The following is a 72,089-nucleotide window of genomic DNA, read 5'->3' as shown; positions in this document are numbered from 1 at the left end:
GTAGACATGGAGTCTGAACAGCATCCACCTTCCTTTAAAATCCTCTCTCTTCCCATTCTCCCAGTCTACAGTGCTGGCAGTTAGCGATTTTAAGAAATAAGGAGGTGTAGAACTTTTTAAAATTAATGACCCTGGCCTATTGGTAAATGATTCTACACTGTATTCTAATAATGGTGGGAAATAAATAAAAGCCCTTTTCAAGATAGCACTTAATGATGTTTTAGAGGTAGGAGGCACAAAAGTTAAAGATAAAATCTACTTGCTCTTCCCGGATATGAAATAAGAAGAGTTTCAGTTTTCCATTTTCTATTACTGCATAATGCCTCTGAGACACTAACATTTGGCGGCAGCAGATGTCCTGAAAGTTTAGAAGGAACCTTAATCAATCTATCAACACTCAGTTTAATCAAAACTAGCAGAGAGTGATCAGGGGGTTTATGACTATTACTTGTGCCACGGCCAATGTCCTGGCTTCTCCTTTCCTGTCTCTCACCTCCAAGGCAGAGCGTCTAGGCCTTCCCACACCAGCTGACACTGACAGTAACAACAGCAGCCATGTTCGCAGTACATATGGACTGTGGCAACAGACCAAGATAGAATAAGTCTTGCTTTTTACTTGCTGGTATTTTTAAAAGCAGCATCATAACCACAAAGGCATTGATGAAAATGTATTAGGTTCGCTGGGTGAACAATGTGTACATATCTCCGTGTCTACTATAGCATATAAAGTCCTGAGGTACCGGGATCAAATCTATGAGTTACTTTCCAAAAAGGCTAGAATGATAGAATATCAACATCGGAAGGGATTTTTTTTCTTCAAGTCACCTAATCCATCCCCCTTCCAAGTGGATGAATCCATTCTAAAACTAACCAAGTAGTCATCCATGCTCTTCTTTCACTCTCCAAATACCATGCCATTAACCAATTCAAAAGGGAGCCCATGTTATCCTCTGATAGTTAAAAGCTAGACTATGCCTGCCTGTGATTATGACCCAAGGGTGTTGGAAGAGTCATTTTGCATCATCCAGAGAATGTCTCCTCCACCTATCATGTGCCATATTTATTAGTTAATGCATGTTCTACTGTTATAATAATGGCAATAATAATGAGATTGATATTAAAGCAGCTACTTTCTAAATCATTTTGTTCCATTAGTAAAATCTTTGTTAGATCAATTATTGGAAGCACAAATGATTATTGCTTTTGCCACAATTTTTTTTCATTTTATACCATAGTAGCACTATGATTATACTAGCTCAAAAGGTAATAATTATTTTAGTAGTCATTTTGAAAAGCCTCTTTTTCATGATTTCCACAGAAAATTATTCACTTGAACAAAGTTTTATTTTTAAAGTTATATTAAATGTAGGCTATGTGGGAGTTTATCTTATAAAAATAAGCTTTGTATTGAAGCTCACTTTAAGATCACAGTTTTATTATCTGAGAAAAGGATAAAATTTTGAAGTAGAATATCTTCATCAAAACTTGGGAACAATTTCTACAGAAATTGTCAATTAACTCTTGCATATTGTCTGCAAGTTTCTATCAGCACAAGATGGATCTTGATACATGGTATACCCGTTTTAAGAGCTGGAGAAATCAAGTCACAAGTAGTTCTTACTGTTTATGAGATCTCACAGCCATCTGCCAGAAATAGAAGGAAGGGCTTGCAGTGACCATTCTTCTGCTTTGTAACTAGAGCGTAGTCTCTCCAGGAACACCTTATATTTCACCTCATCAGAGTCTATCTCCACTAAGAGAAAACAGATAGCGCAGATATTGACAATATGAACGACCTCAAGAAAAAAAATTACAGACACTGCCGACATGTGTTAAAGAGTTTATCAGGATTAAAAACTGATTCATCAGGGAGTTCCCCGGTGGTCCATGGTTAGAACTCCACACTCTTATTGCCGAGGGCCCTAGTCAGGCAACTAAGATCCCACAAGACGCACGGTGCAGCCAAAAGAAAAAACTGATTCACGTTTCATTTCTCAGTAACTGGATTAGTATCTGTCCTCTAAATAAATCTGCTTCTAGGGTGACTGTGTTCTGATCAGTTATCGGTAAAATATGTTCAATAAAAAAATTGAGGTGTGATTGTTTCTTTCAGATAAAAGAGTAGAAAAGTCCTAGAGGCAAAAGGCTAGATGTAATAGGAAGCTAAGTTTGATAATTCAACTTTATATGGCAGTACTCTATGGGAAAAAATACAATTTAGTAGGATTCAATAAATAGTTTTCTTAAATTAAATTATTTGTTAGAATTAAGCTGTGTTCTGGGTTTTTAAATCAAAATGAATATGCTGTAGTAATTGGGGATAGGAGAAAAAATACATTAACACTACTTGGAACATAGTTAACGTGTCTGAATTTGTGCCAATACCTGTTTGTAAGAGAGAACAATTTCTAGTAGATGAAAGTTGCCAATTATGTTTTAATAGGTTCATATACAATGATAGTAGAATTGTAATACTGATTTTCTTCTGAATACTCCAATTTGCACTGTTTTCCTCCAATAATTTCTGCTTCAATGACTGTATATTGATCTCCACTATGTATTATTTTTCCTGAAATTAAATACTCTGTTTCTAAGTTGCAGGGGAGGGGGAGTACACACACGGAGACTGATCCAAATTCTGGTGAAACCACCTGATCTTTCATCAGTTTGCCACTTCATTTTCAAACTAATTCCCGTGACTTTTTTGCCTTGAATGTTCAAGAATTGGCTATCCAATGTATTTGTATTTATTCACCTTGCCTTCCTTCATATTTGATCTTTGTTTCTTGCTTTGAGTCATTTCACGACTAATTAATTCCTCTACCTTCTATGTGAGACAAAGAAAGACAAAATAACATAAGCTACTGTAGTAGTGTCAAAGGAGAAAAAAAATAGAAAGGTACTAAACTGTTGCTCCAAAGGTCAGTGCCAGCTTACCCCAGGTCCATCAACTTCCTTCAGCACTGCCCCGGGTATGAAGAACCCTTGACACGCATCTCTACCCCTGCCCGACTCAGAGATGGAGCCACTTCTGCCAAGCCTGGCTGTGTATATGTGGAAATAAATGCAGGCGCACCATGCCTGTGAGGTTGCAGGTAGTCTTGCTTCCCCAGGACAGGAAAGCCTTGGACACAGCCTGATTACTGAGCATTCCCTTCATTCCCTCCAAATCAATTTCTTCTAAGAAATACAGCTCTGCCTTCTTTTCCTGACTGATAATCTGTCCCAAGAGAGTCTAGATTCTTCCTCCCTTCCTGCTCTCAAATGGATAGATTTCCAACAACATACCCAGCCAGCTCCCACTACCACTCTTGCCTGCTCCCGTCTCCCAGGGCCTAGAATTTACACGTGTACCATCAGGCACTGTTTCAGAGAAGACATACTGGTGGGAAATCCGCACCATCCACTTACTACAATTATTTCCACCACCTAGAAATCCCGAGAAGGCACCCTGTGGAACGCCATTGCTGGTTGGTATTACCAAACCAGGTTTGTTTGCCCTGCTCGCAGCAAGCTGAGTGCTGAGGTGCCGAGCTTTGCAGCAGAGAAAAGGTTTTCTCACAAGGCAGCCAAGCGAGTAGATGGGAGAACAAATCTCAAATCTGCCCCCCCCAAGGTGAGGGGCTCGGGATATTTATGGGGTATAGCTGAGGTGTGGAGAATGTGGGGAACAGTGATTGGAGATAAGAAAAAGATGAGGTAATCCTGTGCAGGCACAACTAAGCTACGTGTTTCTTCATGGGACACGTGTTCAGAAAATAGCAGAGTTAGCATGCTCTGAGGGTGGAGTTTTGCGCCCTCTAATGTCAAAAGGTCACCAATCAGACACTCACGAATGCCCAGTTGGAGGGTTGGTGGTCCCAACTAGGCTTAACCATCTCGAGCTCAAACTGGACACAGCTGACTCCAAGTTCCCAAAAAACAACTGGGGCAAGCATCTTATTATTTAAGCTACATGAGGCTTGGAGGATATGCAAGCTTTTTGTGGCAACGATTAAAGCCAGCTTGATCAGTGATGGCAGCTTACACGTTTAGTGGATCTAACTGCTGATTATCCTCAGTTTCACTACAATACTCTTCTCTTCAGTCGTTCCCTCAAGGACAATACTCTGGAGACTTAGCCACTTCACTGAAGGCAACACAGCCTTGGGTTTGTCCTACTGATTACCCCCTGCCCATTCCTGGTGCTCTCTGCACCCCTCAGCAGCCAACTTTCACAGTCCCATAACAGCTTATACATTTTAGGTTGATTTAATTTCACCTTTTTTGTTGCTGTTTCTTATTATTCCAGATAATCAAAATGTGTCAGCAATTATAGTAGTCGCTGAGAACTGATGTTAGGTTTCTCTACAGTAAGTTTCTTTTTAGCGAGGTTGATAAAATATGCAATAAAACTGTGTACAAAATATTGATCCAGCCTCTCTACGGGTCTACGAATGCTTTGACGAATATGAAGAAGGCCTGGAGGGATTGCAACTATCAGAAAGAATTAACCATGCATTGATGTCTTCTTACTCGGTCCTGTGATAAGGAAATTGGGGCTCCAAAAAGAATGCATAAGGTCACTCTGTCTTAATTGTTGCTGCATCCCAAGTACCTGTCACAGTACCTTGCCATAGTGGGTTTCCATAAACATTAGTTGAATAAAAAGTGAATGGATAAATACAGGATCTCATGCCTGAATTGAAGTTATCAAAAATAACTGAATAAACATCAGTTATGGGAGAATAATGAAAAAATAGTGAGGTGCTGCCTAAACAAGTACTATGAAAGTGAAAAGAGAGAATACGGTATAGTGAAGAAGTTAGAAAAGAGTACATTGAGAATTTAGAACTAATTCAGCCTTAAATTTGGGACAAGGTTTAGCATCAGGTAGAGACAAAGGCATTCCTGGCACAGGGAAGAGAATACATGAATATTTGCAGGTGCATAGGAGCATGGATCAATGAGAAGAAATGCTCTGTTGGAGTAGAAAATGTGTGGGAAATACAGATAGATGGGTGGATTGAAGCCAGAACATGGAGATCATTAAAACTCAGTCTGAGGAGGACTTGGAAAAGCACCAGAGAAGTCTGAGTCTGGTCAAGCAAGATGTTTTTTGTATGTCAGGACATTAACTTCCTCTCTATTTCACTAAGTCCATTTTTCCAAAAGACGCGTATTTCTTTCTCATGCTCTGAGTTTGACAGAAGACCCCATGATAGGTGGGGCAGGGCAGGGGGTAAAGAGCTCATGGTAAACCGGGAAAAGAGAGGCACAATCAAGTAGAACACACGGTAACTTGGACAATGATGTTGTCAAATCCTGGTTCCCCAAACTATCACCAAAGCATCTACTAACAAAACAAAGCACGGTTAATTTCTTACCGTGGTAAGGGAGGACATTAGGTCAGCAGGGTCTTAATAATGTCCTGGAGAGGGAAGGACAAAGTCGGTATATTTATTGAAATTTTGAAGTCTGGTTTAAAGCAGGTCTTACAATGTTGAGGCTTGATTATGACTGGGCAGGAATCATGACATAAGAGTTTAGGATTAGTAATAATTAAGGACATAGCAATGCAAGACTTTTGAGGCAGGGATTCAAAGAGTCTAGTGTAAACTGTCCATGGATGCTTTCTATTAATGAGTTGATGGAACTCTCTGGGAGTCCTTGGAATGAAAAGTAAACTTATTTACAGCTTGTATCCTCCAGGGAAAGAGTCTCATGAAATACTAAAGTTAAGTCAAAGACAGTGGGATAATAAAGTCATGTTAATGTACATGGTAAGGTGCATAGATGGCTTCTATTCTGAGTGTACATGCATGCAAAGAACACAGGAAGCAGAACCAAGGGAAGAGATATGAGACCTGCTCAGTAGATTCAGAAAAGTCTTCAAAGAAGAGGTGGCCTCTGTGCCATGAGCTAAAAAATGAGCAGATGGGCTTCCCTGGTGGCGCAGTGGTTGCGAGTCCGCCTGCCGATACAGGGGACACGGGTTCGTGCTCCGGTCCGGGAAGATCCCACATGCCGCGGAGCGGCTAGGCCCGTGAGCCATGGCCGTTGAGCCTGCACATCCGAGGCTGTGCTCCGCAACAGGAGAGGCCACAACAGCGAGAGGCCCACATACCACAAAAACTAAATAAATAAAAAATAAAAATAAAAAATGAGCAGAGTTTGATCTGTGTACAGAAGGGAGAAGGGATTCAAGGAAAGGGCATAATGTAGTGTAAGAAAAGGGGTGAAAGAATGTGTCCGGTCTGAGGGACTATCTATAGATTCCACAAGCAGAACCCTTCACTATTGTTCTAAGTTAGAAATTGATGTACTTCTACTGTGTTCATTTTAATGATTCAGAGTATTTTGTTAAGAAAGAACTTTTTGCATAAGTTAAGGATGTTTTAAATTTTCCTGAAACTACTCTTGTGTTTTGAGATGAGCTTAAAAACAAATAACGATTTGGGGATGTAAACTTAAAATCATGTGGGATTTTTTAAATAAACAAATTGTTGAAACACACAGAAACTCATTCCTATCTAGAGAGAGTGAAAAAGAAAGGAAGCACGGAGCTTCCAGCAGTGTTTGTAGTTTCTCTGAGGTAGTGTTAATAGCATTCAAATCCTCCAGGAAAAGAAAGGAAATTTTCTATACTACCAAAAGCCAGAGTTGAGGCCACTTAGCTCTCTCTTGCATGTCAGGGAACTTTTGGTAAATTAACCTAGAAATAAATCCAAAGGGATTATGATTGCTGTGCTTTATAATAAAAGAGATGGCCTTAAGGAGATTTAATCAGAAAATAAATTTCAAAATCTAAAGCATGCTTTGATGCAAGAACACTGGGAAACCAATCAGCATTTGATGCTGTTGTGTAGCCTTTCCTAGAAAGCACCTTATCCCTTTGGTGCCTTTGTCTGATAAAGGTCAGGACACCCCTATGTGGCCCTTTCGTGAGTTGGTCAGACCCAGGTCCCCCAGTCAGTGATGAGCACAGCTCAGATTCAACAAGCTGCAAGCCTGCTAACCCCACACCTGAGAGCCCAGACAGATTCAAAACAACCAGCTAATTAAACCTGGAGCACCAAGCTATCATCATCCAAGATTCATGGGCATCCAACAAGCAGAAGAAGTAGCAACACGGCATTCGGCAACAGCTGTCACCTGCTATAATATTCTTTAATTATCTTCAAATCTCTAAGAACTGACAAATGGGTGACAAAATGCAATTTTCTGTGTCAGGAAGCGAGAGACAAGCCTGTGTTACTTTGATGAGAGGAAATACTGTAAAATCATCACTCTCAGCTCTTCTTATTGGGGAGAAGGGGACTGTTGTCACTCAATTCTTGTCTGTAAACACGCTCATTACAGGACTCCTGGAGGGACATGTTTCCTTCTTTACAAAGATTGAAGAAGAGGAGCCAGAATGGGTTCTGGGCTATGCTGAGCTGTCCCCCATAGGTTTAGCACGTCTTTCAAATTCAGCCCCAGCTCCAGCGCTAGCCCCACCATGGTGCTTATGTCCTGTGGACATGCATTCCTAGTGTGGACCCCTAGCAAAGCCAGTCCAAGTTCCCTGGAATCAAGTCATGTCTCTTTCCACAGATTCCTCCCGGTGCCTTTCCAAATTGTGACCTAATCCCTCTACATCGCAGTGAAGTTTATTTCCATTAGTCGCTAACTTCTGGTCATTACATTCTACTAAATGTTTGTGATAACATCCTTTGTCCCCTTGAGGCAAGTTTACTTCTATCACCTACACAGCTTTGCCAGTCTTTGTGTGTCAAAAATGTCCATGAGGACACAAAATAAATTGCAGAAAGAAGGTCACTATGTAGTAAATAGCTCTTAACAACATCAGCTAGAAAAACTACATCATCTGTATAGAGTAGCAGGGCACTCATAAGCTAAGAGCACTGTACCACTCATGGTTCTAGAACATAAAAATAGAGAAAAATATGGGCTAGCTCACATTGGCTCAAAGTATAAGAGAGCCCCTAGAGTTTGAGGAAAACATACATTAACAGTGTGCTACAACAAACTGTTATACACAATTAAAACTGATACATATATATAGGTTTTTTTTTTTTAGTATTTGAGAGACAAATGACCAATCAACATGCTGTTACCAGGTGCTGACAATCTAAAAGGATAATAATTCTCAAAACATAAAGTGTTTGTGACTTGTTCTTAAAATGTGCATAAATATATTAACACAGGGAGAAATGATTGAAAGCTCTGGTTACATTTCTGAACCATCCAAACAAAATTTTTACATTAAGATTTAAATTAGAGTGTCAAAAGCTGATCAGTGAACGTTCCTGTCTACTAGTTATAGTATAATCATTTAAATTTTGTATTTAAAATTATTTTATGCAATTAGCATATTATTTTAAATGTCAATGAATACAATAGTTAAATTAGTCTGTTTTTATGATCTCTGAGATGTAAGTTCTCTGGGGATAAGGACAAGATCTGTTAGGTGATCTTGTTCATGGTACTCTGATAACCAACATTTGGTATTTGATCATTTTAGTAAGAAAGTCAAGTGTTTTCTCCAAGACCATGAAGTCAAATTAATTTTTTTCTTCTCTATTTTCAATCTTATTATCCACTCCATCAATACTTCTCACCTTATCACTTCAGAGCCCACAGGTCAAGGAATCTTAGTGTCCAGTACATGATTAAACCCATTAACTGAAATGGCACCTGAAATGGACATGCCACTAACCTAAAGAGATAACAGGGGGCTTCCCTGGTGGTTCAGTGGTTAGGAATCTGACTGCCAAGGCAGGGGACATGGGTTCGAGCCCTGGTCTGGAAAGATCCAACATCTTCGTTGCTGTGGAGCAACAAAGCCCTTGTGCCACAACTACTGAGCCCACTTGCCACAGCTACTGAAGCCCGCGCACCTAGAGTCCATGCTCTGCAACAAGAGAGGCCACCACAGTGGGAGGCCCGCGCACCACAACGAAGAGTAGCCCCTGCTCGCCACAACTGGAGAAAGCCCATGCACAGCAACGAAGACCCAAGGCAGCCAAAACGAAATAAATAATTTAAAAAAAAAGAGAGATAAAAGGAGATCATTATTTTCTCCAATCAACTTCCACCGAAAATGCAGGGCAAGGCAGCAAGTTGATCTAGAAGAAGGTACAACACCAGAATGCTGCCCAAGCTACCACCCAAAAAAAAATCTATATTCCCAATTTACCTATTTTACTTAAGGCAGAAAAAACTTCTGGGGATAAACATACCCATTTTATATACTTAATGTAATTGGAGAATATTAAAGCTAGAAGAAACCATCATTTCATCTCTAAAAACAAGAACGAAAGTACAAGAACCCTGATTCCCAAAGAAACAAATTGCAGCTTCTAAAACACGGACATTTAAATTACATATCACAGCCCCTTTGGTTCCTTTCAAAATAGAATAAATAAGAGGAATGTGACAAGGGTCATATACCTCCCCTCTCCCCGTCTCTGCAAGGGTGGCCTTCAGTGGAACTTGGCCATAGACAGGGAGCCCAGACAATGCTGATAATCTAACAAGACTGAAGAAAGATTAGGGACTTCCCTGGCAGTCCAGTGGTTAAGACTCCACACTTCCACTGCAGGGGGCATGGGTTCAATTCCTGGTTGGGCAAATGAGAACCCACATACTCCACGGCTCAGCAAAAAAAAAAAAAAAAAAAAAAAGAAGAAGAAGAAGGATTAGATGGTACAAAAGATATTCTTTCACCATGTGTCAAGTCAGTCTCAATAAATTTATTTTGTTTTCCATTGTAATTCATTCATATTTGTAAAATAACAATGTCAAATATTGAAAACAACTTCACAATTTACTAAACATTTCCATAGACATTCTTTAGCACTGACAGCAATTGAACAGAGGTAATGGGCTGACCAACAGAGATCCACGTTCCTCATTCACAGTGCAAAGTTGGTGGAAAGAGGTGGCCCAACTAGGGACCATGTGATGGAATGTGAACCAAAGTGATGTGTGCCATTTCTGGGCTCAGATGTTAAGTACTAGGTGCTCAACCCTCTACACTCTCACTCTTCACTACCTAGCCAACTAAATGCAAAGGATTCAGTAAAAGACACCAAGGAGGTCTTAAGAGTTAGAAAGAGTCACAGCTTAAGAGGAAATTCAAATCTGGGATGTGAGCAGGAAATTACAGAGATTTGAAGATTTTTTGTTCTATTAGCTAGTGAAAACAATAGTGCAAAAAGAAGTGACAATGCAGGTACCAGTCAGTGCCTAACTCACATCAGGCACTCAACAAATGTTGGGTGGACGGATGGATGGATGGATGGGCAGGTGGATGGACAAATGGCAGAAGCATTATATTCTAACCTATTAAATCTGAAAATCATAAAGTCCTGCCACAAATACAATACTAGGTAGTGATGTTAATTTCTAACGCATGTGAACTGGGCCAATGATTATTTTTAAAGAAATATGGATGACCTCTAAAATAGTAATGTACTTTCCAGAGGAATATCAGAAAAATTGTAAATGGCACTAATTAGAGACTAAACTAAATAATGTGATTGTCTCAAATCCTCTGAAGACTAGTAACCATGACTTTCCCAAATAATTCAGAAAAAATGGGGATTGGAGTACTATTGCATAGGTTTAAGAGCACTGGGCTTTGAGATTAGGGAGATGCTAATTCAGATGAAGGCCACAGCGCATACTAGCTGTGTAACTCGAAATGAGCAGTATCCTCCCTAAGCTTCACTTCCCACATCTGTAAAATATGAAAATGGAAGTAGAAACCTTAGCACAGTGTCTGGCACATAGAAGACGCTCAATACATGCTAGGCTATTATTCTTGAGAGTGAATCTACACGCTGTTTTTGTTAATTAAAATATATTCAAGTTACTCTGTCACATGGCATGTAATTTCAAAGATACTAAACCATAGAAATCTTTAAAAGATTCCTCCAATTTTCAAGCATGGTTAAAAGACAGTCAATAACTAACTCTCATATTGCGGAACTGGAAGCTTTTCAAGGGTGGCTATCAGTGGCTGCAGTATGATTTTATAACTGCTGGGCTATTCTTTCTAAAATACAAATTTAACTTGTCCATCCAGTGGTTGCTAGCCTCTACTGGATATCAAGGTCCATATTCATGACATTTTCATTCTCACTCATCTGTTTCTTTTCTCTCCAAATGTGCTTCCCAGTGCTCCTACCACCATCTTCCAGACAAGCCACAGTTTCTGCTTTTGAGCCTCCCCAGTTCTGTGAACCACTTTCCTCCTATTCTTTAATCTCCTGAGCAAATATCAGACTCAAGGTCACATTGATAAAGCCTCTTGCAAACTTTATATACTCAGCAAATGTCAAGGCTCTTAGCTCTCTCCATCTACTTCTACCAGAATGGATCTCTCCTCTCTTTGGATTCCTAGAGCATATATAATCCACATAAAATAGAGTATTGGATCCTATACTCTTGAATATTGATATTTAATTATTTCAAGTTTTTTTTAGTTCTCTTAAATAAATAAGATTGTCAATTTCTTGGGGGCCTTAGTATACTCATCTATGAAATGAGGGTATTGTATTAAAGATGTCTTGGCTTCTTCTTACTCTCAAATTCTTATGATCTCTTGGGTCATCTTGTCTGTGAAGCCCAAAGCACTGAGCACAAATATGGGTACGTCTTAGCTCAGTCACTACAAAAAGAGTTAAGAGAAAAGATAAGCCATCCTTAACAAAATTCAATCAAGGTCAGATCTAAAGTGAACCTTTTTTGTATACATCAGCATATAGAATAACATTCACAAAGATTTTCTCTTGACAGGTTTAGCTCTAAGGTAAGAAATCATGGGATTTCTTTTCTTTATTTTTGCGAAATTGAGAGGCAACACAGGGCCAGGCAGCCTGGTAGAAACTTCCTTGTGCCTCCGGAGGAAGTACCCTATTTTCAAAGGCTTCCTCGAATGCTCCAGGATTTCTGCTGCCCTCACAAAAACCGACTCAGACAATTCCGCTTTCTTCTACTTTCCTCATGCTCAAAACTGATTTACCGCGAAACGAGTAAGACTGAGCTTTCAGGGGCCCTTATTTGAGAGAATTCTAGCAATGTGTCCACGTGGTCCAATGTTGTACAATTTGCAAATGTAATATATTTTATTCATAATTAAATGACTGCTGTCTCTTTCTACCCTGATTTTTCCCCCTTTTAATTCCCTTTGCTGAAGTGGTAGCGTTGTGCCCATGGGCACATATGAAGTCCAGGTAAAAAGATGTAAGTTTGTGATAGGTAGTTGGGAACACCGTCAACTTTTGTTTAGTCAAATGTTTTCACGCGGTTCACCATCACTTCCATAAAGTTAAGCTATAGCTTGTCCAGTAAGTGGCAAAGCTGAGATTCAAACCTAAGTTTGTCTGATTCTAACGCTACCATATCATATTATTTACTCCTTTCACATTCTTTGGGATGTGTTAACAAGTCTCTGATTCCGTAATTTAAGATATGATGCTCTATCCTGAGCAACTTAGCAGCATCTGGCACTTCCTCCCGTCTCTCAACCTGGCGCCAACAGACCTTCCTAACACCCACCACTGTCCTACCTGTACAAACAATTCTATCCACACGGGATTCTTCTTTTACAGACCGTGCTTTTGTTCATGATCTTTCCTTAGGCTAAAATGGTCTTGACCAATCGCATTTATGTAAATTCTTATTAATTTTTCCCTAAATTGACATAAACCACTGACATCAATGAAAAGAATATGTAACTCATATTATGCCACTACTATAAAGGCATCAGTGAAAAACTGGGTAATGATTGTTGTCAAATTTAAGAGCTGTCCATTGAAAAAATCTGGAGACAAAGATCAAGCCGGTAGTACTAAACACCTCTAGCACCCAGGTTTTGCTCTCTAAATGTAAGTAAATGTTATTTTTTAATTTAAAAATTAAAGTACCTTGGAAAAAATTACTAATTACAGGTCAGGGCAGGAAATATACAAAACTAGATGATCTTTTGTCATAGCTGCAAGCAAAAAAGATTTCTAACACTGCAGTTGTCCCCCCTTATCCAAGGTGTCACTTTCTGTGATTTCAGTTACTCCCATGGTCAACCACAGTCCAAAAATATTAAATGGAAAATTCCAGAAATAAACAATTGATGCGTTTTAAATTATGCAACGTTCTGAGTAGCATGATGAAATATCGCACCATCCCGCTCCATCCTACCTGGAATGTGAATCCACCCCCATTGTCCAGCATATTCTCCCCTATGCTGGTCACTTAGTAGCCATCTGGGTTATCAGATCGACTGCCCCGGTATTGCTTGTGTTCAAATAACCCTTATTTTACTTAATAATGGCCCAAAAGCACAATAGGTACTGGTGCTGGCAATTCAGATATGCCAAAGAGATGCTGCAAAGTGCTTCCTTTAAGTGAAAAGGTGTCTCAAGCTAATGAGGAAAGAAAAAAATCCTATGCTGAGGTTGCTAAGATCTACGGTAAGAATGAATCTTATACCTGTGAAATTGTGAAGAGGAAAAAGAAATTCGTGCTAGTTTTGCAGTCGCACCTCAAACTGCAGAAGTTATGGCCACAGTGTGTGATAAGTGCTTAGTTAAAATGGAAAAGGCATTAAATTTGTACAATAAGATATTCTGAGGGACGTCCCTGGCAGCGCAGTGGTTAAAAATCCGCCTGCCGGGCTTCCCTGGTAGCGCAGTGGTTGAGAGTCCGCCTGCCGATACAGGAGACGCGGGTTCGTGCACCGGTCCGGGGGGATCCCACATGCCGCGGAGCAGCTGGGCCCGTGAGCCATGGCCGCTGAGCCTGCGCGTCCGGAGCCTGTGCTCCACAACGGGAGAGGCCACAACAGTGAGAGGCCCGCGTACCACAAAAAACAAAAAAAAAGAATCCACCTGCCAATGCAGGGGACACGGGTTGGAGCCCTGGTCCGGGAAGATCCCACATGCTGCAGAGCAAATAAGTCCGTGCGCCGTAACTACCAAACCTGCGCTCTAGAGCCCGCGAACAACTACTGAGGCTGCATGTCACAACTACTGCAGCCTGTGCACATGCTAGAGCCAGTGCTCTGCAACAAAAGAAGCCACTGCAATGAGAAGTCCATGAACCGCAACGAAGAGTAACCCCCGCTCGCCGCACCTAGAGAAAGCCGGCGTGCAGCAACGAAGACCCAACACAGCCATAAATAAATAAATAAATAAAAAGGAAAAAAAGATATTTTGAGAGAGAAACCATATTCACATAACTTTTATTACACTATATTGTTGTAATTGTTCTATTTATTAGTTATTGTTGTTAATCTCTTACTGTGCCTAATTAATCAATTAAACTTTATCATAGGTATGTATGTATAGGAAAAAACATAGTATAATATATGTGACCAAAAGTGGGGGTCTGGCTGCTCGCCGCTCAAAAGCCAATAAAGAGGCAAGTTTGGTGGAAAGGAAAGTTTGTTTTATTTTGGATGCCAGCAACTGGTGGGGGAAGGGCAGATTCCTGTCCAAAGGCCAATTCCCCCCAACTACAACCAGTGGGCAAGAGCATTTATAGGTTGAGGGAGGGGGCTACATGCAGAAACATCCCAGTCAGCTCTGACAATCATCTTGAAATTGGTCATGCAGGGGTCTGACCAGCGTCATCTTGATTGTTTTAAGTATTGATACTATTAATCTTCAGTTCCAGGGTCGGTTTGTTCCCATTTTCTTGAGGCCAATTCTCAGAATTGTGGCAGCTTATGTCATGGCTACAGTCTGGTCATCATGTAGTTAACCTCTTCCACCTGGTGGGGGTGTCAGTATCTACAGGACATGTCCCAGGATGTGGCTCAGAATATTATCTACAGCCCTTGAGGAGGAACTAAAGGTCCTTAACTGTGCTTAATGACTAAAGTATTATTATTTAGTTTTGTTGGACTGTTTTCCTTTGTTTCTGCATTTTCCCACTTCTCTGATTAAACTTATTCTTTGGCTAAAGTTTTTCCACAGACAAAAGGCAAGCGGAGCACATGGGGGTGGGGGGAAGGACCATAGGGTCCTGCTCCATTTCATATATATACAGAGAGTTTGGTACTATTCGTGTTTTCAAGTAAACACTGGCGGCCTTGGAATGTATTCCCCATGGATAAGGAGGAATTTCTATATTGAGGTTATATCACAAGAACAGAGGAGTCAATTTGAAGAGGCTCCAATTGACCAAACAAAGTATTGATAAAAATAAAAATACATCAGATATGTTAAACTGCAAAGAATAAAAACACACCAAAAATGTCAAAAATTCATGAGTTTGAAATGTTACTAAAACAGAAAAAAGTAAAACCTTCATTAGTTGCCTTTAAAAAATGCTAAGGAATCAACTCTTTTTTCTGAAAACTGGTAAATAAAGCAAATAAATTAAATATTGAATCTGCTTTTCTTTTTTTTTTCTTTTTTTAACTTTTTATTTTATGTTGGAGTATAGTTGATTAACAATGTTGTGATTGTTTCAGGTGTACAGCAAAGTGATTCAGTTTTACATATACATGTATCTATTCTTTTTCAAATTCTTTTCCCATTTAGGTTGTTACATAATATTGAGCAGAGTTCCCCGTGCTATACAGTAGGTCCTTGCTGGTTACCTTCTTTTTTTTTTTTTTGGCTGTGTTGGGTCTTCGTTGCTGCACACGAGCTTTCTCTAGGTGTGGCGAGCGAGGGCTACTCTTCGTTGCGGTGCACGGGCTTCCCGTTGTGGTTGCTTCTCTTGTTGCAGAGCACAGGCTCTAGGCACACAGGCTCCAGTAGCTGTGGCATGCAGGCTCAGTAGTTGTGGCTCCCAGGCTCTAGAGTGCAGGTTCAGTAGTTGTGGCGCATGGGCTTAGTTGCTCCGCAGCATGTGGGATCTCCCCGGACCAGAGATCGAACCCGTGTCCCCTGCATTGGCAGGTGGACTCTCAACCACTGTGCCACCAGGGAAGCCCACCAGATACTTTATTAGGAAAATTTTCTCTCTATGGAATCACTCCGAGTACTATAGGAAGAGGAAATGATTGAATAGGAACATTTGCAAACTCCTAACGAAGACAGGCAATGGTCATGAATGGCTTCAAGCAGTCCCAAAGAGAAGACAACCAGACACCTTGTACCTGATGACAAAAATACATAACACCATTTATGAAATACTTTTGCCAATAATATCAAACCTAAATCAAATCAAGCTTCTCAATATAATTATTAATATTCTGGGAAAAGAGTAGACAGAAGAAGACACTGTGTGACATCATTAAAATGCAATTTGTAAAATCCAAACAATAATAAGGACAATAGATAAGTGTATTTTTACACCATTTTTTTACACTTGTATAACCAACAAAAAATAAAGATGTTTTGAAAATATAAAAAGGCAATATAACAAAAAAGAACCTTGGTTTACTTGTGATATTATTATCACCTTAACAAAGAGATTCTCTCCTTGAAAGATTATTCACCAAAAAATATCTTGAAGAATGAATTGTATTGGTGCATTTATACTTAGTCACAGATTATAGGCTCCTTGACTTAGGGTCCTACGAACAGAGAAATTCAAGAATGAAGTCTTAAAGGCTATTGTCAATGGAAGACCTGATAGTAATAAGTAAAAAGTGTCTTTAAATTTATATCTGAAAATGTTACACACTGAAAAAAACTTATAAATTTGCAAAACTCTCATTTAAATTTGATATATACATGTTTAAAATCAGGTCCAAATGTATTTGTGCTAGCCCAGCTTCCTGCAGGTCCCTATGGAGCGCAAGTCACTGCTGTGCATTGTCAGGGCAAATTCACCTTCGTATACAGCAAGGAAGCAGCACCAAAGAGCAGAGGCGATGGATCTGAGTCCTAAAGCAGGAGGCTAAAAGTCGTTGGCAAGATGTAAATAAGTGTCATGCATGCTGACTCATGTTAGGGCCTTCTGGTTTTTTATTCTATTAATTCTATTTCATTATTTAACTCTCTTTTGCATAACCAAAAAAAGATACCTTTGTAAGTCTTTGGCACCCTCTTTTGGACAACGTTATTATTTCAAAACTGAAATTTGTTTCAATGAAAAGGATTTCTGAGTACTTTATAGGCAAATTGAAATCAGACATATTTTTATGTATTTTTGGGTTTTTTTATAATTAATAGACTTTACTTTTAGAGCAGTTTTAGATTTGCAGAAAAATCCACCAGATAATACAAAGTCCCCATATACTCCCCTCCCACACTTAGGTGGTGCAGCGGTTAAAAATCCGCCTGCCAATGCAGGGGGACACGGGTTCAATCCCTGGTCCAGGAAGATCCCACATGCCACAGAGCAACTAAGCCCGTGTGCCACAACTACTGAGCCTGCACTCTAGAGCCCACAAGCCACAACTACTGAGCTCGTGCACCACAACTACTGAAGCCCACACACCTAGAGCCTGTGCTCCACAACAAGAGAAGCCATCGCAATGAGAAATCTGTGCACCACGATAAAGAGCAGCCCCTGCTCGCCTCAACTAGAGAAAGCCTGCGTACAGCAACGAAGACCCAATGCAACCAAAAATAAATAAATTTTTTAAAATCCCTTGTGCTTCATCCTTCCTCCCTTCCCCCCAACCCCTGTAACTACTAATCTTTCTACTGTCTCTATAGTTTTTTGTGTCTCTGTAGTTTTCCACAGTGACAAATAGTGGATAATAAAATATGTATCCTTTTCAGACTGCCTTCTTTCACATAGCAATATGCATTTAAGAGTCTTCCGTAACTTTTTGCGGTTTGATAGTTCATTTCTTCTTGTCACTGAATCATACGGATTCCATTGTATGGATGTGCCAACGTTTATCCCTTTCCTATTGGTGAACATCTTGATCGCTTCCGGTTTTGGTAATTATGAATAAAACTGCCATAAACATTTCTGTGCAGGTTTTGTGTGTGTGTTTATGGAGTTTTCATTTGGGTAAATGCCAAGGAGTTTGATTGCTGGATTATATGGTAAGATAACGTTTAACTTTGTAAGAAACTGTCAAATTGTCTTGCAAAGCGATTGTACCATTTTGCATTCATACTAGCAATGAATGAGAGTTTCTGTTGTCTTCATTCTCACCAGCTTTTGTATTGTAAATTTTTGGGATTTTAACCATGCATATTTGGGACAAATCCTATTTGGTCATGATGTATAATTTTTTATTCATTGTTGGATTCAATTTGCTAATATTTTGTTGAGGACTTTTGCATGTTTGTTCAGAAGTGATACTGGTCTCTGGTTTTCCTTTCTTATAATGTTGTTACCTGGTTTGGGGGATTAGTGTAATGCTACCTTCACAGGATATGTTAGAAAGTATTCCCTCTGCTTCTATTTCCTGGATGAGGTTGCAGAGAATTGATGTCATTTCTTCTTTAAATGTTTGGCAAAATTCACCAGTGAAATCATTTAGACCTACTGCTTTCATTTTTGGAATTTTATTTATTAGTAATTCAAAATCCTTAATATATATAGTCCTATTCAGACTATCTATTTCTTTTTGAGTTTCAGTAGTTTCTGTCTAATTGGTCCATTTTATCTAAGTATCAAATTTGTGGGCATAGAGTTATATATAATATTCCTTTATCATCCTTTTATTGTCCATGAGATCAGTAGTGATCAGTTTTATCCATTTTTTACTTCATGTATTCTGATGCTCTATTGTTAGGAACATGCATATTAAGGATTGTTAATGACTTCTTGGAGAATCAACCCTTTTTTAATTATGTTATACCTCTTTTTATCCCTGATAACTTTCCTTGTTCTGAAGTCTGCTTTGCTTAAAAGTAACATAGTTATTCCAGTTTTGTTTTGATTGATGTTAAGATGGTATAACTTTCTATATCCCTTACTCTTCAGTTATCTGCATCTTTACATTTTAAAGGGCTTACTTATAGACAATAGGTAGATGGGCCTTGTTTTTTTATCCACTTTGACAATTCCTGTTATTTTAATTGGTATATGTAGACCATTCACATTTAAAGTGATTATTGATATAGGTGGATTAAAATCTACCATATTTCTATTTGTTGCACTTTTTCTTGCTCTTTTGTTTTAATCTTCCCCTCTTTTTCTGCCTCTCTTGTTTTTGGGGGGTTTTTTAATTTATTTATTTATTTTTGGCTGTGTTGGGTCTTCGCTGCTGCACACAGTCTTTCTCTAGTTACAGCAAGTGGGGGCTACTCTGTTGCAGTGCGCAGGCTTCTCACTGCGGTGGCTTCTCATTGCAGAGCACGGGCTCTAGGTGCACGGGCTTCAGTAGTTGCGGCACACAGGCTCGGTAGTTGTGGCTCACGGGCTCTAGACCACAGGCTCAGTAGTTGTGGCACACGGGCTTAGTTGCTCCACAGCATGTGGCATCTTCCCAGACCAGGGATCGAACCCGTGTCCCCTGCATTGGCAGGCGGATTCTCAACCACTGCACCACCAGGGAAGCCCCTGCCTCTCTGGTTTTAATTGAGCATTTTATATGATTCCATTTTCTCTGCCCTCCTAACATATTATACTTCTTTTTAAAATTTTATTTCTGGTTGCCATAAAATTTACAGTATTCATTTACAACTAATCCAAATCCACTTTCAAATAACACTATACCACTTCATGAGTACTGCAGGTATCTTGTAACAGAATATTCTCAATTCTCCCTCCCATCCCTTATAACATTGCTATCACTTCACTTATCCCTATCTATAATCGCCTAATATGTTGCTATTACTTGAACAGCTATTTATCTATTGGATCAATTAAGAATAACAAAAATAAAAGATCCTATTTCACCCTCATATATTCCTTCCCTGATCCAATTCCTTTCCTTATGTACATCTGAGTGCCTGACCTACATCATTTTCCTTCTCAGAACTTCTCTTTAACATTTCTTGTAAGGCAGGTCTACTGTCAACAATTTTCATCAGCTTTCTTTATCTGAGAAAGCCTTTATTTCTCTTTCACTTTTGAAGGATGATTTGTCTAGATACAAAATTCTAGGTTGGTGGATATTTTTTTTAAACACTTTAAACAATTTCACTACATTCTCTTCTTGTGTGCATGGTTTCTGAACAAGGAGTTCGATGTAAGCCTTATACAGCTTCCTCTATAGATTAGTCCCCCATCCTCCTGACTTTGATTTTCTGTCGTTTGAATATGATATGAACAGGTATAAATTTTTTGATATTTATCCTGCTTGGTGCTATCTGGGCTTGTTGATTCTGTCATTTGGTGCCTGTCATTAATTTGAAATATTGTCAGCATTATTACTTCAAATATTTCTTCTACTCCTTTCTCATTTTCTTTTCTATCCGTTATTCCCATTACATATGTGCAGCTGTCCCCACAGTCCTTGGATATTCTGCTCCATTTTTTTTTGTTTTTTTCAGTTTAAGAATGGTGAGTATGTTGTTTGCTAGTATCCTATTCTTTTTTTTTTTTGAAAAAAAAATGATTCATAGATTTCAAATTCATAGTCCTAATCCCCAGTATCTCAGAACGTAACTCTATTTGGAGATAGGGTTTTTAAAGAGATAATTAAGTTGAGGTCATTATGGTGGTCCCTAATCCAATGTGATGGGTGTCCTTATTATAATAAGAAGTTACAGAGGGAAAGCAATGCGAAGACACAGGGAGAAGAAAGTCATGTACAAGTCAAGGAGAGAAGTCTTGGAAGAAACCAATCCTGCAGACACACTGATCTCAGATTTTTAGCCTCCAAGATTGTGAGAAAATAAATTTCTATTGCTTAAGCCACCCAGTCTGTCGTACTTTGTATGGCCAACCTAGCAAACTAATATAAACACCAATCAGTATTAAGGCTTTAAGGACCTTAAAAACAAGTGCTTTCATGCCGCGGAGTGGCTGGGCCCGTGAGCCATGGCCGCTGAGCCTGCGCGTCCGGAGCCTGTGCCCCGCAACGGGAGAGGCCACAGCAGTGAGAGGCCCGCGTTCCGCAAAAAAAAAAAACAAGTGCTTTCAATGTACGTTCATATAACTACACTTCAGCCCAAAATTTTTATTTTGAAACCACTGTTTTCTCTTTGACTATACAGAAGCCATTCTTGAGGTTGTTATTTGATGCAGTAATGAACAGGGAAATTTAGACAGAAATGCATCCCCTATCACACAGGTTTCACATAGCTCAAACTGCTGGCTGCTTCTTGGTGACTAAGAATTTTTATAATCCCCAAATAATACCAAGGTTGAAACCAAGTCCATGAGAATAGCTGTGGGGCTATGCATGGGCCTTATGGTATCTCATTATTTTCAAAGTCTCCCAGGGACTGGGCCGAATGCCCACACAAAAGGGAAATAATGTAGAGAAGACTCAGTGGTAAGACTCAGGAGATTGCAAACAAGGATTTTACTGAGTATTTCTGTTATAGCTCTATCCTGCAGTATAAAGACTTCAGTTCTCCTCTAGACTCAACTACCAACTAGAGGAAGAAGCCAGGCAATTCCCTTCACTTTACAAGGGGTGCTCATGTGTTTTCTCATGTGTGAAACAAAAGGATCAATCCACTAGCCAATCTCTAAGGCTGTTTATAGCTCCCAAAATTTATAAATCATAAAAGTTTAAGAGGATGATATTCAATGAGGAGTTCCATGGTGATGGACTCAGAAGAAGCTTGAGTCAATCTTTCCATGGTATCCATATGACCAGACAAGTGTGTATGAAAAACCAAAGGCAAAGCAGTCATCTCGCTGTAATACAAGTCATGCAATTGAGGTGATATCAGTGAAAATGTCAGAATGAGAGCCTCTGAAAATGTATCCCTTCATAAAAGTAATGATAAAAACTGGCAAAATTTGTCAGAATCAACTTTTTCAGACCTATGGATACTAACCAAAGAATTGTAGTAACCCAAAGAGCATTTGTTCAAGAAAAATGGCTAAGGACTTCCCTGGTGGCACAGTGGTTAAGAATCCGCTCGCCAATGCAGGGGACACGTGTTCGAGCCCTGGTCCGGGAAGATCCCACATGCCACGGAGCAACTAAGCCTGTGCACCACAACTACTGAGCCTGTGCTCTAGAGCCCATGAGCCACAACTACTGAAGCCCACACACTAGAGCCTGTGCTCCGCAACAGGAGAAGTTACTGCAGTAAGAAGTCCATGCACCACAATGAGAAGCCCATGCGCTGTAATGAAGACCCAACACAGCCAAAAATAAAAATAAATAAAATAAATAAATCTATATTAAAAAAAGAAAAATGGCTAAATAGTCATGAAAGCAGTCATGAAAGCTTTGTGGTGTTTTAACTTGCCCTAGTACCATCCTCCACTGCCCATCTCAACAGTAGCCTTGGAAACCAACAGTCTGCATTCCTATTGCCAGATGGAGCAAAAGACACCATCATGAAATACAACCCACAGTAGAAAATATCCACAAATCATATATCTAATAAGGATATAGTATCCAGAATATATAAAGAACTCTTACAATTCATAATGAAGGACAAATAAACCAAACAAAAAATGGGAAAATGTTCAAATAGACATTTCTCTAGATAGATACATAGGTAGGATGGATAGATAGATAAATAGATAAGCAGATAGATAGATAGGGCAAATAAGCATGAGTTCTCATCATTCATTAGAGAAATAAAAATCAAAACCATAATGAAATACCACTTCACACCCATTAAAATGGATATATACATATTTTTTAATGGGAAATAACAAGTGTTGACAAGGATGTGGGGAAATTGGATCCTTATATATTGCTGATGGGGATGAAAAATTGCACAGCTGTTGTGGGAAACAGTTTGTCTATTCCTCAGAAGGTTACCTGAAGCTACCGTATGACAGCAATTCCACTCCTAAGAGAATATACTCAAGAGAAATGAAAACAAATGTTCACACAAAAACTTGTGCACAAATGTTCACAGCAGCATTATTCATAATAGCCAAGAAACGGAAACAAAGCAAATAGTCGTCATCTTATGGATAAATAAAATGTGGTATAACTACCTATACAGTGGAATACAATTCAATGAAAGGGATTGAAGTACTGATACTTGCTGCTGAATCTTGAAAAGTTTTTGCTAAATGAAAGTAGCCAGACACAAAAGAGCACACATTATATATAATTTTATGTGAAATGTCCAGAATAAGCAAATCCATAGAGATAGAAAGTACATTAGTAGTTTCATCTTTTTTGGATTAATGAAATATTCTGGAGTTAGTCATGATAGTGGCACAACCTTATCAATGTACACAAAACCACTGAAATGTACACTCTAAAATGATAAATTGTGGGACTTCCCTGGTGGTGCAGTGGTTAAGACTCCACACTCTCAGTGCAGAAGGTCCAGGTTCCATCCCTGGTCAGGGAACTAGATCCCACATGCATGCTGCAACTAAGAGTTCACATGCCATAACTAAGGATCCTGAGTGCCACAACTAAGAGGCCTGAAAGCTGCAACTAAGGAGCTCGCCTGCCACAGCTAAGGAGACATCAAGCCACAACTAAGGAGCCCACGTGCCACAACTAAGGAGCCAGCAAGCTGCAGCTAAGGAACCCATGAGCTGCAACTAAGGAGCCCATGAGCCACAACAACTAAGACCCAGTGCAACCAAATAAATAAATAAAATTTTTTAAAAGATAAATTTTATGGTATGTTAATTACATATCAACAACAACAATGAAACAAGACACACAATTAAACCAAATATTGCTACTGATTCCAAATGATTGGCCTTAAACATGGGGCAAACAAGCTACATCAATAAGAATGAATAGGACACCAGCACTGTGGCTTCTCTGGTTTTGACATATATTCCCAATCTTTCCAAAGTCCAATAGTGTTGCCAATAAAGCATTTTCATTTTAAGTTTCATAATAAGCTGGTCCATTGTTATCATTATTCCTTTCCTGACATGTGATTTTATTTTATTTCCAAAATATAGTAACTTTGGATACATCACAATAATTTCAATCCATGAGGACCTTTCAATGTAGGAGTGAATTAGAAAGATATTTTTTGTCTATTTGAGATAACAGGTCCTGGCACCATGCTTTGGGCAAAATACATCAAAAGAATGAACTGAAGTTTAAGTTTCCTTTTAGATCACAATTTTTATAACATCAGAAAAATTCTTGCCTAAAAACAATCCGAATTATTCAACTGCAAGATATTCTATATTCACCTCATTCAGCCTGAGGGAAAGAACAAAGTCAGTAGCTGGAGAAACTTCTAAGGTTGAGGCACATTCATCTTCTCATCATGCCCTTCTAAGTCACCAACGCCTGAATTCAACATCAACACACTCAGAGAGAAAACACAAGTAAAAGGTTTCTGAAAACCTTTCTATTATGTCGTATTTGCAAAGGTAATTCTCACGTGGAAAGAAGCCGTAAGAAATTCAAGTTATGAAATTTAAATACCATGTCCAGTAATTACTACCATTCTATCCTACCCATATCAGTCAATTAAATTTAACTAACTCTCCAAATTAGCATTAGATAGCACTTAATCCCAATTTGATAAAAAAAATTTTTACTTTGTGTATATCCTTGTTTCTATGAAAAAAAAGTTTCTTGCTCTGATTATGAATCTTAGAGAATCGAAAGATTCAAAGCTCTTTGCCTCAAAAGCTGTTTATTATCGAGCAAAGTTTGTATTCAGTTTAAGGTGGCTCCATGGGACTATTTACCCAAAGGGGGTTATTTACTGAACTATCCAGAGATTTTCATTATGAGATGCCTTCAAATATAGAGGAAACCACTGACATTATCCATGAGCAACTTTGGTAACAAGTTTATATTTAATCAGGTCTTTCTTGGCTTCAGTCTCTTTTGTGCAAGGCCTGACCCTTGACACACACACAGAGCCCACTGGGATTTTGCAACACTGTGGTCCTGCTTAATAAATGATTCTTTTCTCAGTCTTTATTGAGATATAATTAATATACAAAAAAATCACTTCATTAATATTTACATCTTGATAAGCTCAGACATATACTTACACCTGTGATACTCACCACAGCCAAGGCTTTAAACATATCTTTCACCTTCCAAATTTTCTTTGTGTCCTTTTGTGAGTTTCTTGTTTATTTGTTTGTTATCAGTTTAGGGGGTTAGGAGATCTACCCTCTTAACATATTTTAACGTACATGCACAATAATGTATTGTTAACCATAGGTACTACTTGAATAAATGCTTTTTTATATTGATGATGACAATGTACATGACATCAGGTACTATTACCCACATTCATGCATTCACATAACCAATGGTTTTGTATCAATCACTCAATTTGTGCCAGGCCCTGTCTCGGCACTGGTGACAGGATGATAAAGAAGGAAAACACAGCCCCTGACCTCATGCAGTTTTTTGTTTGTTTGTTTGTTTTCTCATGCAGTTTTATACTTTAGTGAGAGGAGAGAGAAAATACACATAGCTTGAGTGAATAAGATGACTTCAAATACAGCTAAGTGCTATGGAGAAAATACAGTTGAATAATGCGACAGGAAGTGACAGGGCAGGACAATTCACAAAGGTTCACTGAAGTGAAGAGAGAGTGCTCAGCTCATCAGGCCGTCCTGCCCCTGCAAAAACCAGTGGAGCTCCTACACGGAGAACACTGTGGGAACATGAAATACTCAAGTAGCAGAGGCCTGAAGACCAGGTAAGGAATCAGTGCCCCAATAAAAACATTCAACTCACATCAGGTTTACGCCGGGATCTGCTTCAAAAAGTCTCCCGTTAGATTTGGTACACACGTAGCTCTATCCTGTTTCAGCTTTCAGAAGGTATCCACCTAAAGACTAGCCACTATTCTGATATCTCACACTGAGAAAAACCACACTTGCAATTTTATCTGGAAGACAGAATTCAAGAACTGTGAATTCTGAAGTATCCCACTGAACTGTTGAGATCACCATCATACTCAGAAGTAAAAAGTGGAATACATTTTTTTTTTGGTAGAAATTTATTTATTTAGGAGCTTCCCTGGTGGCACAGCGATTAAGAATCCACCTACCAATACAGGGGACACAGGTTCAAGCCCTGGTCCGGGAAGATCCCAATTGCTGTGGAGCAACTAGGCCCGAGCGCCACAACTACTGAGCCTGTGCTCTAGAGCCCGTGAGCCACAAATACTGAGGCCCGCACGTCTAGAGCCCGTGCTCTGCAACAAGAGAAGCCACCACAATGAGAAGCCTGCGCACCGCAACGAAGAGTGGCCCCGGCTCACTGCAACTAGAGAAAGCCTGCACGCAGCAACAAAGACCCAACTCAGCCAAAAATAAATAAGTTAAATAAATAAAAATTTTTTTTAAAAAAAAGAAATTTTTTATTTATTTACTTTTGGCTTTTTTTTAACATCTTTATTGGAGTGTGGTTGCTTTACAATGTTGTGTTAGTTTCTGCTGTATAACAAAGTGAATCAGCTATATGTATACGTATATCCCCACATTCCCTCCCTCTTGCGTCTCCCTCCCACCCTCCCTATCTCACCCCTCTAGGTGCACACAAAGCACCAAGCTGATCTCCCTGTGCTATGCATCTGCTTCCCATTAGCTATCTATTTTACATTTGGTAGTGTATATATGTCAATGCTATTCTCTCACTTTGTCCTAGTTTACCCTTCCCCCTCCCCCATGTCCTCAAGTCCATTCTCTACATCTGCATCTTTATTCCTGTCCTGCCCATAGGTTCATCAGAACCTTTTTTTTTTTAATTTCATATATACGTGTTAGCATATGGTATTCGTTTTTCTCTTTCTGACTTACTTCACTCTGTACAACAGACTCTAGGTCCATCCACCTCACTACAAATAACTCAATTTCGTTTCTTTTTATGGCTGAGTAATATTCTGTTGTATATATGTGCCACATCTTCTTTAACCACTCATCTGTTGATGGACACCTAGGTTGCTTCCAATGTCCTGGTTATTGTAAATAGTGCTGCAATGAACATTGTGGTACATCACTCTTTTTGAATTATGGTTTTCGCAAGGTATATGCCCAGTAGTGGGATTGCTGGGTGAGATGGTAGTTCCATTTTTAGTTTTTTAAAGAACCTCCATACTGTTCTCCATAGTGGCTGTAACAATTTACATTCCCACCAACAGTGTGCGAGGGCTCCCTTCTCTCCACAACGTCTCCAGCATTTATTATTTGTACTTTTTTTTTTTTTTTTTTTTTTGTGCGGTACGTGGGCCTCTCACTGTTGCAGCCTCTCCCATTGCGGAGCACAGGCTCCGGACACGCAGGCTCAGCGGCCATGGTTCACGGGCCTAGCTGCTCCACAGCATGTGGGATCTTCCCAGACCGGGGCACGAACCCGTGTCCCCTGCAACAGCAGGCGGACTCTCAACCACTGAGATCTTCTGCCCATTTTTGGATTGGGTTGTTTGTTTTTTTTGATATTGAGCTGCATGGGCTGCTTGTATATTTTGGAGATTAATCCTTTGTCAGTTGCTTCACTTGCAAATATTTTCTCCCCTTCTGAGGGTTGTCTTTTTGTCTTATTTATGGTTTCCTTTGCTGTGCAAAAGCTATTAAGTTTCATTAGGTCCCATTTGTTTATTTTTGTTTTTATTTCCATTTCTCTAGGGGGTGGGTCAAAAAGGATCTTGCTGTGATTTATGTCATAGAGTGTTGCAATTTTCCAATCAACAAATTAACAAGGTCAAAATGCAATTTGGGAGGGGAAAATTAGCTGCAAATTGTCTAGGTATAAATTATTTATAATCATTACTTTAAAGACATCTATTTTAATACTTCACATGATATTGAGATGAAACTTCTCTGAATTTATGTAATATCTTCCATGTAGTTGATGCAATTTTCCAACAGTAGTTTATAAATTCATACAAGAAAGGTATCTGCAGAAATGGAGCAGAGGATTTCGCTGGTGGTGCAGTGGTTAAGAGTCTGCCTGCCATGTATAGCTGATTCACTTTGCTATAAAGCAGAAACTAACACACCATTGTAAAGCAATTATACCCCAATAAAGATGTTAAAAAAAAAAAAAAAAAAAGAGTCTGCCTGCCAATGCAGGGGACACAGGTTCGATCCCTGATCTAGGAAGATCCCACATGCCGCAGAGCAACTAAGCCCATGCACCACAACTACTGAGCATGCACTCTAGAGCCCATGAGCCACAACTACTGAGCCCGCGTGCCACAACTACTGAAGCCCGCGGGCCTAAAGCCCATGCTCCACAACAAGAGAAGCCACCACAATGAGAAGCCCACACACCGCAATGAAGAGTAGCCCCCACTTGCCACAACTAGAGAAAGCCCATGCACAGCAATGAAGACCCAACACAGCCAAATAAATAAATAAATAAAACCTTTCTTATAAAAGAAAAAAGTGAAGCAGAACATGTGATACTCCTTGTTACACTTGGAAAACTCAGTTTCTTGAGTTAAGAAGCCACATTCATCTGAAGGACTAGTGGATGGCAAAGAAATGGAGAGACGGGTGCCAACTTAAGTCTTCTCAGGCATCTTCTACAACGCAGTGGCAGACAACACAGGTCAAATACTCCAGTTTATCTTTGTTCTTTGTCCTAGTCCTTTTGAGCTGCTATAACAACAATACCACAGACTGAGTGGCTTATCACTAACAGAAATTCATTTCCCACAGTTCTAGAAGCTGGAAGTCTAAGATCAGGGTGCGCCAGTGGTTGGGTTCTGGTAAAGGCCCTCTTCTGGGCTGAAGACTGCCAACTTCTAGCTGTGTCCTCATAGTTAAAGCACCTTGTCCTTTCTCAGGTGTTGGCCTGAGAATCAGTCACAAAGTTTTCTTTCTGAGATAATTCTAATCCATCTTCACTTGTGATACCAGAACTTTTGAGAACATAATTGCTCTTTTGTTTAAAAAAAGATTGATCCATTGATTGATTGATTGATTTGGCTGCGCCGGGTCTTGCAGCATGTGGGATCTTCGTCGCAGCGTGCGGGATCTAGTTCCCTGACCAGGGATGGAACCCAGGCCCCCTGCATTGGCAGCGTGGTGTCTTAACCACTGGACCACCAGGGAAGTCCCCATAATTGCTCTTTTTACTGTCTTTGCTTTGTTCATTTACAAGAGGTCGAAATGAAATACATATTTTTTTAACTGGACTGTAACTATTTATCTCAGTCTTAATTGAGTCTAATTCATTATCAACAGACAAGGTCAGGTATGGTGTCTGTGTGTTGGGCTCCTGCCTACATTCTGTTATCTCTTCATGCTGCAGTCTTAGCCACCCAACCCAGAAAGCCTATGAAAGGGCACATGAATCCCAGCATGCATAGAATGGTCCATGGGGAGCAAATAAAATAGCATATCTCCATTAGCATTTGTTTTATACTAATAAATAAGACAGAAATTAGACCTCTAATATTTACTTGGGAGAGTAATCTTGCTCAGTTTATATATAAGATGGTCGTGCTGCATGTGCAGTGTGCCAGGCTCAAAGAAATAGTGGACGTTCACCAAGACGTTCTCATTTTCTGAAGTGAACAAGAGAACGCCAAGACTAAAATGTCTTCGATTCCGCTTAAATTAGCCTCATTATGACAGAAAACAGTGATCTAATCAGACTTGATATTATCTGCAAAAATTTCTAAGTTGCCAACGCAATTTCATTATTAGCACAAGTGTCACAGTTTTGTGTATATTTTGTAATCTATATGATTGCATGGGATGTATGACATAGGTATAATTCATAAATAACTAGATATAAATATATTGGATGTTTACTAAACCAACAATTTATTATAAAGTCTGTTCGTTCAAAAGAGTTTGGAGACTCTAGTCTAAAACACCCTTTTAATCATATCAATCACTTAATCGAAAATTGTCATTTAATCTCCACCGGCTAAAAGGTATAGTCCAAATTCTTATTGTAGTAAATTTAGCGCTTCACAAGGTAGCCCCAACCCCATTTTTAATTCTTGCTTCCTGCCACTCTTGTCATGGATTCACTCAGTGTTCCCTGATCTTGTCATGATATTTTGAGCACCTCTCTCCTACTTCACGTCACATTTGCACTGTTGGGGATAGACGGTTATTTGCCCCTTTCTCAAGTGGAAAGCTTACACATCTTTTGAACACTGATGGATGGTCACCTACTCTGTGAAGCTTCTCAGACTCCCCCTGACAGGGTTACAAAGCACGTTGCCTTGTGCTGTCATTAGGGGTCCACATCTGTGTCTCCCACCCCCGCAAAGACAGGAGCCCTCTGAGGCAGAGTATAGTTGCTTTACAATGTTGTGTTAGCTTCTACTGCACAGCAAAATGAATCAGCCATACCTATACATATATCCCCTCCATTTAGAACACTACAGTGCATTAAGTAGAGTTCCCTGTGCTATACCGTATTAAAAGAACCTAGAAATGCTTTGGGCTCTGCTGATTCTGAAAAGCATCTCAGCTGTATAACATTGCCACCTAGTGGTAGACTTCAAAACATTAACTCAAAATAATTGTTTCACTGTTTCAAAGCTAAGTACAGTAAGTCCCCTACATGCGAACGAGTTCTGTTCCAAGAGCGCGTTCGTAAGTCCAATTTGTTTGGAAGTCCAACAAAGTTAGCCTAGGTACCCAACTAACATAATTGGCTATATAGTACTTCACTGCAATAGGTTTAAAACACTTTTCACACAAATAATACATCTTAAAAAATACAAAAAGGGCTTCCCTGGGGGCGCAGTGGTTGGGAGTCCGCCTGCTGATGCAGGGGACGCGGGTTCGTGCCCCGGTCTGGGAGGATCCCGCGTGCCGCGGAGCGGCTGGGTCCGTGAGCCATGGCCGCTGGGCCTGTGCGTCCGGAGCCTGTGCTCTGCAATGGGAGAGGCCATGGCAGTGGGAGGCCCGCGTACCACAAAAAAATATATATATACAAAAAATAAAGAAAACATTTTTTGCCTTACAGTAATCTTACAGGCACATGAACTAACTTACGTGATTGGACATGCGAACACAGGTTAGCATCTTTGAAAGTTTGCAACGTGAAGGTTCGTATGTAGGGGATTTACTGTACCTAAATAGGAGGTTAGCTTCTGGCCATGATGGAATAATAGGGAACATATTTTCCCTTCTACTAAGAAAAAAAAAAGACAAAATATATCACATAATGGTTTGCAAGACACTGAACAACAGGCAATAGAGGAGAGTGGCTCTGTGAAACAGAGACAAGGTCAGCCCTACAATCTCCCCAGATTGCTGCCTTGAAAGAGATCTCAGGCCACAGAGCAAGTATGGGGTGGGAGTGGGTAGTGGACTCATTATTTCTTTTTTTTAGGTTAACCATTTTCTTTATTTATTTATTTTTGGCTGTGTTGGGTCTTTGTTGCTGCACGCGGGCTTCCTCCAGTTGCGGCGAGCAGGGGCTACTCTTCGTTGCGGTGCGCAGGCTTCTCATTGCGCTGGCTTCTCTTGTTGTGGAGCACAGGCTCTAGGCACGCGGGCTTCAGTAGTTGCGGCATGCGGGCTCAGTAGTTGTGGTTCACGGGCTCTAGAGCACAGGCTCAGTAGTTGTAGTGCACGGGCTTAGTTACTCCATGGCACATGGGATCTTCCCAGACCAGGGATCGAACCCGTGTCCCCTCCATTGGCAGGCAGATTCTTAACCACTGCGCCACCAGGGAAGTCCCTGGACTCATTATTGATCATGTATCAATATTTGTTCATCAACTGTAGGAAACGTGCAGCACTAACGCAAGATGTTAATTATAGAAGAAACTATACATTATAAATTGCATCTTTATAAGAATTCTTTGTGCTCAATTTTTCTGTAAACCTGAAACTGCTCTTCAGAGTGTGTGGGCAAGGCACGCAGAGCGCTGGGGGTGCCATGGGCCAGTTGGGGGTATCCGCAGGTGAGGCGTTCACAGCAGCTCATGAGCTGTCTTCTTGACGGAGTCTGCGATGCAGTTGGTACGATCCGCATCCCTTAATGCCCTCTGAGAGCCCTCTCTGCCACTCTCCCAGCCTCTTCCACCCCCAGTCACGTAGCCCATATTCAGCCTTCTTGATGAGGTGAAAGAGGACCCTTCGGCAGTGTCCTGTTTTCCTCCGCGGGAGATCACAGGCCAAGAAACTTTCTCGTGGCCCTAAGCTGTGCTGTTCTGGGGAAGGAAAGATGTAGGCAGAGTCAAGCTATTCCTCTTATCCACTCCAATGCATCCAAACTTGTTTCCCCTCCAACAGTGTGCTGGAACTTCTCCTCTGGACACTCAGACTTCCACAAAGTCTCTCTTTTCAATGTCTTTTAGAGGCTCCCTGGTCTGAATCACAGAAGGGCTGGAGCTGCTTCACAGGCCACTGCAGGGTCCATGACCAGGACCAAGGTGTGTGTGCCTATTACCCAATGCACAGGTGGGTGAGACGCCTCCTGGGTCACTTGGCATATGGTGCTGGACCCCACAGATCCCACAAAGGCAATTTGTCTATGGATGAATGCCAAATCTTTGTTGTTGGGGGGGAGGCGGTGACAAAAACGAGTGACATCTTACACTGCCATGATGCTGACATCCTGGAGACATGTTGATTGTCATGGTGGGGAAGGACGCGACTGACATCTAGTGGGTAGAGAAACCGCTAACCATCCTACACTGTCTAAGACGCCTCCCACAGAGAATGATCCTATATAAAAATGCCAATAGAGACAAGGCTGAGAAATGCCGATGAATAATATCCAGTTTTGAAAAGGAAGAACAAAGTCAGAGGACTTAAACCACATGATTTCAAGACGTAATATAAAGCCACAGTGACCAAAACCATGCAATCGGTGTACAGATAGACAAATAGATCAATGGGACAGATTAGTGAGTGCAGAAATAGACTCATACATATAAACTGATTTTCCACCAAGGTCCCAAGGCCATTTGATGGGGAAAGGATAATCTTTCAACAAATGGTATTGAAATAATAAAATATATGTGTAAACCTCTACCCTTAATCTCACACCATATACAAAAATTATGTTGTGTCATAGACCAATTTTAGGAGCTTAATCTATAAAATTCTAGGAGAAAACATGAGCAGGGCTTCCCTGGTGGCACAGTGGTTAAGAATCCGCCTGTCAATGCAGAGGACACAGGCTCGAGCCCTGGTCTGGGAGGATCCCACATGCCGCGGAGCAACTAAGCCCAAGTGCCACACCTACTGAGCCTGCGCTCTAGAGCCCGCAAGCCACAACTACTGAGCCCACATGTTACAACTACTGAAGCCCGCATGCCTAGAGCCCATGCTCCTCAACAAGAGAAGCCACCGCAGGGAGAAGCCCGTGCACTACAACGAAGAGTAGCCCCCGCTCGCTACAACTAGAGGAAGCCCGTGCGCAGCAATGCAGACCCACTGCAGCCAAAAATAAATAAATTTATCTTTAAAAAAATAAGCAAAAATCTTAGTGATCCTGGGGTTGGCAAGGTTGCTTAAATACAACACAAAGAGCACAAAGGTTTTTTTTAATGTAAAAAATTGGACTTCATCTATATATATTTTGCCTTGCTAGGAAAAGGTCTCCAGGAAAATGTTACATGCATTGTCTGAAGGCAGGATACCCAGTGAGGGGAGAAGCCAGGGGCTGGCAGGTAGGTCCCCACCAGCCCAGGACCCTGAAAGCCCCACATTCAGACTGCACAGGGCAGCCTCACTCTGCCACCAGCATCCCCCCCATGCAGCAGAGGGTGGAGTCCACGCTTCCACCTCCCACGACCAGGGCCTGCCTGCATTTGCTCATCTTTGGAATAGGGGGGAGTGTGAGCCAGGCTAGTGTCCACGGCACTCTCATTCACGGTGTGATGGTGCAGCTGTGTCCTTGGTGCAGGGTCACTCACCCGTGGCTAAGCTGTTGGGTGCACGTGGATTTCCACCTCCCCTGCCTGGAACCAGCTCAGTCCAAGCAGCCAGATCAGGCTCCTGGCTTGAGTGCTGTGACCAGCCCTGGCTCCAAACAAAGCCATGTCCCATGTAAAGACAAAGCATATTTCTGTGTGGAGATGGCAAGTGTGGAAACAACGGGCACTAGGGGATGGCAAGAGAGCTTGAGTTTGCGATCTGTCCTGGGCCAGGTCCTGACCGTGCTCCCACCTCCCGCATTCCCACCTCAGCCTGAAGCCCCCTCTCCCAAGGAGGGACAGGATCAGAAATGAAAGGAGGGGCTTCCCTGATGGTGCAGTGGTTAAGAATCCACCTGCCAGGGCCTCCCCTGGTGGCACAGTGGTTAAGAATCCACCTGCCGGGCTTCCCTGGTGGCGCAGTGGTTGAGAGCCCGCCTACCGATGCAGGGGACATGGGGCCATGCCCCGGTGCGGGAAGATCCCACATGCCGCGGAGCGGCTGGGCCCATGAGCCATGGCCACTGAGCCTGTGCATCCGGAGCCTGTGCTCCACAACGGAAGAGGCCACAACAGTGAGAGGCCCGTGTATCACAAAAAAAAAAAGAATTCACCTGACAGTTAAGGGGACAGGGGTTCGAGTCCTGCTCCAGGAAGATCCCATGTGCCGCGGAGCAACTAAGCCTGTGCGCCACAACTACTGAACCTGAGCTCTAGAGCCTGCAAGCCACAACTACTGAAGCCCGCGCACCTAGAGCCCGTGCTCCATAACAAGACAAGGAAGAGTAGTCCCTGCTCGCCGCAACTAGAGAAAGCCTGTGCACAGCAACAAAGTTCCAACACAGCCAAAATAAATAAATTTATTTAAAAAAAAGAATCTGCCTGCCAATGCAGGGCACACGGGTTCGAGCTCTGGTCCAGGAAGATCCCACATGCTGCAGAGCAACTAAGTCTGTGCATCACAACTACTAAGCCTGTGCTCTAGAGCCCACAAGCCACAACTACTGAGCCCATGCACCACAACTACTGAAGCCCACGTGCCTAGAGCCCGTGCTCCACAAAAAGAGAAGCCACCGCAGGGAGAAGCCCGCTCACCGCAACAAGGAGTAGCCCCCACTCGCCGCAACTAGAGAAAGCTCACACGCAGCAACAAAGACCCAATGCAGCCAATAAATAAATTAATTAATTTTTTTAAAAAAAGAAATGAAAGGAGATGAAGAACAAGTGTCAGGAAATATTGGACATGAGGGTTCTTAGTGCAGTGATTGAAAGATTCTAAAGCACATTAATGCTGATTGTTGCACCAGTCCGTAAATTTACTTAAATCATTGAATCATACATTTGGTAGGGGGAAATTTCTTATCTGTAAAATGTACCTAAATAAAGCTGTTTGAAAAAAGAGCATTGGCCAGGGATTACTGTATTTGTCCCTGTCCCTCAGCTCAGCTGAGGTCTGGTTGCCAGGCACTGGTGTGGTTCCAGACACAATGCTCTCAACATTCTCTGAAGTCTGTTGTGAGCAGCAGCGTTCTGGACATGAGGTAGTGCTGCAGTCTCTGTGATGCTGTGTGTCCTGCTGGTCCAGGAGATGTGGAGCTGGGCAGTGGCGACACTATCAGGGGACCTCAGACCAGGCCTAGCTCTCCGCTCATTGCTGTATTTGATGGCAGTCGAGATGGTCATGGTCGGAATTATCAAGGTCTGACTTCTTCATTCAAATAGAGACAAACTAGGCACTGGAGACTCTGCCCCTCTGGAGGAAAGACAACATATCTTTACGCTTTGCCTAACTGAAAATGAATTTGAAGGGCATGAGTCAACTTCGGAGGAACCCCTTTGGGAGACCACAGTATCAGTAATAAGAAAATTAGAAGTCATGAATAAAGACCTAGAAACATCTAACCCTTTTCTTAGGTGTAAAGTGGACATTCCAAAAACTACCAAAAGAGGACAAATCTCAAAATGTAAAAGATGTTGAGCTAATGGCTGGCATTACCAGAAAAATCTGGTCCTTAACAAGGTACAGCAGAGGACACACAAAATTCAAGTAGTTGCTACTGTTACATCCTTCAAAATCCATCAGGAAAATGAAGAAGAAATTCAGGTATCTCTATAAGGAAAAGTCTCATCTTCAAGGAAGCCTAACACTGTTTTCAAGAGAAGCTGAATGAGTGAAAAGAGTGAGCACATTTACTATACAGAATAAAAAGATATTACAAAACTTTTTTTAAAAAGCCAGATCAAGCTTCTGGGTGAACTTCAGGGAAGAAGGAGGATTGGGCTTCTGCTCCTGGAAAAGACACATGGATGGTGGGAGCTTGCAGTTGGATGTAACAAGTTCACCAGAAAACAGAGACCACATGGATGACAAATCAAAGGGAGTTTTGAAGACTATGACTGATGTGACTGAGTTAAATACTTACTTAAAAACTCTTGAAGAAAAAAGAAACCAACTGCATACTAACTGAACTGAGGAATATGAAATAATTGATGCCCTTAAATTTCATATGAAATGTCTCCAAACTGGGAAAGCGTCACTGCAGTCAGAAAAACAGCACAGTTAGAAAGGGACATGTCACAGTTCCAGTGGAAACTTAAAGTCCTCCTTGAACCATATCAGGAAAAAAATAATGTTCACCAGACACCTGATTTAGAGGGAACATACCTGCAAAGAAAGGTACAGTGGAATCTTTCAAAAGCAGACGACAAAACCAGCCATTAATGTGAAGAGATGGACATCTACAGAATACAAGCCAGAATTCTCTTTTTTTTTGGGGGGGGAGGGGTGGGCACAGCACTGCGCAGCATGTGGGATCTTACTTCCCCGACCAGGGACTGAACCGCGGATCGAACCCAGGCCCTTGGTAGTGAGAGCGAGGAGTCCTAACCACTGGACCGCCAGGGAATTCCCAAGCCAGAATTCTTTCAGGAAAATGTGGAAGAATCACACATTATTATCAAAGCCTATTTAGAGAAAAGTTCATGACAATGAGTTGAAACCTCTATTGGCTGAATTCTGTGTAGTGTCCCTCCATAGCTTAAGAAAATGTATACCTGAGACAAATAAACTGAGGAAGAATGTAAGGTTTTGTAAAAGATCCTTATGTCCCTGATGTTTCAAATAGGACAGGGGAAGAGGACAGAGAGGGCTATCAGGCATCCTCTGGATGTCCAGATTCTGAAGGAAGGAGCAGCCCCAGGCTGAGGCTGGTTGAGGATCCAACATCCCTCCAAGGACCAGGACCCCAGGGGACAGATGCCTCCAGGAGGGCAGCTTCATCCTGACAGAGCAGATCTTTCTCAAGATCAAAAGAGAGTGTGCCCTGGTGCAGACAGCAGCTATAGGGACTTTCTTTTGATTCAACAAATCATGGGATCGGAATTGAACTGGTCCGGGCTCTGATTCTACACCTTATCCCTTGTCAAACTTCAGATGTTTTAGAAAGGCTTAAGGGAGCAGCTCAGGAGAAGAGAACTCTGGTCTTCCCCCTGTTCCAGAAATTCAGAAAGAAATTGCCTGGGAATCTTCTCCATGGAGGGACTTCCCTGGCCCTGCACATCTCGCCATCTTCCATCAGCCACAAGAAATGATTTTATACCAAAGGCTGTCCACACAGCCTGAAAGAGAAGTGAGTCACCTTGGAATTGATCCCACTTTCTATTGAGCCTGCAACTATAGAACCAGAACCACAACCAGACGCTCTTTCTCTGCTAAAATAATTTTCTTTTTCTCTATTTTAGTTTTATTGCTATTAAGTGATTATATAATGTCTAAAATGAAAACCACATGGGATTATGCTTCTATGCCTGTATATTATTTCAGTGTGACACTAAATTAATTGCTTCTGTTTTATTTTATTTGCAAGCAGTGTAATTACAGTTTGTTGTTGTTTTTAACAGGTGTTCTAAAATAATCTAGGAAACCAGCAAATATTTTATTTTGACTTCCTTTTAAAATAATTTATGTTTTTTTCTCTACTGGGTTTTTATTTGGGTTTGTTTTTTTTGGCTGCCTTGGGTCTCTGTTGCCATGCGTGGACTTTCTCTAGTTGCGGTGAGCAGGGGCTACTCCTCGTTGCAGTGCACGGGCTTCTCTTGTTGCGGAGCACGGGCTCCAGGTGCACAGGCCTCAATAGTTGCGGCACACGGGCTCAGCAGTTGTGGCCCACAGGCTCCAGAGCACAGGCTCAGTAGCTGTGGCGCACGGGCCTAGTTGCTCCACGGCATGTGGGATCCTCCCGGACCAGGGATCAAACCCGTGTCCCCCGCACCAGCAGATGGATTCTTAACCACTGAGCCACCAGGGGAGCCCTCTCTATTGGTTTATTGCCATTATATAAAGTGACACACACATCTCAAAAGGAGACCTGATAGGTTTATAATGTTTAGGATTGTGTTGTACCTGATGTGAAAGTGAATCACATTTAACACTGAAGCCACAGCTGCTTTAACCTCCACAACCTAAACTCCTTAGGGTGTTGACTACAAGCAACCTTAACCTTGACCCTGAAAGCTGCCCTCGGGGAAAGGGCTGACTGAGTTCACAGGTCAAACCCAGCCACTCTTCACCCAGCCCTGCCCCAGACAAAATTATGAAGGTGACAAGGTTTTTTCAGGACCCCTGATTCCCTTGCCTGTCCCTGTCCTGTGTGCTATACCACTCTGCCCCATCATAAGCCTGGATTTGGGATTGGGAAGGACCTCAGAAGCCAGAGTCAACCCTCACCACTCCCTCCCTGAGCTTTCTCACCTTCACAACTGTGCAGTCAGTAGAACATTTAAACACCCTAAATGAGGGCTTCCCTGGTGGCACAGTGCTTAAGAACCCGCCCACCAATGCAGGGGACACTGGTTCAAGCCCTGGTCCGGGAAGATCCCACAAGCCATGGAGCAAGTAAGCCCGTGTGCCACAACTACTGAGCCTGCGCTCTAGAGCCCACGAGCCACAACTACTGAGGCCATATGCCACAACTACTGAAGCCCACATGCCTAGAGCCCGTGCTCCACAACAAGAGAAGCCACCACAGTGAGAAGCCCACACACCACAATGAAGACCCAATACAGCCAAAAATAAATAAATAAAATAAATAAAACCGTAAATGAGACCATGAGGCCACCCTGCTCAAAGCCCATCAATGCCTCCAAGTCACACTGAGACTCAAATCCATGCTTCCATGAACCCCCCCAAGGTGGTGCATGTCCTGGTCCAGTCATGTACATGCCCAAGTCCCTCCTAACAGCCACTGGCCATCCTTCTGTTCAATTAGCATCTCAAGCTCACTTGTGTCATTCCCTCTGTCAGAAGCACCTTTCCACTGATAGGTGGGTGCTCCCTCCTTAATTTAGGTACCAATTCTGATCCTGTCTTCTTAAGGTGGCCTTTCCCAGCCACTGTAGCTTAGTGATGGCATTTCATCCGTCCCTCTCTATTCCTTTGCCCTATTTACTGCCTCCTAGCAGTCATCCTTCCTGAAATCGTTTTATTTCCATGTTTATTCTTGTCTACTTTCTGCATCACCCTCTGCACTATAAACGGCCAATAGGACAGAGAGATTATCTTACTTCCACTGAGTCCTCTCCTGTCTGGCACATGATAGGAGCTCATTAAGTATTTGAGAAACTGAGCAAGAAATTAATGAGTCCAGTGGTAAGACCCATGAGATCTTAGACCTGCCCAAACATCAGAGTAAGGCCATTCTGGGCCTCCAGTACAGGACCTCCTTGGAGCCTGACCTGGGACCCAGCTGCTCCCACTACCTGAATGTTCCCAGGGGAACAAAGCTTATGTCCCAGAAACTGCTCCTCTCTCACGTGTGGGTTTCAGGCCAAAGACTGTGCATTCACACGGTCCATGTGGAGGGCAGGGGAAGCTCCAGGTTGCAGGGAAACAGGGAGGTGGTATTAAGGAAAGAGACATGGTGGGGTGGCCACTGCCTCCTGTACCGCAATGTTGAGCAGGAAAGAGCTGGGGTGCCTTTGTGGTAAAGGAAAAGCCACTGGGCCTCAGGGGCCCAGATTACTTCACTGGTTCGGACAGTCAGTCCCTAGTGAGGAGGGACCTGCAAGTGTTTAACACCCAGGTCCTCCTGGGAGTCATGACTAATATCTGCGAGGCGAGAAGTCACAAAGCACAGACCTTCATCAGAGCTCCATGCTGTCTTCTACTTCATCACCTGTAAGCCCCCCTGATGGCTCCCCTCCAGTGCAAGAGTTACATGCAGAGATGAGGAAACAGGTTCAAACAAGCTCCAAATTATGAAACACTGAGAGGTGGTTATCAGCTCAGAAACTTAAACCCGCTCCCTGGAATCCCTCAACTCTAACACAGAGACATGCAGGTTAAATGAGATGAATCTAGGCAAAACTCTTAGCACATGGTAAAATAAGTTGCTACTTTTATCATCACACTCATAACTGGCATTGAATCTGGGACTTCCATCCCCAAATCCCATTCATCTTCCACTCTCTGAAAAGCTGTTTTGCCTCTGTTTACGCTTTTTTTTCCCAATTATTTTTTTTAATTGAAGTACAGCTGATTTACAATGTTGTGTTAGTTTCCAGTGTATAACAAGGTGATTCAGATATAGATATATATTCTTTTCAGATTCTTTTCCATTATAGGTTATTACAAGATATTGAGTACGGTTCCCTGTGCTATACAGTAGGACCTTGTTGTTTATGTATTTTATATATAGTAGTGTGTATCTGTTAATCCCAAACTCCTAATTTATCCCTCCCCCTCCTTTCTCCTTTGGTAACCATAAGTTTGTTTTCTGTGTCTGTGAGTCTATTTCTGTTTTGTAAATAAGTTCATTTGTATCTTTTTAGATTCCACATATAAGTGATGTTATATGATATTTGTCTTTGTCTGGCTTACTTCACTTTGTATGATAATCTCTAGATCTATCCATGTTGCTGCAAATAGCATTATTTCATTCTTTTTTATGGCTCAATAATATTCCACTGTATATATGTACCACATCTTCTTTACCCATTCATCTGTCAATGGACATTTACATTGTTTCCATGTTGGCTATTGTGAATAGTGCTGCTATAAACATAGGGGTGCATGTATCTTTTTAAATTACAGTTTTGTCTGGATATATGCCCAGGAGTGGGATTGCTGGATCATATGGCAACTCTATTTTTAGTTTTTTGAGGAATCTCCATACTGTTTTCCATAGTGGCTACCCCAACTTACATTCCCACCAACAGTGTAAGAGGGCTCGCTTTTCTCCACATCCTCTCCAGGATTTATTATTTGTAAACATTTTATGATGGCCATTCTGACCAGTGTGAGGTGATAGCTCAAAGTAGTTTTGATTTGTATTTCTCTAACAATGAGCGATGTTGAGCATCTTTTCACGTGTCTGTTGGCCATCTGGATGTCTTCTTTGGAGAAATGTCTATTTAGAGCTTATGCCCATTTTTTGATTGGGTTGTTTGTTTGCTTGTTTGTTTGATATTGAGCTGTATGAGCTGTTTATGTACTTTGGAAATTAAGCCCTTGTCAGTCACATCATTTGCAAATATTTTCTCCCATTCCATAGGTTGTCTTATTTTGGTTTTCGTTTCCTATGCTGTGCAAAAGCTTGTAAGTTTGATTAAGTCCCATTTGCTTATTGTTTAAACTTTTACGGGCTGGCAAACTGCATCAAAATGTTTAGGGTGAGAGGACCTCTCATGGAGGGAAATGGTCATTTACTCAGGAGGAGGGACCCCAGAGATTGTGGGTATGCGCACGCTTGGGCCAGGTCTGTGCAGCTTGGAAGCGTAAGAGCACACCTTTCCAGAGGCAGATCCAAACATCAGTGGGTACAGGTGGGAAAGGGGTTCAGCCTTGAGTTCAGATCACAAGAACAAGGGAAACCAAGGGTAAAGGGGGTCATTTCAGGCTCACTGTGAGTGGGGAAGAAACAATGGGAGCAGAATTAGCAAATGTAATCCTAATTAGAACCACAGTGGGGATTCTTTCTGGAACTGGGCAAAACCTTTTGGAGGTAACTATGGGAATAAATGTGAGAGGGTAGTAAAGTCAGTAGTATAACACTGGAAATAAACGTGTGTGCTTCTCTGCAACATAAGAGCTGAAGCCTAGTGAGTGCTCGCTCTGCCTTGCTCCGAGCCCTGACATCTACCAACCCGTGTCACCATCTGGTATCACCATCATTTGAGTATGTGCCTCTTTTCAAGTTCAGAGTGTGGAGTTGTTCCTGCCTCATTCTCGGCCATCGGTGACCTGCAGAGCTTTCCACAGACCACTAACTGCTTCATGTGGGAACTTAATAGGACTGTAATTCTTAGATAATGCTCCATAACTGTAGATTATCTCCATGTGACTCTTGGATGTCCTTCCTTGTTATTCTATTTGTAGGTGGTATAATGACAGTATTTTGTGACTACCAAAAGACCACTAAAATCATCAGAAACACAGAATTTTCTTTTTTCTAAAATGATTTAGCTCTTTTTCTCTTCTATTTTTATTGCTAGTATTTAAGTAAGGGCAAAATTTTGGTTGTTTCTGTTTAACAGGGCCCCGTAACGTGAACACTAAGGGAGTATTTTACATGAGTGGACTCACAACTAGAAAGATGTAGAAGGCAAAGTTTATTTCAATGTAACAAGAGCTGAGTTACTCTAGTTACAGCACTAATATGTTTAACAAAACTGATTTCTGATTTAAGAAAAAGTAGGTCGTGAAACATTTTATATGGCCCAGCATCCCTTTCTTCAGCATTTATCACATGTAGTTTTGTTTGGGTTTTTTTACTTTTTATTGGGGTAGAGCTGATCCACCATGTTGTCATCATGTATAGTTTTGTACTAATGGCCCCTGTGAGCTGTGCCACCTTCCCCCTTCCCCCTCAGAATGGAGCTCTGCCCCTGGATTAGCAGCCCAGAGTGGGTGCTTTCCTCCAGAGGCAGCCCAGTTTCTCACTCTCAGGAGGCAATGCTCTCCACCCACTCCCTAGCAGCACCATAACCCTGATTAACATCTCCAACCAGCCTTTCAAAAAACACGTTTCAGTTAAGTTTGGTGTAGAAGAAATAGTGTTATCCAAATATGTAAGAGGGACACTGAACTTAGATTTAATCCTAAGGCTCAAGCTAAACCTCCCAGGATGATCCTTAAGACATAACCTTAATCCTAACTCTGAAATGTGCCCCAGTTGGGCCCCTACCCAGTTCACAGGTCAAACCCAGCACTTTTCAGCCAGGCCAGCCCATGGCAAGAATATGACTGTAACGATTTTTTTCAGGACCCTGATCCCCTTCTCTTTTCTTTGTCCTTCACTGCCTGTCCTCACCACAAGTCTGGATTTGGGGTTGGAAAGGACCTCAGAGGTCAAGGTGCCAATCCTGCTCCTCCTGGTGTCACCTGCACCCTCTCAGTGGCTGCCTAGCCAACCCAGTGTAGAACCGATGTCCATGGACAGTTTACAACTGTGCCTTCCATCAGGGAAGGGCTTCCTAATGTTCCGTTAGTACGTCAAGGTCATTTTTTCTCAGAGCCTTGCACTGGCTATTTCCTCTGCCAAGAATGCCCTTCCCCACACAGGTGGGTGGCTGCCTCCTCCATATAGAAACCAGTTCTGCTCCTGTCTTCTTAAGGTGCCATTTCCCAACCACCAAGGGCTAGTGACTGTGCTTACTGCATCCCTCTCTACTCCTCTGCCCTACACATGGCCACATAGCACTCATCCTCCCTGAAATCATTTTACTTCCATGTTTGTTCCTTGTCTGCATTTTCCTCTGAATTGTAAAGGTTGTTAAGACAGATATCTTACTCCTGCTGAGCCCTCTCTCCTGTCTGGCACATGTGAGGCATTCATTAAGGACCTGGGGAATTGAGTAAGAAATGAAAAAAGTGAATCCAGTGAGAAGACCTGAGACCTCAGATCTGTCTAAACTACAGAGTAAGGCCGTTCTGGGCCTCCCAGTGCAGGACCCACACACCTGCAGATGCCTCCTTAGAGCCTTACCTGGGACCCTGTTGTTCCCCGCTGCCCACACATCCCCTGAGGAGCCCTGGCTTTGTCTTACAGACTGCCCCACCTTCATGTACGGGTGATGGGCCAGCCTCTTTGAGGTCCACCCCAACAGTGAGTTCTATGACTCCACATTAATGTAGGTCATGGAGATGGCTGGGAACCCCAAGGTTGTGGGAAAAGAGGACAGAGATGCTAAGGAAAAAGACATGGTGGGGTGGCCACTGGACTCCTAAACCACAGTTGAGCAGCAAAGAGCTCGGGTGCTTTTGTGGTAAAGGAAAAACCACAGGACCTTGGGGACCTAGATGGTTTCACTGGCTTGGAGAGTCCCTAGCGAGGAGGCAGGAAAGTACCAGCACTCACCAGGTCGTCCCTGAGTGTGGTAACTAATGTCTGTGGGCGAACAAGTCAACAAAGCACAGAGCGCCATATAACCCCTCATGGCTATCTTCGAGAAAGGGGATTGCATTGTCCGCAGAGGTGAGGAAACCGAGGTTCAAACAAGCTCCAGATCACACAATATTCACAGTTGGTGTACAGCTCAGGCTCTAAAACCAGACTGGGGACCAGTCTCACCTCTGCACCTTCCTAGCTGGGTCCTCGGGACATATTCTTGTAACTCTTCATCCCCTCGACTTCCTTAACTCTTAGCTTAGCTGAGGGTTGTTGTACAGGTTAAATAAGATGAAGTTATGTAAAACTCTTGGCACATGGTAAACTCTCGTGTAAGCTGCTCTTTTTATCATCACAAACTAAGCTAATGACATACCTGGCACTGAATCTGGGACCTCTACCACCAAATCCTCTTCACTTCCCACACTCAAAAACAGTTTGCCTGTGTTTAAACTGTGTTTGCCTTATAGACTGCTTCAAAGTGTTGAAAGTATGAGCATCTTTCCTGGAGGGAAACGGTAAGCATCATTCACTCAGGAGGGACTGAGAATAAATCAGCTGGGGCCAGGTGTGTGCAGGTGGGCAGCACAGGAGCGCACTCTTCAGGGGCAGATTCAGCCATCGATGAGGACATGGTAGGAGAGAGGTTCAGCAGAAAGCTCTGAGTGCAGATGGCAAGAACCGCCCCTGGGGTGAGGGATACCAGGGGTGGAGGGGGCATTTCTGGCTCAGCATGAGAGGTAGAGAAATGTTGGGAAATTCACTAACACATGTGATCCCAACTAGTCCCCTAGGAGATACTTTCTGTACCTTTGAAGCTTACTATTGAAATAAATGTGAGTGGATACCTTAGGTAGTATTAGAATAAACATTTGGGGACTTCTCTAAAATGATAGCAGATAAATGTCAGTGAGTGATTCCCCCACCACTGCGCTGCCCTGAACACTCACATTCGCTAATTTGTGGCACCATCTGATGTCACCACATTTGAGTTTGAGCCTCTTTTCAAGTTCAGAGTGTGGAGATGTTTCTGTCTCACTTCCAGCCATTGGTGACCTGCAGAACACCCACTGCTCCATGTGGGAACTTGATAGGATCGTGATCCTCAGTACTCTAAAACCACAGATTACTCAACATGAGTCTCAAAATTAAGTGTTCTCTTGGCACTCTATGTGTGGGTGGTATAATGACAGTATCTTTGTTCTTGTTAACAAGGCCACTAAAATCATCAGAAACACAGCAAGAACTTTGTCTTTCTTCTGAAATAATTTTTCTTTGCTTTTCTGCTATTATTTAAGTGATCACACAGTATCTCAAATGGAGAATTAATACGATTATAACGTATAAGGTAGAGTTTTGTAAATGTTCATTATATTAAATATGAATTATACGGGTAATTTGTCCTCATATTATCTGCTTTCTGGGCAGCACAGAAAGAATATTTTTGTCAGTACTATTTAGTCTAGAAACACATTTTTTTCTCTCTTTTGATGTAATTTTGGACTTTCTTACCATTGTTTTCACTACTGTTGCTAAGTAACTGTACATTTGCTCAAGTTGAAGCTTGAGAGAATTATAATTTCTAAGATGGTGCTTCAAAACTGGATTTCATTAGGGAGTAAATTTGGTGAGTGCCTTGTTTTCTTTTCCTCTATAGCTAGACTGTGTAAGGACAGTATTTTGGTGATGGATATTTATTAATATCCCGTAACTAGTGAGAGTTTATCGTGAGTGGTCTTATGACGACTAGAGAGATTTGAAAGACAATGTTTACTTCTGTGTCCCAAGAACTGGATTGACTCTAGTTATAAGACTAATATAGTTAACTAAGTTATTTTTGGTTCAAAAAGAAAGTAGTCTGTGAAAACTTTTAGAGGCCAAGCCTTACTTCCTTCAGTACCCATCTATCCATCCTGTATTTAGTGTATAAATAGCATTGAGGAGACCTGCTCTGTGGATTCAGCCACCTTCATCCTTCAGCCTCAGAATCCAGCTCTGCACAAAGATTACCAATATGGAATGGGAGGTTTCACCCAGTTTCACCATTTTTTTCCTACGCCACCCTATTCCATGCCCCCCACCCACTGCTGACCCACCGTAACCCTGATGAACATCTCTCAGAACCAGCCTTTCAGGGTGCACACTTTAGTGAATGAGAATGTAGGTGAAACAGAGTCACTGTGATGCATAAGAAGGACTCTGAACTCAGATTCAACCTTGAGATTCTTCACCCTCCAAACCCAGCCAGCCCAAGGCCAAATTATGATGATGAAAATATTTTTTTAGGCCCGCTGATTCCCATCTCTGTTCTAATGCCCTTCACCTCTCCCTCGCCACCCCAAGTCTTGTCTTGGGAATGGAAAGGACCTCAGCCAAGCTGTCGACCCTCCCCCACTTCCCATTGGCCACCTCTATCCTCAGCCACTGATTGGCCAACCCAGTGACAGTTGGAGCTGATGTTCACAGACAGTTTAGAACTCTGCCTTCCACCAGGACAGAGCAAGGGCACATGGTCCAGGAGGCACAAGCCCCTGCTGAGGACCAGCCTGCCATGACTGGGCCTTGGGAACCCCTACCTCTCTCGGGATCATTTTCCACTCGCCACTGCAGACTGCCATGAGACGTAAGCAAGGTTGTGTGCAGCCAGCCGCCCTTCAAACCTCACAGCATTGTCGGTGCCCAGGTCATCCATGTCACAGGCAGAGACAACCATCTACACCAGCTGGGCTATAGCAGGCCCCCTTCCCAACGACCTGAGGTCCTTCAGAATGGCTGATCTGAATGAGGTGGTGGAGTCTAGGAATAAATGTATTTTGTTGTTCAAATTAACAGAATGCAGACCACTTCCTGGTCTTGTGGAGAAGAGCATAAAGCATGCAGTAGTGCATGTCTCTGACCTTGGCCACGGGTGAGTGAGACTACTATCAATTCTACTTTAAAAAATAAAATTTCAAAGTGTCTCTTATTTGGTTTTGATGGAAAAAATTTTCACATATTGAGGTACGGGGAAGTCGTTCTGTCTTTCACATGATTTAACTTGAACTTTATGGTAACTAGAGTAGCTTGTTTTGTGGCCCATCGAACACGTACAGTACATCTGCTTTAACCATTAAAGAAAAGAATGCATTCAAAAATCAGAATGGAGTAAGTGTGTTTCAGGTGTCCAAACTAGAGCCAGGTGGCCATTGTGGATGTAGCTTCAGACAAGTTCCTGCATCACTGAGAACTCGAAATTTCTGAACTGGATGAATTCAAGGCCACCACCAGCCGTTCTCAAAACAATATCTGCTAGCAGCTGCCAGCTGCAACCTTGTGGTCTCAAGGTCTTCATTTGTAAGTACGCAACTATTTCAGACTCCGACCAATCCTTACTTGACAAGCACCCTTACTTCTTGCCAGCTTCAGTCCTAATTCTTGACAAACAACTTATGTAGTTTTGTGAGTTTTGCCTTTATAAGCCTCCCCATTCTGTAGTCCAGCAGAGCACAATTCAAGTGCTTCTGGAATCTGTATCTCCCAGATTATAGTCCTCAGTTTGGCTCAAATAAAACTCTTTTCTATTCCCTTTATAGATTGTTTGTTGATTATTTCAGTCAACAATTTATTATTTTTTGTCACACGGTTATTATTTGGGGTGGGGGTGGGAATAGTAGACCAAAGAAAGCACCCTCCCCCCACAGCCAAAGAAGCATTGTTAGTTTTTAGTTGTATCATGACATTTTGCCTGATCACACAACTGAAGTTTTTCTTTGATCACATTGAATCATGAATGCTTTTGAGTTTGGCAGATATGTCCCCAACTAACCCAAGTATACGGGGTCTCCATCAGTTGATGCATTTTCATCCTAGGTGACGTTCTAGGATGTCTCTGCCTAGAGGCTTCCTGATGCAGCCCGCACCTAAACGGATTTCCCATATAGGCTGGCCCTGGCCCTCTGCTCTCCTGAAATGACCCAAGATGAGATCTGACCCCTGGACACATCGCTGAGTATTGATTTACCTGAAGTGTCCCTCAATGTCGAATGTGCCTGGGTGACTTCGTGGTGTTCAGGACAAGCCCAACTCAGGTCCAGGCAAATTACCTCCCAGCAAAGATCTGTCTCTCAGCACACTGTTCTGGGCACTATGTCCACCATTCTCTTTTTTATCCTATTTGCAATTTTGTCTTTCCTTATAACTGTGGTTTTTATTCCTCTTGATGTAATAGGCATAAGTTTATGAATTTTGAATTATGGTTGACTCCAACTTAGGGATGTCTTAGAATTGGATCTTGTGGGGGAAAGGCATGTAGCAAATGAATATACATTCCATAGTAAACTGAAAGCTATTCAGCATGATTTCATGGTTTGTTCTAAAAAAAAAAAAAAAAAATCTTTTTCCTGTTAAATAAATAATTGTACTAACCATGGAACCTTAAAACAAAATCTGGAATCTGAGTTTCAGCGACAGCCTTTTTTTTTTTTTGGCTGCGCCGAGCGGCTTATGGGATCTTAGTTCCCTGACTAGAGACTGAACGTGCCATGGCAGTGGAAGCACTGAGTCCTAATCACTGGACTGCCAGGGAATTCTCCAGACAGACTTCTCTTTAATGACACTTTTGTACTTCCTCAGTAAAATGGAAGATGTGTGAATAATTAAGAAAAATAAAATTAGAAAAGAGGAGAGAGTTTAGAATCGAAGGTTGATTATTTGGATAGACTATTTGTTTTGTATTCCTTCCAACTGACAGAATATTTAGGACACATCAGGTTTCAGAAAGGCAAGTGGTATTTTTCTTAGACAAAATAACAGAAGAATATTATCAGGATATATAAGTGTTCTGTAAATAAATATACATGCATCTATATTCATATTCATATACATAATGTGTTATATCCTTAGGAATATTAAGAAAGTGCTACACTTGATTATTTCTCAATGTGAAGTGTGTGCTATAATGAATGCAAGGTTAGAGATAAGAATATGTGATCTGACATAAAAGTTGGTAGTAAAGGAAATCTTAAGGTCTAAATACCATTACGAAGGTTTTGGCTACATATGTCAAGTTTTCTAGGTTTTAGCCTAAAGTAATATTACCCAAGGATCTGAAATTGTCTCCCAGGTCATTAGCATCCCAGCCATGGCAGCTTAACCAATTTATTCCTGGGAAAATGTTGTTAGTGTGTCATGATTATATGCATATGAAACAGTTCTGAAAAGGACCCCAGGACTGAATAAGAAGAAATATATTTCACGTGTACTCAGTTTCATTGTATTAAAGTCTCTATTCTTGGGGATTTCACATTTTATTTGAACTTCTTAATTTGAATGTTAGAAATAAAATATAGGGAAGGATAAATTAGGAGTTTGGTATTAACATATACACATTCCTATATATAAAATGGGTAACCAACAAGGACCTACTGCATAGCACAGGGAACTATACTCAGTATTTTGCAATAACCTATAAGGGAAAACAATCTGAAAATATATATATATAATATATATATAAAATGTATATAACTTACTGTAACCCTGATGAACATCTACATTCTAATTCTCTACATTTACATATATAAAATGTATATATAAAACTGAATCACTGTGCCACACACCTGAAACACAACATTGTAAATCAACTATACTTCAATTTTTAAAAGTAATAATTTTTGAATAAAATATAATTAATATATTAAAACCTACTTACACGTCTTCCTGAAGCACCCAGACAGCAAGAGGCCTCAGATTTTAGAACAGCAGAATTCAGTGGTATGTTGATTTTTATCAAGTCTGGGAGTCAAGAGGAAAGTAGCATGAAGATCTTGGAAAACCAGAATGATGTTAAAGCATTAGAAGAATAGAAGGGTAGATTTAAATGATATAATAATTTTAATGAGTAAATAATTAACAAAAGTTAAACATGAATTATAATTTAATGTTCTAATGGTTAACATACAGTAAATTTCAATTTTCTTAACATTATATCATCTGGGCTTATAATATTGATATTGGGTTATGAAATAATTATTATTTCTCTAATAATAAAATCTATTTTATAAATATAATAAATATGTAGTACTATTAAAATATTAATAGAAACTTAATTTTGAATTTAAAATGTTTTATTAACACCAATATTACATTAGTGATTGATAAAATATTATATTTTCATAATCTTTTAGGGTAATACTTTCCAAATTTATAATTAATACTTATATAGAATCATATATGGTATCTGTTGGCCAATAAATAAAGTGATGTTCCTTATACTAATGTCATTTTCCATTTGACTGAACAAAGAAAGTGAATGTACTCCCTCTGGTGAGAGCACCAGAATCACAACTAACTGCTGAACAATCATCGACAGGAAGACGCTGGAACTCACCAAAAAAGATACCCCACATACAAAGACAAGGAGAAGCCACAGTGAGACGGTATGAGGGGCACAATCACAATAAAATCATATCCCATCACTGCTGGGTGGGTGACTCACAGACTGGAGAACACTTATACCACAGAAGTCCACCCACTGGAGTGAAGGTTCTGAGCCCCACGTCAGGCTTCCCAACCTGGGGGTCAGGCAATGGGAGGAGGAATTCCTAGAGAATCAGACTTAGAAGACTAGTGGGATTTGATGGCAGGACTTTGACAGGACTGGGAGAAACAGAGACTCCACTCTTGGAGGGCACACACAAAGTAGTGTGTGCATCGGGACCGAGGGGAAGGAGCAGTGACCCCATAGGAGACTGAACCAGACCTCACTGCTGGTGTTGGAGGGTCTCCTGCAGAGGCAGGGAGTGGCTGTGTCTCACTGTGAGGATGGGGACACTGGTGGGAGAGGTTCTGGGAAGTACTCCTTGGTGTGAGCCATCCCAGAGTCTGCCATTGGTCCCACGAAAGAGCCTGGGTAGGCTCCACTGTTGGGTCACCTCAGGTCAAACAACCAAACAGGGAGGGAACCCAGCCCCACCCATCAGTGGACAAGTGGATTAAAGTTTTACTGAGCTCTGCCAACCAGAGCAACAGCCACCTCTATCCACCACCAGTCCCTCCCATCAGGAAACTTGCACAAGTCTCTTAGATAGCCTCATCCATCAGAGGACAGACAGCAAAAGCAAGAAGAACTACAATTCTGCAGCCTGTGGAAGGAAAACCACATTCACAGAAAGACAGACAAAATGAAAAGGCAAAGGACTTTGTACCAGATGAAGGAACAAGATGAAACCCCAGAAAAACAACTAAATGAACAACCTTCATAGGCAACCTTCCAGAAAAATAATTCAGAATAATCATAGTGAAGATGATCCAGGACCTCAGAAAAAGAATGGAGGCAAAGATCGAGAAGATGCAAGAAATGTTTAACAAACACCTACAAGAATTAAAGAACAAACAAACAGAGATGAACAATACAATAACTGAAATGAAAAATGCACTAGAAGAAATCAATAGCAGAATAACTGAGGCAGAAGAACGGATAAGTGACCTGGAAGACAGAATGGTGGAATTCACTGCGGGAGAACAGAATAAAGAAAAAAGAATGAAAAGAAATGAACACAGCCTAAGAGACCTCTGGGACAAAATTAAACACAACATCATTCACATTATACGGGACCACAAGGAGAAGAGAGAGAGAAAGGACCCGAGAAAATATTTGAAGAGATTATAGTCGAAAAGTTACCTAACATGGGAAAGGAAACAGCCACCCAAGTCCAGGAAGCACAGAGAGTCCCATACAGGATAAATCCAAGGAGAAATACGCCGAGACACATGGTAATCAAGTTGACAAAAAATAAACACAAAGGAAAAATTGAAAGCAGCAAGGGAAAAATGACAAATAACATACAAGGGAACTCCCTTAAGGTTAACAGCTGATTTCTCAGCAGAAACTCTACAAGCCAGAAGGGAGTGCCATGACATATTTAAAGTGATGAAAGGGAAGAACCTACAACCAAGATTACTCTACGCTGCAAGGATCTCATTCACATTTGATACAGAAATCAAGAGCTTTACAGACAAGCAAAAGCTAAGAGAATTCACCACCACCAAACCAGCTCTACAATAAATGCTAAAGGAACTTCTCTAAGTGGGAAACACAAGGGGAGAAAAGGACCTACAAAAACAAACACAAAACAATTAAGAAAATGGTAATAGGAACATACGTATAAATAATTACCTTAAATGTAAATGGATTAAATACTCCAACCAAAAAACACAGGCTCACTGAATGCATACAAAAACAAGAGCCGTACACATGCTGTCTACAAGAGACCCACTTCAGACCTAGGGACACATACAGACTGAAAGTGAGGGGACGGAAAAAGATATTCAATGCAAATGCAAATCAAAAGAAAGCTGCAGGGGCTTCCCTGGTGACACAATGGTTGAGAGTCTGCCTACCAATGCAGGGGACACAGGTTTGTGCCCTGGTCCGGGAAGATCCCACATGCCGTGGAGCAGCTGGGCCCGTGAGCCATGGCCGCTGAGCCTGCACGTCCGGAGCCTGTGCTCTGCAACAGGAGAGGCCACAACAGTGAGAGGCACGTGTACCAGGAAAAAAGAAACCTGGAGTACCAATACTCATATAAGATAAAATAGACTTTAAAATAAAGAACGTTAAAAGAGACGAGGAGGGACACTACATAATGATCAAAGGATCAATCCAAGAAGAAGATATAACAATTATAAATATATATGTACCAAACATAGGAGCACCTCAATACCTAAGTCAACTGCTAACAGCTTTAAAAGAGGAAATTGACAGTAACACAGTAATAGTGGGGGATTTTAACACCTCACTTACACCAATGGACAGATCATCCAAACAGAAAATTAATAAGGAAACACAAGCTTTAAATGACACAATAGACCATATAGATTTCATTGTTATTTATAGGACATTCCACCCAAAAACAGCAGATTACACTTTCTTCTCAAGTGCCCATGGAACATTCTCCAGGATTGATCACATCACAAGCCACAAATCAAGTAGCTTCAAGATGGTGGAAGAGGGCTTCCCTGGTGGTGCAGTGGTTGAGAGTCCTCCTGCTGATGCAGGGGACACAGGTTCATGCCCCGGTCTGGGAAGATCCCACATGCTGCGGAGTGGCTAGGCCCGTAAGCCATGGCCGCTGAGCCTGCACGTCCAGAGACTATGCTCCACAATGGAAGAGGCCACACCAGTGAGAGGCCCGCGTACTGCAAAAAAAAAAAAAAAAAAAAACCTATGGGATGCAGCAAAAGCAGTTCTAAGAGGGAAGTTTATAGCAATACAATCCTATCTTAAGAAACAAGAAACATCTCAAATAAACAACCTGACCTGGCACCTAAAGCAATTAGAGAAAGAGGAACAAAAAAAACCCAAAGTTAGCAGAAGGGAAGAAATCATAAAGATCAGATCAGAAATAAATGAAAAAGAAATGAAGGAAACAATAGCAAAGATCAATAAAGCTAAAAGCTGGTTCTTTGCGAAGATAAACAAAATTGATAAACCATTAGCCAGACTCATCAAGAAAAAAAGGGAGAAGACTCAAATCAACAGAATTACAAATGAAAAAGGAGAAGTAACAACTGACACTGCAGAAATACAAAGGATCATGAGAGATTACTACAAGCAACTATATGCCAATAAAATGGACAACCTGGAAGAAATGGACAAATTCTTAGAAATGCACAACCTTCCGAGACTGAACCAGGAAGAACTAGAAAATATGAACAGACCAATCACAAGCACTGAAATTGAAATTGTGATTAAATATCTTCCAACAAACAAAAGCCCAGGACCAGATGGCTTCACAGGTGAATTCTATCAAACATTTAGAGAAGAGCTAACACCTATCCTTCTCAAACTCTTCCAAAATATAGCAGAGGGAGGAACTCTCCCAAACTCATTCTATGAGGCCACCATCACCCTGATACCAAAAACAGACAAAGATGTCACAAAGAAAGAAAACTACAGGCCAATATCACTGATGAACATAGATGCAAAAATCCTCAACAAAATACTAGCAAACAGAATCCAACAGCACATTAAAAGGTTCATACATCATGATCAACTGGGGTTTATTCCAGGAATGCAAGGGATATACGCAAATCAATATACGCAAATCGGGCTTCCCTCGTGGCACAGTGGTTGAGAGTCCACCTGCTGATGCAGGGGACACAGGTTCGTGCCCCAGTCCAGGAAGATCCCACATGCCGCGGAGCGGCTGGGCCTGTGAGCCATGGCCTCTGAGCCTGTGTGTCCAGAACCTGTGCTCCGCAACGGGAGAGGCCACAACAGTGCGAGGCCCGCATACTGTAAAAAAAAAAAAAAAAAAAAAACAACGAAAAAAATATATGCAAATCAATCAATGTGATACACCATATTAACAAATTGAAGGAGAAAAAGCACATGATCTTCTCAATAGATGCAGAGAATTGTTTTGACAAAATTCAACACCCATTTATGATTAAAACCCTCCAGAAAGTAGGCATACAGGGAACTTTCCTCAACATAATAAAGGCCATATATGACAAACCCACAGCCAACATTGTCCTCAATGGTGAAAAATTGAAACCATTTCCACTAAGATCAGGAACAAGACAAGGTTGCCCACTCTCACCACTCTTATTCAACATAGTTATGGAAGTTTTAGTCACAGCAATCAGAAAAGGAAAAGAAATAAAAGGAATCCAAATTGGAAAAGAAGAAGTAAAGCTGTCACTGTTTGCAGATGACATGATACTATACATAGAGAATCCTAAAGTTGCTACCAGAAAACTACTAGAGCTAATCAATGAATTTGGTAAAGTAGCAGGATACAAAATTAATGCACAGAAATCTCTAGCATCCCTATAAACTAATGATGAAAAATCTGAAAGTGAAATTAAGAAAACACTCCCATTTACCATTGCAACAAAAAGGATAAAATATCTAGAAATAAACCTACTAAGGAGACAAAGATCTGTATGCAGAAAATTATAAGACACTGATGAAAGAAATTAAAAATGATACAAATAGATGGAGAGATATCCCATGTTCTTGGATTGGAAACATTGTAAAAATGACTCTACTACCCAAAGCAATCTACAGATTCAATGTAATCCCTATCAAACTACCACTGGCATTTTGCACAGAACTAGAAGAAAAAATTTCACAATTTGTATGGAAACACAAAAGACCCCGAATAGCCAAAGCTATCTTGAGAAAGAAAATCGGAGCTGGAGGAATCAGGCTCCCTGACTTCAGACTATACTACAAAGCTACAGTAATCAAGACAATATGGTACTGGCACAAAAACAGAAATATAGATCAATGGAACAGGATAGAAAGCCCAGAGATAAACCCACGCACCTGTGGCCAACTAATCTATGAAAAAGGAGGCAAGGATATACAATGGAGAAAAGAAAGTCTCTTCAATAAGTGGTGCTGGGAGAACTGGACAGCTACATGTAAAAGAATGAAATTAGAACACTCCCTAACACCATACACAAAAATAAACTCAAAATGGATTAGAACAAAAAAAAAAAAAAAAAAAAAAAAAAAAAAAAAAAAATGGATTAGAGACCTAAATGTAAGACTGGACACTATAAAACTCTTAGAGGAAAACATAGGAAGAACACTCTTAGACATAAATAACAGCAAGATTTTTTTTGACCCACCCCCTAGAGAAACGGAAATAAAAACAAAAATAAACAATGGGACCTAATGAAACTTAAAAGTTTTTGCACAGTAAAGGAAACTACAAACAAGACGAAAAGACAACCCTCAGAATGGGAGAAAATATTTGCAAACTAATAAACGGACAAAGGATAATCTCCAAAATATATAAACAGCTCATGCAGCTCGATATTAAAAAAACAAACAACCCAATCCAAAAATGGGCAGAAGACCTAAATAGACATTTCTCCAAAGAAGACATACAGATGGCCAAGAAGCACATGAAAAGCTGCTCAACATCACTAATTATTAGAGAAATGCAAATCAAAACTACAATGAGGTGTCACCTCACACCAGTTAGAATGGGCATCATCAGAAAATCTACAAACAACAAATGCTGGAGAGGGTTTGGAGAAAAGGGAACCCTCTTGCACTGTTGGTGGGAATGTAAATTGATACAACCACTATGGAGAACAGTATGGAGGTTCCTTAAAAAACTAAAAATAGAATTACCATATGATCCAGCAATCCAACTACTGGGCATATACCCAGAGAAAACCATAATTCAAAAAGACACATGCACCCCAATGTTCACTGCAGCACTATTTACAATAGCCAGGACATGGAAGCAACCTAAGTGCCCATCGACAGATGAATGGATAAAGAAGATGCAGTAAATATATACAATGGAATATCACTCAGCCATAAAAAGGAACGAAATTGGGTCATTTGTAGAGACGTGGATGGATCTAGAGACTGTCATACAGAGTGAAGTAAGTCAGAAAGAGAAAAACAAATATCGTATATTAACACATATATGTGGAACCTAGAAAAATGGTACAGATGAACCAGTGTGCAGGGCAGAAATTGAGACACAGATGCAGAGAACAAATGTATGGACACCTAGCAGGGAAAGTGGCAGAGGGGGGAGGGTGTGATGAATTGGGAAATGGGGATTGACATATATATACCAATATGTATAAAATGGATAACTAATAAGAACCTGCTGTATAAAAAAATAAATAAAATAAAATGCAAAAAAAGAAAAGAAAGTGAATAACTTGGAAATGAATGGATGTTTTTGAGACATTTTTTGTTTTTTGTTTTTGTGGGACGCAGGCCTCTCACTGCTGTGGCCTCTCCCGCCGTGGAGCACAGGCCCCAGACGCGCAGGCCCAGCGGCCATGGCCCACGGGCCCAGCTGCTCCGCGGCATGCAGGATCCTCCCGGACCGGGGCACAAACCCGCGTCCCCTGCGCTGGCAGGCGGACTCCCAACCACTGCGCCACCAGGGAAGCCCTGGTCTTCACTTTTTAATAAACAAATAGATTAGAATCTGGGTAACTAAATCCAGAAAGGTCATTGTTTTACTTTCTTCCTAAAGTACAAATAAACATCTTCTCCAGGATTAAGGAAACACTTGGACAGATTCACTCTTTTCTCCCACACGTAGGCAACATCCCAAGTCTCTATCCCCTAAGTCCAAGAGATTCCTTCATTTTCTGCACATCACATGACCACCTGAGCAAACAGCTTCCCATGATTTTCATCATGGTGGGTCCTGTCCTATGTACGGTACCTCCTTAGGCTTCACACCTGACACAAGGACAAGTCCCTTGGAATTCTTCATTTAGAAAATGGATTTCATGCCCTTCTAAATTTCACAAAAATTTACTGCAGTTGAAAAAAAAACAGGGTTGGAGGAGGCTATTAAACAAAATTATAACAAATGGGTTTCTGGAAATGTTCAGATAATTGTTTTTTTTAAAACAAAGACAACTCTGGTCATAGAACTTAAAGGTACAAGAAGCAAATCTGTATATCCATCACCTTAGTCTCAATTATGTCATTGTAATACGTGACCTTAAACACTAATGACTCACCTATTTCTCACTCACCCTTCTGGGATTCAGGTTAATGGTATCATTATCTAGGACCAAGAAGGCGCATGGTAGTGAGAAGAGAACGATGGTCCCAAAGATGGAGGATTCTGCTCAGAGATGGCACAGGCTGCCTCATTAAATCCATTCATATTTCACTGGCTGAAAGAAATCACAAGGCAAAGACTGAAATCAACAATTTGGAAAGTATAAGCCTTTTGGAAGACATGGCCTGATTGGGCTGGTGCCATGAAATATTCAGTCCCTATAAAATATACTGCACAGGGGCTTCCCTTGGTGGCGCAGTGGTTAAGAATCCACCTGCCAATGCAGGGGACATGGGTTCAAGCCCTGGTCCAGGAAGATCCCACATGCCGCGGGGCAACTAAGCCCGTGAGCCACAACTACTGAGCCGGCGTGCCTGGAGCCCGTGTTCCACAACAAGAGAAGCCACCGCAGTGAGAAGCCCCTGCTCCCGCAACTATAGAAAGCCCGTGGGCAGCAACGAGGATCCAACGCAGCCAAAATAAATAAAATATATTGCACGGGGCTTTCCTGGTGGCACACTGGTTAAGAATCCACCTGCCAATGCAGGGGACACAGGTTCGATCCCTGGTCCAGGAAGATTCCACATGCCGCGGAGCAACTAAGCCCATGAGCCACAAATACTGAGCCTGCACTCTAGAGCCTGTGAGCCACAGCTACTGAGCCCACATGCTGCAATTACTGAAGCCCATGTGCCTAGAGCCCGTGCTCTGCAGCAAGAGAAGCCACAGTAATAAGAAGCCCACACACCGCAACAAAGTGTAGCCCCTGCTCACCACAACTAGAGAAGGCCCGCACAGAGCAACGAAGACCCAACACAGCCAAAAATCAATCAATCAATAAATAAAATTTTTAAAAAAAGAAATGTCTTTTTAAATTTTTATTTATTTATATTGCAGTCCATCTATTTGGTCAAAATTATTGGCTTCTATCCCTAAAGTACACAGAATAATCTTACCCTTCTCCACCAGGCACAGTATGAAAGATTTTTCCAAACACAGTTAGGACTCAAAGCCCAACACCTCCATTCACACTCAAAGCAGCTGAAAGATCCAGATATAACTCTTCCTCATCAAAATATCAAAGAACAAAAGCCCATGCTATGTGCTAGTTGGAACATGGACTGGATCAACGTAATATCCTGCCATGATATGGAAGAAGAGGAGGGACACCGCACCCATTGAAACGTAGCAACAGCAAGATTCAGATGGGGGGATGTTTTGAGGAAGAGCTCCCTTTAGCTGAGAATGCTTTTCCCCCTAGTTAGGTCAATGTCTGATCCTAGATGAAGTCCCTACACCAGATACTCGGATGTCTTCTATGTTGCTTGGCCTCATTTGTAGGGGCATTAGAGGCTATAGCTCTTTGAGGGTTCAGTTCACAAAATATTGTTTTTATCCAAGCTAAGTTTCTTTTAGTTAAAGCATGTGAATTTTCTGGTAATCCCACACGTATATGTCAACAAAGGAAAACACACACAATTAAAGATGAATTAACCTATCTAATTATATCTATTTCCAGGTGCAATTAGCCCATCCCCCAATTCATTGTGCCTAATTTTTCTGTTTCTCATCTTAAATATCTTGAGCTTATCAGTGTCTGTGGCAAAAGCACATACCATTTTTTTTCTGGTGACAGTTTATAGTAATGCTGTCTTAAATAACAGAAGAATGATTGGTAGAAGTTATAATGCAATCACTGCTTTAAACCAAAGGTTTTAAGCCACAACCCAGGTTTTATTTTTGCTTTTTTTTAACTGTGTAAACTTTTTGTTAGAAAATATGTCTCCAAGTTCGTATTTCCTCATATAAATGATACAAAGTCTGCTTGCACACGTTATCTTGCAGTTCATACAATCTTTCTATCCCCTTCCATTTTTCCTGTTAAGGAACACATTTCTTTCTGAGCTCATTTCTCTCTAGCTGTTCCCAAGGCAATAGTAGCCAAGAGCACATGAGTCTTGACAGAGATATTCTGTTGTCTTTAAGTCAAGGCATAGAGTATTTGTCGCATTTCCTGCCTTCCAGTTTTTTACAGCTGAGGTTTACCAGAAAAAATTTACAGCAGCAAAATTTACAGTTGCCATCTTTTCAGGATTCAATAAATTTTTCCATCACCCATGGTTTAGCCCCACGACAAATCCACATATATATTTTTTTTCTTGTTAAAGTCATCACTTCAAAGTAAATAATTTAATAATTGTATCAGATGATTGTATTCAACCAGAGAAGCAGAATCAGTGTGTATGTGGAGATTTATTGCAAGGAACTGGCTTATGTGACTGCAGAGAAGCCTTGGCAAGTCTAAAATCCGTAAGGCAGGTTAGAACTCGGGCAAGAGCTGATGCATCTATCAATAGGCAGAATTTCTTCCTCTCAGTGAAGCCTTCACTCAGTCCTTCTGGCCTCTCAGATGATTGACTTAGGCCCACCCAGATTATATAGGATAATCTCCCTTAGTCAAGTGATTATGAACTTTAATCACATCTACAAAATACCTTCACAGAAACTCCAAGTAGGTCAGTGTTTGAATTACTGGGCCTGTAGCCTAGCCATACTGACACAAAACTGACCAGCTCTGTCCATACCTTGTCAACCTGGAAACCATACACATCTCCTGAAACCATAAATAATTTCCAAATAAAGATAATAACGAAGTGGTATTTCTGCCTAATACGGTGCAACTATCATGCCTACAAGAGAAACATGCTAATCCTTTCCCCAAAGAGGATGCAACATCCTTGGCTGATGTGAATACTTCTCCTTTGATGCCCCTTAAATACGGTGATTTAATGTTAACTATTATTAATACATCTTATATTGGATCATCAGGGAATAAGAGCAGGAAGAAAGCAAAATATTTTGTTAATATTTATACAAACATATTCATAATGCAATCCTCATAATTAGTATATCCTCATTTATGCAAATGGTCACATGGTAATAGCTGGTATTGTAACTTTTCTTCTGTTAGGGAACCGTTGACCAAAACTGCCCGCCTTGGCCAGGTATGATGATAACCGCTTACCTGAGTTGTCTCACAACAGGAGGTCCTGATAAAGAATGAAGTGCAACTAACCAGAATTCAGGAGGGGCCAAAAGGAGGAGGGAGGAGATGAAGTGTCCTGCCAACCTCCCAGAAGCCCTCACACTGAAATCCATCTTGACTGAGAGATGGGTGCGCCACCAGGAAGGACCCTGAGTCAGACGAAATATGGGCCAATCAAGATGACTGGCCAGAGACAACCTGGAAACTAACCCCATTACCATAAAACCTGAGACAGTGAGCCCCACAGGGTCCTGCTCAGTTTCAATACCAACATCTGTATCATTTAGTGTTCAATCAGAGAAACAGTAGCATTCTGAACTCAATTCACATAGGGAACTTGTGAAATTATATACATACTTGTGTGTGTACATACATACATACACATACACAAATAAAGACATTTATTAAATAGAAATGGCTTATACAATTGTGGGGACTGGCTAGGCAAGAATGAGATTTCTAGGGTAGGCTCTTTGGAAGGGCAGGCTGAAAGCCTCTGGCAGGAGATGAAGCTGCTGTCCATAGGCGTGATTTCTTTTCCTTCAGGAATGCACCCAGATTTGCTCTTAAGACTTTTCGCTGATTGCAGCAGCCCCACCCAGATTATCGAGGATAATCTCCTTTACTTAAATCCAACTGATTATATAATTCAATTTATAGAATACCTTCACAGCAACACCTAGATCAGTGTTTTTTTTTAACAACTGTGGAATATAGAATAGCAACAATAATGGAAAGAAATTTGTTTCAGTAAGGGCTAAGGAAAACAGGGAGCCTACAAAGTGAATAGGAATATCGATCTAATATTAAAATAATATCATCAAGCCAAAATAATTAAGAAACAGGAGTACTAAAAATTATAGAGAACAAAGCATATAATATATGTTGATACATACATATGTACCATGTAAAGTAGAAAGCACAGATTCTAAGTCATATTTGGGGAGATATTATAATAGATGCAAAATTAGAATCTGGTAGAATCTGTATTTCTTCTTAACCTGATTACTTCAAGTCTCTTCTGAAAAGTGTTAAATATTTAATGACGGGATTAAATAGGAGGGTATTTAAGAAATGGGTGGGTCACTCTGGTTGTTTTATAAATCCTGTGTCTTGCTTAGTTGTCCACTCATCTCTGCAGAATCTGGATACCTCTTCCCAAGATGGATTTGAACAGCACTGCAAGTGGTAAATTCTCATCTGTGTTTTGCTCTCTTCTTTGATAATGCCACATGCTTTGTTTATTTTCCAGAGTTTATGAAAAGTAAAATCCCAATTATGATTAGAGGAATAGGTTGTTGAAGCAGGGGCTGTTTTGCAGTGATAAGTTATCAGAGGATTGATGGGTGCTTTGAAGTGAGAGAATGCAATTTCAAATTTAAGAGACAGCCGTGAGTCCCATATGTGGGTTTTCAAAAGTCTTAAAGTTAACACTTTAAATGGAGAAAAATATATATGGAATACATAATATTTTACGTTTAGTTTATATCTAATAATTTAACATTTTATATTTATTTAAATGTATTTTATCATAAAGTATCAGTTTTGTATATTGTATTTAATTTATCCTTTTAATGTTTTTCTTGTTTTTGTTTTAATGTTTTACTTGTTTCATTTATTTCCATTTATTTTCCTAACTCCTATTTTCTTTGCATGTAATTTTGTGGATTTCTAGTAACTTCTTCCTTTGGTAACTCAGAGATGACAGACTGTCATTTTTTCTATTATATATATATTTGACCTGTATGTCTCCAATTTTTTCTTTTGGCCACGCCGGGCTGCTTGTGGGATCTTAGTTCCCCAACCAAGGATTGAACCCAGGCCCTTGGCAGTGAGAGCATGGAGTCCAAACGACTGGACCACCAGGGAATTCCCATGTCTCCAATTTAGAATGACTTTAGGTATATCCCTAAAGTAAAAATACAGAATAATCATTGGATCTACAGACTTTCAACCTGAAGTAAGATATATGCTCACCCAGTTTTTAATCCATAAACATATCCTTCATAATTCTCCCCATTTTCTCTTCATCAGACATACTATTACAAAAAGAAACCTGGCAAGGCAAGATTATTTACAACCAGAGTCAAAAGAATATCCTCCAAGCATGGTTTGAACATGACCCTTACCCTGAAAAAGCTAACAGGAAACAACTGGCCAAGGAAATTGGCATTCCAGAATCTAAAATTCAGGTTAGTATCAGGTTTCTATTTCATTATCTGTCAGGTTCAAGGTAAAGAGAAAGGCCAAGTTTAGCACTGGCAGGTGATTCTCTTATGTTGGGTATGTTTCCTAAAGGTTTTTCCTGTTAAATAATATTTAAAACAAAATAAAAACAAGAATTACCTCTTTTACCAATGGTAGAAAACTGTTACTTCTTTTACCAATTGGTTGGGGGCATTCACTCTTGGAGAAAAGAATATACTGGTTGAGGCTCTCCAATAGGAGATAATTAAATCAACTTTTGAGATTTAGAGATTATAGGAAATTGGATCACTATGATAATGATATGGTATCAAGTACTGGAATATATACTGCAGAATAATGATTAATATATAATTATGAGGAAACTGTGGGGTAAGCACTCATGTAAATTCCCAATTCTCAAGCTAGTTTTTATTTTTTCACTGATATCTGAAATGTGATTCATTCACAGGAGTGTATGAAATAAAATCCCATATTGTATCATTTTGAATAGAACTACTGATGTAAAAATAAAAATAAACTGGATTTCTTCAGTCAGCAAAGAGATAGCTGTAAATAATACAATTATACCAACTGAAACAGTATTGAAATCAATAAAGGTCAATAAAAAAGGTGCTTTCAGAGGAGAATAATGAGTTCAGATTTTTGTTATCAAAAATAGTCTCCAGGGGCTTCCCTGGTGGCACAGTGGTTGAGAGTCTGCCTGCCGATGCAGGGGACACAGGTTCGTACCCCGGTCCGGGAGGATCCCACATGCCGCAGAGCGGCTGGGCTCGTGTGCCGTGGCCGCTGAGCCTGCGCGTCCGGAGCCTGTGCTCGGCAATGGGAGAGGCCACAACAGTGAGCGGCCCGCGTACCGCAAAAAAAAAAAAAATCTCCAATAAGTCACTATATATAAGGGCATCAGTCTGAGGGGACGCTGGGGAGAAGAAAGGTTCCCCTTTTCTTAATGCATTTGTTTTAGGTGTAGGAAACAGTTTTCCCAAATCCCAGAATAAATTGCACTTTGGGGGACTATCTAGTGATTAGCTGCATGAGAGGTACTAGGCCCATTTGAACTGAGGTGGAGGATGGCAAGTCCAGGAAACAATGTAGGATGAGGTTGGTTCTGCAACTGTGTTCAGTAACTTACTCATTAGTTTCCAGTTTCCACTTGGGCTTAAGACTTCTTATTGGAAAATATTTTTATTAATTAATTTAAAGAATAGATATAACCTTTTAGCACAATGCCTGGGATATGAGTGCTACATCAGATATTGGTTATAACTGACACCCTAATCTTACCATGAATTATCAAATTATCAAAATAAAACACTCAGAAATACTTAGAAAGTACCTTGCAATGTCAACTCCAGTAATGAGGAAACAAGCAGAATACAATTGGCTATGTTAGTGATAATAGTTTTAGAGCAAGATATATGGGGTCCCTAGGAGTTTCATTATCTATTGCTGACTATGGAATGAAATAAGTAAAAGTGTAGGTGAGTTAGCCCTGCTCTTGACTATGGCTAATTCTACTGCCCTACATAAAGAAATTCTTTTCTAAGATCAATCACATATGTACTGTGTGTTATGAAATGGTATTCTAATGAAAAGTTGATACAACACAAGGGAGAGAGAGAGATTGATTTCCTTTGAGAGAGCTACACTGTTTTGGATACCCTGAGGATGACCATACAAGAAATGCTAACTTGAGTTGAGAGCAGATTGTATACCATCCTGAATTGTATGCTAATAATAGCATCAATCCCAGGATAATACATCATCTTTCTCTTAGGGATTTCATCCCAAGAGCAGTTGATCAATTAGTTTTAACTGCATTGATATCTGGAATGACACAGACTGAGTTACATGACTTTCACGTCGTCTTTTCCCACTCAGATTTGGTTTAAAAACCACAGAGCAAGACAGAGCCGATTGGGGTTCAGCTCCTCCTTAGGAGAAGACCAAACCCATGGACAGAACCAGCCTCAGCCTTATACTCAAGGTAAGAACCCACCAGTCCAAATGCAGCTCATCAGTGGGTCCCATTGAGAGGGGAATCAATTCTGCATGTTGTGCCCAAATTCTCCACAAAGAATCCTTAGTTTTGGAGCCACTTACAGCTTGTTCTGAGTAACCTAAGGTCATCAATATAAGCATGGTCCCACAGTGGCTGGGATAGACAGGTTCTGAGCAAGAAAGGCTTTGGACTTTTTGGTCCCACTGCTCTAAGCAGGGCAACATCCTCCTCTTCTGTCATCTCAGGGGGATTCAGAGGGTGTAAGAGGTCAGCACTATCTTCCCAAGTTTGAGTTTCCAGCTTGAATGCAAAAATGTCCTAAAAACCCTTTTGTCCCTGCATTCTCTTTTAGAATACTTACCAAAAGGAGCCACACAAGACCACACATCTATTCCAAGATCTCAATCAAACATTCTAGTTCAAGCCTTCAAGAGGAACCAATTCTTTGATATTGCAAACAGGAAAACACTAGCCAAACAGGCATTCCAGGATCGAGAATTCAAGTAAGTTTTATGTCTATGGCAGCAAATATCCCTAACCCATTAAACGATGTTACCCCGACTGGTTGCTGGAAAACCTTGACTAACCTAGATTACCACAGCAATCAAGGACAAAGGCCTGGGATAGCAAACACCTGGCATTGCAAGTCACATTCCTGCAAAAGGAAGAATTTTCTAATCAAATTGTCAGTGGTGCATCTATTCAGAATCACCAGCAGCAAAACTGTGGGAAAATGTGAAAGTTGATGTCTATTTTGAGAACACTCTTGTTAGGTTTTCTAAAGCTTGGCACTGCTGTCATCTTGGGCCAGACAATTCTTTCTTGGGACGGGCAGTCCATGCCAGGTATAGTGTTTTTCAGCATTCCTCGCCTCTACCAACTAGATATCCTGCCCATCTCTCCTTAGCCCACTTTTAACACCCCCCAAAAAATCTACAAGCATAGTCAAATAGGGGAACAAAAGCACCCTCATTAGTACCTTCTTCTACCTAAGCTATGGGGATAGTGGTTCTGTATACGTTCAACACTCATGACTAGGAAGCATGTTCATAGGTCTATCAGCACAATGACCCTCATAAACACTTATCTGTGTTTATTAATCCTTATTCAGATTTATACACGTTTACAAGGTATGTATTCCTGTGCAAACACTGATTAATAGGAGGAAAATGTCAACCTCGTCAAGAGACCTTGTTCCCTGATCCATCATTGAAATTGAAGGGTGGATCCTAAAGCATATGCCTTTTTAGCCAGAGTTTCAATTCATCTATAGTTGATTGCTGAATGTGCTATGACTTAAATCTATGTGTTTGTATGTATGTATATGTATACATATACATACATAAACACACATATACACACATACTTATGCATATATACGTGTCCACACACATATGTACATATATACACATACTGAACACATGAACAAGGGCAATTAATTTCATATATATATATATATATATATAAATATATATATAAAATATATGTGTATAGACACACACAGACACACCCCTCTTGAGATTTGGGCCTATATAATAGGCCCTTTGCTTTACACAGTTTGAGAACAGCCAGAATCGCTTGTCTTATGATATCCATGTCTCCGTTTTTCTCACGGAGATGTGGTTTCAGGACCCAAGATCTCTGTACCCTGGGCAGAGCACAAGTGAGCCTGTGAATTCCTTGGTAGATGGCCCAAATGGGAGACCTGGTATGACAGCTCAGCAGCACGAAATTGACCTATGTACTCTCCCAGGCAGATCTCATCATTTTGCTTCCTCCAGTTCTTTCAGCAGGAACCAACCATTTCTACCTGTTCTTCTCCCATCCCACGTATCCTCTGTCCCTTGTGTGATCCAAGGACAAAGTGTCATGATGCAGCCCATGCAGGCTGTGCAGAGAGGAGAGAACTCTCCCTCTACTCTAACAGTTGGGAATTATGTGCTAGTACTGCTGACTATGGGAGGAGACCCAGATACTCAGTACCCCTTCTGGCCCCAATACCAAGAACGACAGGATCACCAAGAACAGACTGACATGGGAGTACTGCAGTTGGAAGACTATTCTCAGCCTCAAGATGAGCACAAAAAACCACCACCACAGGATCTGAGCCAGGTGGACATATCTTACTTTCTGCAGTGGTGGGATGAGTGCTGCCAGGCTCTGATTGCAGAGCGGGATCCTCAAAAAGGGACCCACTGAGACAGACTGGTGGCCACAGCACAGAGTCAGCTGGAGAACCATCTCATGCCCTCAGCCAACCGCACCAGCAATATATAGAAACCTCAAGAAGGCTTTAGGTCAACTCCTGCCATTCACAGATTGTCAGTAAAAGGTACAAACTTTTTTGAATCCTGATCCACAGGAAGAGGACCCTCCAGGATTTTCAGGTTCTTCCGAACACTTTGCAAAGCTCACCAGGACTTGAGCTTCAGGAGGAAGAAGATAGCATTCTGAACCTGATCCAGTCCTCCTTTCTTTTGATGCAGATCACAGCAATTTAAAGAACAATGAATAAGGAGGTCATCCTGTCAGAGGCAAAACTAAAGCAGGGGGAAGGAAAAACCACTTGGAAACCCACATGGAGGTTGTTTTTCTTGTGGGCAGTGGTTATCTTCTCTACTCCACTAAGTGAAGGATTGTTTCCAAGCTCTACACTGCCTATGGAAGCACCATGGGCACTAGGTAGTGGACATGTCTGCTGAATTCTTCCAGAAAAAAAGTATTTTACTCAAGAATATGACCTTCTCTCTGTAATCACCATGTCCTCCACGGTCTGGAAAACCCACAAACTGTAACCTAACTCAGGTGAGAATAGATCTCTGAGGGACATATTAGAACTTCTTTCCCTCCTGGCATCATGAGAGGGCAAACTTGAAATTAGTTCATTGTGTAGAAAACGAAGGGATGCTGTACTTCCTGATGATGTGAGCTCATAAAAGTGAGCTTTTCCCCAAAGCTCCGAGGGTTTAAACTGGGAACTAGATACTACCTCAGCATCCATCATTACGGGAATGATTAAATGGATTAGGACAAATCCATAATACTGAGTAATCCTCACTTAGAAGTGTATTTTTACTTTGACTATTTAAAACATACAAAAAATTACAAGGAAATTATAATAGCAATACCATATCATCACTGAACATAGTCTAATGATGCTAATATTTCCACTTTTTTAGTTTTTTGTATATATTTGCATATATGTATATATATATGTCCATAATATTTCTCCTCTTATTATAAATACATTATACGTTCATCTAAAACCTGGGATAACCTTTCTCATTCTCAGTCTTCCCCCTTCTTTTGAAAAGGTAAATTCTGAAAACAGATTTTGGTATATGTGGGTTTACCTTGGCAATAAAAATGTCTTTAAAAAATATCACTTCTGGGCTTCCCTGGTGGCACAGTGGTTGAGAGTCCGCCTGCCGATGCAGGGGACACGAGTTCATGCCCCAGTCCGGGAAGATCCCACATGCCGCAGAGCGGCTGGGCCCGTGAGCCATGGCCACTGAGCCTGCACGTCCGGAGCCTGTGCTCCACAATGGGAGAGGCCACAGCAGTGAGAGGCCCGCGCACCGCAAAAAAAAAAAAAATCACTTCTTTGTTCATTTTAGCAATTTGCTTTCTGTTTTGTCATATTTGCTTTGTTTACTTTCCATATGAAGGTGCTGAAAGAAGATCAGTACGCATACATCTAGTTCTACAAAGATACCAGTTTTGCACAAATATAGTCGTGAGGTGGACATCCTTCTGGTATCTGGGTGCGTTACATGCAAGAGTTCTCTAGATGTTTATACACTGAAGCACAAGTGCCAGAATATTCCAACATCAGTATTTATGGCCAAATAACACTCAGCACAAGTTATTTTTCCTAATATGAGCTGTATCTTCATTAACCACATAGGGAAATAAAAGTCACATGCGTATGTGCAGGTATTAGTGGCACAAATCTACAAAAAGAATCTGATATATTTAACAGTGTTGATACCATGCCTAGTTTGATTTTTAAATTTCTCCCCCACATGATTCTCATGTGGTCAGAGATGAGAGGTCCTAGTGTCTTTCCTGTACTTCAAACACATACGGGGACAGAGTTCTCCAACTTATGAAAACAAGTCTGATTATTTGTGAAGGGAAAACTATACATTTGTGTCTATAATCTACTTCTTCATTTATATGCATATCTGTATCTCCATGTTTATATGTATGGATCTATGTAAATATATTATCTATTGTTCATCTACATTGTCTCTACAGCTCCCCTCCATACTCTTCTCTATGCTTATCTCTATATCTACACTTCTAACTATAGCCTCTGGAGGGAGACAGATGGAATGACCTTCTCTAGAGAAATACGTAAATTTTCACTTCTGAAGCAAGCAGTGGGATTAAGTCTCTAGAGAAAAATGTAAGGAACAGTATCTGACCAAGAGAACCACGTTGACCAGTTCAGAATCTCCTGTAAGTCAAATGTCCCTTTCATGGATTGGGTGACCAGACATCCTATTCTTATACCAGATTGAGGTGACCATGAATGTGCACTGGGCTCATAGCCAGTGGAGGCCTTAAAGGTTGTCATGGTTGAGGCCTCTACAGCCTGAAAGCAGGACTGAGAACATGGATCCTGCAGGGTTTTGGCACAGGGTGGCAAGTCCAGTGGACCTTGCTTGGTGCCCAGGGCTGGAGCATCTGATTGCCCCATCCCAGCTCTGCCTCCAATAAAAGGCACCTGCCCTCTTCCTAGAGGCCCCTTGGGTCCCAACAACCTGGTCCCTTAGTTCTTGGACCCCTTGGGGCTGAAAACCTTTGGACGGGAGGGGCTGTGGATGAGGTCATGCATCTCGCAGGCCAGTCCTGGTCCAGGTTGTGTCCACTGTTTGGGTGATGGCCAAAGTGCAGACTTCACCTCTGGAGCAGAAATCACTGTATATCCTCTGGAGGGGGCATTGGGGATTTAGTCACTAGCTGTGCTGCCTGCTCCTGGGTAGAATATTCTTGCCCCTGAAGAAGGTGACTCGTCCGTACAATGGAAGTTCTTAGCAGACCCTAAACTCCCTGACTTTTATTTGGGTATACACCCTCCCCTTTCAGGCCACATTCCCAGGGAAGGATACACAATCCGCAGCCCAAGGAGTATAGATCTTAATCACTCTAAGTCAATTTCATTTACCCTGCAGAGAGTGGAGTTAGGAAGGGGCACGTGTCACAATTCTGGCCAGTGAGATGTCTATGAGGGGCTTCTGAGAAAGGCTGCCCACCAATAAAGGAGACACTTAGGAGGAAACCCTCCCTCTTCAGCTGTTGGAGCTGTAGCTGCCACCTTTCAACCACAAGGGGAGAAGCTGACAGAACACGTTAAGGATGGCAGAGCAGAAAACTAGAACCTTATAGCCACCCAACCTCAGGGCTTCTTGTTATATATACAAAATATAAATCCCCTTATTTATTAAAGTCCTTTAGAGTTAGGTTTTCTGTTACGTTCAATGAAATACACCTTATTGCTATAGCCAGGTAGGCATATGATTCAGCCAAAAGCATTAGTCCAAAAGCAAGAGGATCAGAACAATTCAAACAGCAGCTTCAACTTTTAAAACTCAACTGCACCCACTTAAATGGAATAGGGAACAGAGGAAAATAATGAATAGCCTTATTGTTGCAGAGAAAGAGAAGACAGAATGTTGCTGCCACTAATGAAGTTTTATGGAGGTTATTTAAGGTCTAGAAAGATTTCAAAAGCTGGAGTAAGGGGGAGCCAAGGGGGAATAGTGAGGAAGGCCTAGAACTCAAGAGCTAAAATGAGTAAGAAATAACATATCCCACATCATAAGCAGAAAAGCCAAACTCACGAAGTCAAGGAAAGAAAACCCAAAGAACAAGAATCTGGCAGCACAAAGCAGAAGTATCTCAATTCAAGACTTGAACTGCTGGTCTCTGGAGTAGATACAGCCACAGCTCAATGCCATTAACCATTAAGATCCAACTCATTTTCCTTGCTTAGTTTTGTGCTCCCCAAAATATTTCTGATTAATTTGTTTCCCCACATATATCCCAGCCCAAGAGATGAAATGACCAGAGAAATTACAAAACCAGATATTTGAAAATTACTGGTTTATAATGAGCACTAGAAGTTGGTGTGTGTTTTGATTTAAACATGTCTTCTGGGAGTCTGGGTATAATAAATCAGACCCTTTTGCACATGACTGACAAAACTGGAATTTCTAGCTCTGTAAAGCCAATAGGCTGTGGTAACTTTATTGAGATACAGACATGCTAGATGACATTTCCATTTCATATCTAAAGCAATGATTTTCAACCACTCTAGGGTCACATCACAATGGAGGAGAACCCATTTTAAACAAATATCCACCACCCAACCCCTCCCAAGCCCCATTTAAGAATCAGTACTGTGGGGACTTCCCTGGTGGTCCAGAGGTTAAGACTCCATGCTTCCACTGCAGGGGGCGTGGGTTCGATCCCTGGTCAAGGAACTAAGATCCCACATGCCGTGCACCACAGCCAAAAAAAAAGAAACACTACTGTAGTGAGCTACATTTACTGCTGGGTGTGTGTTGTATCCTTTCAACATTCTAAGGAGGAGTAAAAGGTTAAATGCTTTGCTTTAGGCTGGATTCTCCCAGAAGCAGACTCTAAGGAAAAAATGTGAATTTAACTGATGATTCCAGGATGCACTAGTAGGGAAGTGGGTATGTAAAATAAGAGGAGGTCCATGCAGGTGCATTCATAACACTGTGGGCAACTATGCTTTCTTCTACTGGCGGCCTCGGATGGTATGGGATAACTCCACTCGAGGGGTAACTCAAATATTCAGCTGTCATTTCTCTGGTGAGCAAGGAAGCTGGGATGCATCCTCTGATTCCTATTCACCATTAGCTGAAAGCTGCTCTCAGGGGCATTAACTCCACAGCACTTCAAGCAGAGAGGGAGCCTTAGGAAGGTGCTTGCAGTAGGACTCCTGATGGTGGCAAGTGCTGGAATGGTGAGTGCTCAGGCATTTGGGACAGGCACTGACACCTTCTATTACACACCGGATGGTTCCTTATTGGCTTCTCTTCCCTTTTGACTCTCAGCAGTTCACCTTGTTATGCCATCTTTCACATTCCCTGACACAGATCTTCTCTTTGCTCCACCCAGAAG

At 41.2% G+C, this 72,089-nt stretch overlaps 1 protein-coding gene across 1 annotated transcript; it reads left to right on the top strand.

Moving 5' to 3' along the window:
- The first annotated feature begins 25,431 nt into the window (after nt 1-25,431).
- DUXB (double homeobox B) lies at nt 25,432-67,130 on the top strand. Its single transcript, XM_065898401.1, is given in 8 exon segments — nt 25,432-25,598; nt 31,726-31,787; nt 35,335-35,448; nt 62,759-62,916; nt 64,811-64,916; nt 65,284-65,400; nt 65,403-65,434; nt 66,549-67,130. Coding segments are annotated over 8 exon segments (1,338 nt in total).
- Nucleotides 67,131-72,089: the final 4,959 nt, after the last annotated feature.

This window comes from Phocoena phocoena, chromosome 20, assembly GCF_963924675.1.
Source record: "Phocoena phocoena chromosome 20, mPhoPho1.1, whole genome shotgun sequence".
NCBI classification, from domain to species: domain Eukaryota; kingdom Metazoa; phylum Chordata; class Mammalia; order Artiodactyla; family Phocoenidae; genus Phocoena; species Phocoena phocoena.
Note: the sequence above shows the minus strand (reverse complement) of the source record. Positions and strands in the feature narration are given on the sequence as shown.